The 72,089-nt window shown below is 38.4% G+C and overlaps 3 protein-coding genes across 11 annotated transcripts in view; 2 read left to right on the plus strand and 1 right to left on the minus strand.

The window, feature by feature from the left end:
- The first annotated feature begins 34,524 nt into the window (after positions 1 to 34,524).
- Positions 34,525 to 37,929, plus strand: LOC120075164 (alpha/beta-Hydrolases superfamily protein). Of its 4 annotated transcripts, none has more exons than XR_016529008.1 (11): positions 34,525 to 34,792; positions 35,027 to 35,121; positions 35,244 to 35,341; positions 35,426 to 35,475; positions 35,741 to 35,836; positions 35,942 to 36,031; positions 36,399 to 36,491; positions 36,585 to 36,760; positions 36,870 to 36,941; positions 37,033 to 37,098; positions 37,623 to 37,929. XR_016529008.1 is itself a non-coding variant. In XM_039028347.2 (10 exons), the coding sequence occupies exons 1-10, from the start codon at positions 34,616 to 34,618 to the stop codon at positions 37,776 to 37,778; spliced, it is 1,017 nt and encodes a 338-aa protein (XP_038884275.1). In that variant the 5' UTR covers positions 34,525 to 34,615; the 3' UTR covers positions 37,779 to 37,929. The 4 variants fall into 4 exon arrangements, 1 of the variants encoding a protein (XP_038884275.1); XR_016529006.1 differs by having other exon boundaries at positions 36,665 to 36,760; XR_016529007.1 differs by lacking the exon at positions 36,870 to 36,941.
- A 1,781-nt stretch (positions 37,930 to 39,710) lies between these two features.
- Positions 39,711 to 42,426, minus strand: LOC120076665 (PLASMODESMATA CALLOSE-BINDING PROTEIN 2-like). The gene is made up of 4 exons (XM_039030560.2): positions 42,157 to 42,426; positions 41,628 to 41,867; positions 41,480 to 41,516; positions 39,711 to 40,295 (listed from the first exon to the last, which is right to left on the minus strand). The coding sequence occupies exons 1-4, from the start codon at positions 42,209 to 42,211 to the stop codon at positions 40,022 to 40,024; spliced, it is 606 nt and encodes a 201-aa protein (XP_038886488.1). The 5' UTR covers positions 42,212 to 42,426; the 3' UTR covers positions 39,711 to 40,021.
- Positions 42,427 to 61,523: 19,097 nt separating this feature from the next.
- LOC120075566 (Tetratricopeptide repeat (TPR)-like superfamily protein) overlaps positions 61,524 to 72,089 on the plus strand; it is a 10,891-nt gene continuing 325 nt past the window's right edge. The window contains exons 1-8 of one of the 6 annotated variants that reach the window (XR_016529176.1): positions 61,562 to 62,293; positions 63,743 to 63,965; positions 64,098 to 64,580; positions 68,456 to 68,662; positions 68,878 to 69,015; positions 69,109 to 69,297; positions 69,426 to 69,465; positions 69,982 to 70,082. Coding sequence is in view for 4 of the 6 variants with exons in the window: in XM_039029065.2 (XP_038884993.1) it covers positions 61,677 to 62,293; positions 63,743 to 63,965; positions 64,098 to 64,580; positions 68,456 to 68,662; positions 68,878 to 69,015; positions 69,109 to 69,297 (1,857 nt within the window). In the remaining 2 variants the exon portion in view is untranslated. Of the gene's footprint in view, positions 62,294 to 63,742; positions 63,966 to 64,097; positions 64,581 to 68,455; positions 68,663 to 68,877; positions 69,016 to 69,108; positions 69,298 to 69,425; positions 69,677 to 69,981; positions 70,200 to 72,089 lie in introns of those variants that run through there. The other 5 variants (XR_016529177.1, XM_039029065.2, XM_090312855.1 and 2 more) reach the window with 5 other exon arrangements.

Here is a 72,089-nt window from a genome sequence, read left to right on the forward strand (position 1 = left end):
AGGTTAAACTTACGGTCCCTAAATTTTAAAAATATTATAAGAAGAGACTTGGATAAAAATTAAGGAAATTTTGGTGTATAGGATTTGAATAAGGCATCCTTGAGAGATCTAGGAAAGAGAAGGCGATCGACTTTCTAAATGAAATCTTTAGCTTATGCTTGAGGACAAGCATTGTTTAAATTTAGGGGTGTGATAACGGGCAGAAATGCATGTTATTACAGCACAAAGTTATAAAACAATGCAGGGTTGCTATGATAAAAATATACAATATTGCATCCAAAAGCATTAAGTTCACAATATTACGATCGCATGCGTCCATCGCATTAAAACAGTTAACTTATGTATTTTTGTGCAGAATATGCGTTGACACAAGGCAGAATATGCGATCCAAAGAAATAAACGGTCGAGCGCATTAAGAGATTGGGTTGACGCAAGGCTAAACGATCAAAAATTACGCTCGCGATTATTTGCTTAAGAAGGTTACCACATAGAGTTGGCGCATCTGAGTGAAAAGCATAATAAATCACGATGGGACAGAAAGTTGATGACGGTCGATTCTGAATTAAGTTGACAAGCTGTTAACAAACTACTGTAGCAAGTACACTCAACTTTTCGGTGACAAATATTCAGCACATCAGACAGAGAATTAATGTCATCCCATCAGTGCAATCATAAAAGAGAAGAAGCCTTTCACCCTGAAGCTCTATAAATACCAAAGGCCACCTTCAGTGAAGGAGTTCGCTCAGTTAGATAATTTTCCATATAGATAGAAGTAGCCTTGTTCATAGTTTTCTTTCACTTAGAAGGCAGAAGTGAGGGAAGTGAGATTTTATCGAGAGATCATTCCAATGAACTTGGAAGAGTGCCGAAAGCATCGAGATCAGAGAGAGAGCCAACTCCTGCGGAAGCAGGAACATCTTTTGAGCAGAATAGAGTTAACAGTGTAAAAGCCTTGTAAAGTAATGACATGCAAAAATGCATGTCATCTTAGGCCTTTTAATTAGAATTATGAAGGTTGTTAGGTAGAATATGCGTCGATCATGATAGGAATTCACGAGAATATGAGTTTTCATCAATCAGCATGTTGAAACTCAGCTAACCCGTTATTTTACGTTAATTATGCGTTCAATGTTCTATCTTTGTAGCTAATGCAGGAAATGAATGCAAACACAGAAATCGGACCACCGCATAGACAATCGCATACGGAGAAGCTCTCCATTGCAAGGCAAACGCATCGATTAATGCATGGGTGTTACGGTGATCAACCGATTGCGCTCGTCAGGCAATTGTGGTCATCGTGTAGAGTTGTAGTATTAAGCGAATGCGGCCATTTTATGATTGCGGCTATGCAACAACATAAACTAATGGATCAATGCAAGGTAAGTGAAATGAACGCATCAACGCATCTACCTCGAGAAAATCCAAAGCTGATGTTGGCATTTCACCTACCACGCCATTAGTAGCAGAGGTTCAGAAAGAATGAACGCGTTGAACGTTAGACTCAGAGCAATCCAATTAATGCTGTCAGCGATCCAAGCTCTATAAATAGAAGCCGATGAGCTAAAATTCATTGGATCCAAGGTTTTCACCTGAGGTTCACCTAGGGCGGATCCTTGCAATCCAGAAAAACGCGTGAGAAAATGGCTGAGAGTTCTTCACCTTCTTCATTCATTCTGAATCACGACCGGAGCTAGATCTCGATAGAGTCAACTCCTCTGCCCATCCATGGCACCACCGGCAGCCTTGACGCACATCTGCTGGAAGAAAAGTTTTGCTTCCAGTCGATCATTTCTTTTCCTTTCTTTTTCTATATTGTATTGTATGACATTTTGAATTAAGGAAATAATACAATCTATTTTCAATGCACTTCTCTGTTTCCTTCAACTCCATCTCCATTTCCTTTGCTTAGCATCTTTACTTTCATTACAACACTTAGTGGGAGTGCTTGGGTATTACATACTTAGTCATGTGTATTAGGGATATGAAACATGTAGCAACCCACCAAGAGGTGTGCGTTGCGCAAGTGTGTGAGTAATCTTATTTTCTTAGTGTGAAGCTGCTGCAACGCCTGTCTATAGGCTAACGCATTGCTTGTCTATGAGTAAAGTCAGCAACAATCAATAGCCCGGGAGGGTAAGTGGTTGGACGCATTAAGCAATGTATGTCACTAGGGATAATAACAACCTTGCATCAACCAAGTTCATGTGATTGTCTTGTAGTATGTATGCTTCATTTGTCCATTAGAGATACTCGGGAGGGTAGTCTAAGAACAGGATCTAGGCTTGGGAAGATTAGGTTAGAATTTAGGCTCGGGAGAGTCAGATTAGAACACATAATACAAGAGATAGAAGCTTAGGAATAAGCACTGTTTGCTATTAACCCATCGTATGCATCCTATAGATAGGATACGATTGAGTGCGGTCACCGCAGTTGCATCATCACATAGGAAAATAGTAGAGACTTAGAAATAAGCTCTATGGACACTTTGCATTCAACACATGCGTCCTAGACTTAGGAGCACCGCATTTCCATTGGAAAATACTTTTCGTGCATGAGTGTAGCATGAGCGTATTGGCTTGCGTTGACTAGGGTTGCCCTCACAGTCACTCTTAAGGGTTGCAATGAAAACATCTCCGTATTTTATCTATTTTCCCATACATTTATTTCATGTCAAGGTTTGTCGCATCTCTACCTTTCATGCATATTCTCATTGCATTGTCTGTTAGATAGGAGTAGGAGTAGGATTAACGTAGCAATATCCCCTTGCACATCACCACAAACATATGGTTACAAGTCTCTGTGTTCACTACAAGAATTTTGGCCTTTAATGTCGGTTGGAAAATGTGAAACTGGATGTATAATGTCGGTTTTGTTTTTTTTTTTTTAAGCGAATCTTTAATGTTGGTTTTAAATCGACATTGTAGGTATACCTTTAATGTTTAAAATCGACATTAAAGATCCGCTTTTAAAAAAAACAAACAAACAAACAAACATTAAACCTTCAATCTGTCGACTTCCCCCCATTTTTTTCATTTCCCTCTCTTCTCCTGAAAAACCCTCCCTTTCGCCGACTTCCCCTTCAATCTGACGTAGCCCTCACAATCGTAGCACAATCGGTAGCCATAGCAGATCTGGCGTTCTTCACACATAGCCATAGTAGATCTAGTCGTCTTCTTCTAGGAGATCCACCATCCATTCCGTCGAAGCCCAACCATTCATTCCATTGTTGAAGGTGGGGTTGTCTTCACTGTTGCCTTCAGGTTTCAGGTGAGCTTGGCGTTGTCCAATTTCAGGTAGGCTATCGTTGGTTTTCTGGAGCTAGTCACGTGAGTTTTGTGTCCGATTTCAAGTGAGCTCTCTGATTTTATTATGTTCAATCTAGGGGAGCTTTCATTAATGGAACATTTCAGGTGAGCTCTTTGATTTTATTATGTTTGTTGTGTTGGGTTTTGGAGCATTTTTTCTTCCATTTTTGCTATTGTTTGAAGGTCCCATTTTCAGATTAGGTGCTTTGCTTTCACACTATTACAGATTGGTATGGTGCTTTGCTTTCTTTCCTTTCTTTTAGAATGGAGGTTGTTGTTTGTATTTGGTTTATTGAGGAGAATATGTTTGGAAAGAAGTGAGAATCTCAAGTTATTATAAAGTATAAAAGTAAGAGAGATGGTTTATATGGAGTTAGAAGAGTTGGAGATATGTAATTGGCTATATCTATTGATATCAACTCTTGAGATCTATTTCTTTTTCTTGGAAGAATATGTTTAAATTGGCTATTTCTGTCAATTATTGGCATTGACTTCATGAGATTTGAGTAGTTTGTTCAAGGGTTGAATTCCAATATGTTCGGAGATGTAAATTTTAGATTTATACGAATGACCAGATCCCTGAATCTATTTTTTTGAACCGGCATCACTCTTCTCTTTCTAGATTATGAATATTCACTATGAAGATTACCCGAAGGGAGTGATGAGAGGGAAAAAGTTAAGCATGAAGTTCACCTTAGATCTGCACGTAGAATTCAAGAATTATGCTTCAAAAATGGAGGAATATATATCAAGCTTGGTCAACATATTGGTCAGTTGGTACGCCTTCTATCCACATCTCTGAGCATGTGATGAAAAAGAAGATGGGCCTACAGTTGTTAATTTACCTTACCTCGTTTCTCATGCAGGAGTATTTGGTGCCCCAAGAATATGTCCAGATAATGAGAGAATATACGTTGAACAAATGTCCAGTATCCCCATACAATCAAGTGTGTGAAGTGTTCAAGAGAGAGCTTGGCATGACACCGGATAAGGTATATTTACTTGGCTAAACCTGTTTCATATAATCAGATTATGCATTTATTCTGTTGAATGGAGATTACTTTTGCAATCTGACAGAAGTTGGTTATCTTGATTGTGTTACTGTTACATATGAGTTGGCACTTCTGTTTTCTGTATCCTGATCACATTATAGCACGTTTCAATGTGCATGACAAATTGAAGTTTCATTAATATTTGGCCTTTCATATATTATATAAATGTGATTATGGTTATAATATTAATTTTTTTTCTCCTTGGATCAGAGTCTGCCTGAGGTTCATGCAAATGCGATAAAAACATTATGTGCTATAGCCCGTAATGCCCCATCTGCTCTTGCTACCAAACTTTCTAGCCCCAGGTTGACTAAGAACTGCTTCTTTATTTTTCAGTTTTTATGGTAGTATGTAGATAAGTCATCGTTGTTTTGACTTATCAATCATTTCTTATGCAGTTTTGTTGCAAGGATATTTGATCATGCTTTGGAAGATTCACATTCAAAGTCTGGCCTTGTGTATTCACTTTCTGTATGCATTTCTTTGTTGGATCCAAAGAGATCATCAGCGTATTCTCCTTTGTTTCACTCTTTCCGAAATCAACATATGTATGAATGTCCAGTTCCTGTTGATCCAGAGACTGTTGGTGCAATGCTCCCTAAACTTGGTTAGTGTATGATGCTAGTTTCATTTATTTGATGGTGCCTTAGTTCACACTTGTGCTCTCTATATTCTCTAAATCAATGGGCTAGATGTATAAAAGAAACCATAGAAGGCATACAACTATCAATATCAGGTCAATAATCATCAAAGTTTCAGAGAAATATTTTATTGTTATTGATCTGATATTGATAGGTGTGTGCGCTTTGTGGTTTCTCTTATACATCTAGCCCATTGATTTGGCATGCATGTACACAGCAGGAAAGCGGCATTATGAGTAGCACTATGAATACAGAAGCATGGACTCCATAATTGCAAATATTTGATTTACTTGTGGGAAGTAAAATTCTTCTATTAGTTTCTGATAGCACTTGTCTCACAGGTGATTTGTTAAAACTCTTAAACTTGTCATCTAATGATAAAGTATTACCCACAACATATGGAGAATTACGGCCTCCTCTTGGAAAACGTCGTTTGAAGGTAGGTGCTTAATTTGTGTTGTATAAATTTATATGTTCAAGGTATGGTTCTCTACTAGAAGTTAGGTTTAAGAGAATTTTGTTTTAGAACTTGATATTGTTCTTGTGTGTTGTGATGTGTGTTTTCTTAACTCATATCCTAACTTCAATTTTTCTTCTTTGCAATAAACTTTCAGGAACTATTGACATGGATCTGATTACCATGGGAGTATCGGCAAGGGAAAGGATGCGAAGGAAGAGTTTATTATCGGCAACTCACAACATTATTATGGAGAAAATGCATCTTGGAGAACCCTCCATGCGCCTGGCCGAGGTTAGTTAGCATTTAGGGTTTATTTTGAGAAAATCTAACTATTGTAAGTTACATACTTAAACTTGGAATGTGGTGGTACACTTGCCAATTCAGTTGAATAACTAGTGCTGATTCTCTAAGAAAGGGAATAATGGAAGATGGTTTCCTTGATCTAATGAAAGTACTCTTGATTCCTATAAAAGAATAATTGCTTGTAAACAAGTGTAGGGATGTTTTCTCATTCCTTACATTTTCATATCATGACATATTTAAGTGCATTTGTACATAAATATATGTGTTTATTGTTGTTAAACTATTTTTTATTATTTCAAATCTCATGAAGATCAAAAGATGGCTACACGGTTGACGAATACAATGTCCAACTCGTTGAAAGGGAGGCCTGTTTAGGTACCATAAACATAAAGTATACATGATAAATAGTTTCTATCTTTGGGAATTTCCTTATCATATGCTTTTTTCTTTTGGTAGGGTCGTATATTTCAAGGTAAAGAGCCATCCCAATTTATTGCCCTCTTTCAACCTTTTATGGGGTGCTCAAGTTGGTAGTCTTATAAAGCTTCTTTCTTAATTCATCTCTTTTGATTAGAATCACGTTGTAGTTTCTTTTACAAGGTTCTGATGTGGAACTAAGAGGGTCCTTGAGAGACACAGATAACCATCATTTTCTTAATGAATTTTGGTGTAGGGTGGCTTGAGCTCTAGTTACAAGAAACTCATAGCAGATAAAGCTTTGGCTAATGAAACTTACACGGAAGATTTTGTTGCCCTTGTAAAATCATAATCTTTGTATTATTTGTAATTTTTGTTTTCAAGACCTGAATTTTTGTACGCCTTTTAAATTATAATTCTATAGCAGAATTTAAGGATTAAATGTAATAGATTTACAATCCATACATGAATAATATGTCATAGCCATAGCGCTTGATGATGATGTGTCATGTTATACTTTTTTACCGAAAAAAGGATTTGGCAAGGGAACTTTAAAAAATGGACAATAATTGATAAAACAGACAGATTCGGGCTTCAATGTCGGTTAAGAATAAAAAAAACAGGCTTTAATGTCGGTTGCAACAGACATTGAAGGCTGTGTTATTGGTGTTATTGAAGCCCTTTAATGTCGGTTTAAAACCGACATTAAAGATCGAATTTCTTCTTGTGGTTCGATCTCGGATTACTCGAGAAACTTGCGTTCATGTTATACTTGGCGTGAACATAAGAAAACTTGTGGCAGGACAAATGGTCATCGCATACATTTGTTAACGCATTTTTCATTCCAACGCATGACCATCGACGCATGACTATCAACGCATATCTTAGGAACATGCATCGCATAACGCGTCCAAGGGAAGTTAGTTGTCGAGTAAAATTGACTTCCAAATTCCCGCCATCAGGAAGCAAGAAATTGCTACCATGCTCTCTATCCTTATCTTCCATTGTCATTTTGTACTCTGAACTGATTTATAGAAATGGAATTTACATCTTTATATCTGTTCAATCTCTGTATATTAGCATGAGTAGCTAAATTTGTCGAATGAGTTGAGAAGCACTTAGCTAGCATAACTGGGGATCTTCATTCTATGTGATTATCTTGTATTATGTATGTGTCATTCGTCCATTAGAGATACTCAGGAGGGTATCGAAGGATAGAATCTAGGCTTGGAAAATTCAAGTTAGAATCTAGGCTCGAGAGAGTCAGATTAAAAATGCATAATCAAGAGATAGGAGCTTAGGAATAAGCGTTGTTTGCTATTAACGCATCGCATGCATTCTAGAGATAGGTTATGATTATATGCAGTCACCTTGTCCTTTTGTGCATCTTGCGCCATCGCATAGGTAAGAAGTAGAGACTTAGGAATAAGCTCTATAGACATTATCGCATTCATCGCATGCGTCCTAGAATTAGAAACTACCGCATTTGCATTGGAAAATGATTTGTTGTCGCATGAGTGTAGCATGATCGCATAGTTTGAATGCATTCTCGGGAAATGCTAGCTAAAGACCTTCTCAACCCGTTCATCCGCATACTCAGTGTATCTGTCACATAATCAATTTTTTCTCAAATCTACCGCATACTTTTTATACTTCAAACAATAAACCAACCAAACCATTAATTTATATGTTACCGCAAAGTGGTCTTAAAAATTACTATTGCATATTATTTTTCTTAGTCCTTGAGTTCAACCCTGGACTTACCAGGAAACTCAGTAGGATTTATACTTGGGTCCTGCTGAGAAAACTTGTTTGCACAACGCATTTTCCACCAACGCAACCCTTTCATTATTTCATCGCATAAAATAACGCATCACCGCACACCCGCAGTCTCCTTCCGATCGAGCTGTTAGCTTACTCATACCAAGCAGCTGCCTGCTTGACTATCAAATTCCATATTCAACTTCGAAAATTCATAACTAAATTTCCAAAACTCATCTCAAGAAACTTCCTTCTACTGTATATAATTGTATTAACAACATTACCTTACAATTTTAGCTCAAAATTTCTCGTCGTTTGATCTAGAGCTGCAAACCTTCATCATTGGCCCCAATTCAAGCAGTTGTCTGCTTGTTCAACAATTTTCCAGTTTAGACTTCAAAAATATATAACTCGAATTTCAGGCCTCATATTAAGAAATTTCCTTCCACAAAGTTGTTTAAAATTTAGTTACAACATTACCTAAAATTTTCAGGTTAAAAATTCTTGTGGTTCGATCTGGAACTTCAAATCTTCACCTTTGGCACCAATTCAAGCAGCTTCCTGCTTGTTCAACAATTTCCAATTTCATTTTCCAAAATATATCACTCAAATTCCAAACCTTATCTTACAAAAAAATCCTTCTAAAAAATTTCTTATAATGGTGTTAGCAACATTAATTTAAAATTTCAGCGTAAAAATCCTCGTGGTTTGATATGAAGCCTCAATTCTTCATCGATGGCTCAGATTCATCTGAGAACTGAACCCTTCATCAATTTCTTCCTTTTCCGGCCTTCTTCCGGCGAGATCTCCTTCCAGCCACCCAACCACAGACAATAGACTCCTTCAGCTTTCCAATGACACCGAAACCTCTCAATTTTCCCAAGGGAATCGTCCAAACCAAGCTTCAGAAGTTCTCTTTTCCTTTTATACCACTGACTGCCCTCACTGCATGAAATTTTAAGTTGCCACCTTTCCCGTTATATGATATTATCTTGCTAACCCACTCAGCTGGTTGTCTTAAACAATAATTAGGTTGTTAAACTTATCTTCAGCACTTGACCATGTTCAGCCAACGTCATCGTGCCTTGCCATCGCCAAACCTCAAGCCATTCGGCCCACACTTAGTCATTTTCATGGCTCGCCTAACATCAACGCCAAACTCATCGCCCATGCCTTCTTTCCACGCCAAAGCTTTCTTCTAGATTCCATACTTATCAATTTTGGCTACTCTTCTACCCAACATGATTCACCCGAGGCTTAACCAACATGGCTCAAAACTTTCTTCTTCTTCTTCCCTTGTTTCCCTACATTGTGCCATAAACTTCACACATTACCTACTTAACATAGTAATCATATACTTAAACACACCTAAGTAAGGAAAATAGGGTTCAGTAACCTTGACACTTCAATTTGACGAAGAAAGTGGAAAATGTGTATGATTCATGGAGGAACATCTATCCTTCAACCAAGAAGTAGGAAATTCCCACTTTCATGTAATTTCCATTTTATTCTTTAATTAATTTTAATTAATTCTCAATTAACTAAAATTAAGTAATCATTTCAAATTTTGAATTTGAAATCAAAATGAAAATCAAATTTGGATTTTAATTAATTAAACAAATTTAATTAATTAAATAATAATTTAATATCAAATATTAAATTAATCACACACTTAATTTAAAACATGAATCCTATTCATGTAATTAATATTTAAATCAATATTTAAATATTATAAACTCTCCAATTTCGTTTAATTTCATAAATTAAACGTTTAATTAATTATATCAAATATAATTATACAAACCTTAATTTGAATTTTGAGCAATTCAAATTAAAACCCTAATTTCAATTTGAACATTTTCAAACTAAAATTTAATTTAAACAATTCAAATTGATATCATTCCAAATTCACTCAATTCATTAATTCAAGGTGTTCATGTTTTACGAGCTAGTAGAGAGACCTTATGGACCTACAGATCATGAACTCCAACGATTTAAGATTAATTGGCTAAACTCTTTAAACCAAATTAATCAATATCCGTTAACTATCAAGTCACACCACTATAGCTCGATAGTTGCACTCTCCTCACTGTACATATATTTGTGTCCACTTGATTTAACCATAATCAGTAAGTCGACCTTTCACTGGCTGCTCGTAATAATGGCTGGGCAAATATGTTGTTTTATCTCCGATATTACATCTTGCTCTTTAAATTCTACTGATCCTCTAATGAACATTTGGTTTGTGATCCAATCACTAAACTGGATCCCTCTCAGTCCAATGAGAGGGTGGGCCCTCTTGTTCAAGACCTGGATTCAGTACTTAAGAGAACAATCTTTCTCCTATCCCTAAATTGGGTAGGAGTGAATTTCTTATTGCACCCTATATCCCCAATTATTTACTCGGTCTTACCCCTAAAATGGGAGGCTTATAAAGTCAACGTTGTTGCCTCACCTATACAAATTTAAGGATAATCATGAATAAACAGGAGTTCATAGTTAGCTTAAGATTAAGATCGAGTTACCTAGGTCATCTAAGCGAAATAGTCAGTCCTAAACAGTAAACAATGTTATAAAGTAAGAGTGACTTATTTCTTAGTCCGATCTTATGCAAACTCATTGCATAGGACACCGTCACTCCTCATGTCAATACATGAATGAATCAGGATCACTTCACTTGTAGCACCTTACAACAAATTGTAACAACTACAGAGTGGGTCACATCTAATAGTGTTACCAGGATAAGGCACCCAACCTTATTCATATACTATAGATCATTTTGACTATTTACTCGAACCTGATCCACTTTTATGTCTCCACATAAAGTTTAAGTATTCATATAATAGCCATGGATCTTAGTTTATTGGATTTAGACTTTATAAGTGCAATTTATAGATTCAATAACGACTTTATTGAAGAAATGTTGAATAACATCTTTATTAACATAGAATATATTTTAACTTTACAAATGACAATTTTTAGGACATACAACTCAACAATACTCCCACTTGGACTAAAACTCCAGTGGATAAATATATACAAATATATACAATGTTGAGTACAATGAGAGAATAAAAACAAAAGTATAAATGCGGTAAACTAGGGCATCAGATACCCATAAATTCTCCCACTTTCCCTAGTTATAAATATCTCGTAGACCTGATCCTACTAGGTGACTCTCGAACACTTTAGCCGAGAGGGCCTTTGTAAATGGATCAGCTAAGTTGTCTTATGACGCTATCTACGTGATATTACGTCTCCTTTGTGTATAATCTCCCTGATGAGATGGTACTTCCACTCGATGTGCTTTCCACATTTATGGCTTCGAGGTTCCTTTGAGTTTGCAACTACTCCACTGTTATCACAATACAGGGTGACTGGCAGGTGCATATTTGGAACCACTTCCAAATTAGTTAGGAACTTTTTGAGCCATACAACTGTTAGGATTGATGCCCTAAAGTCTCGTGTCTTGTAGTTTGTAAACATTTTGTACGAACGCTTGTGTTATATAATATATGAAATTTATTTCACTTCATGATTTTGCTCAGTTTTTTGGTTTATTTGCTTTACCACAAACCAATAAACATAAAATCTCTGGTTATCTGTATGTAACTTAAGCATATATGTGGTGACATACAAGTGGATCATGTCTTGAAGATAACCAAAATGGTCTGTAGTATATGCATATAGGAGGGAAACCTTATTCTGGTAACTCTACGAATGCAGCCGCTTTGTGGAATGGTCACAAGTGTTGTGACTTATCATAGATGGTCTGATCCTGATCATTCGTGTAGGGGACATGCTAGCAGGGGCATCCTATACAAATAGTTTGTATAAGACTTGACCACGAAGTGTTAACGTCTCCTTATATAACACCGTTCATGACAGAGACTTCACTTCACTAAGATGGCCAAAGGTAACATGACCTCAATCCTGAGTGAGTTGGGAACTCCTGCCATTGAGGGCGATCCTTTGATTTGTATGGGTATGAGTGGCCAGGTCATCGATTCAAACTTACCATTTTGGGGATTCGTTTGATTTGAGAGCTGGGAACTCAACTACACAAGATGAAATTCACTCCTTCCCCAAAGCAAGGGCAAGTAGATAGATAGCTCCCTTAAGGGCTGATTCCAGAGCTTGAACGATGTGGCACCACACACCTTCTCTTGGCTCGAGAGATGTTCACACATAGTTGGACTATGTTGTATTGTTCATTAAAGGAATCAGTGGTACTTCAGGAGTGAGATGTAACTACAGGGGCAAAATGGTAATTTGGTCTAGTTGTACTTACGAGCATCTGTGAAGGGTCATCGTACTCGTGATTGGTTATATCTGATGGAGACATAAATATATCTATGGTAAGAAGAGTTCAGTTGTTGATCTTTAGTGGAATGCCTGGCAGTTAACGGATGGTGGATCTCGTGGCTAAAGATTTTAGTCAGCTATTCACGTACCGTTGGAGCTTTGAGCCATAGGTCCATAAGGTCCCCTAGGTAGCTTGGATAAATTCGAGAATCATTTTTTGGGTCAATTTGAAATGTTCAAACTGACAAGAGGGAGTTTGATTATATATGATATAATTGGCTAAATGTATAAGATACATTATTTGGAGTAAATTAGATATAAATATGATTTATATCAATTAGAGGAGAAATTATTATAGTAAATATATGATATCAAACTATAGGATAAGAATATAATATGATTATATTCATTTATTAATTAAATTGGTTAATTATGTGATAATTGGCCAACAACCTCTCCTCAATCATGCATTAGTGGAAGAATCCTTATTCGGTTATGGTAACTGAAGAATAAAATGAAAATTTGTTTCATTTTGCAAGGAGTTCGAAAAAATCGCAAAAGGTGTGAAAATGTTTTGATCACTTAGCTAGGAGCCTATACGATAGAGCCTTATCGCTTAAACGATCACACGTAGTCTCTAAATGATCGCTTAGCTTTTCTATACGATCGCTTAGCTTTTCTATACGATCGCTTAGCATGCCGATTTTTCTAAATGATTGCTTACCAAATACTAGACAATCGCTTAGCAAAACCTACATGATCGTGTAGCTTTCTCTAAATGATAAGCATCCGTTATACGATAGCCTTCTCTCCCACTTGCTTATCGTTCTACACGGTCAACCCTTTCCTCCTACCTTTACCAAATTCAACAAAGACCACACTTTGGATTCTCACTCTGAGAATACTAAGGGCTCTAAGTGGTGGTGTCGTCCCTGCTCATGCTTGTTTGTGTTGCTGCCATTCGTGTAGACGATCGTGTTGTCGTAGCCGACTATTTTGCTGGGCGATAAAGAACGTAGAGTTTACTTCTACTGGGTTGAGTTCATTGTGAAGACAGTCTTCAACTGGTATGTGAACTCAATCTCTTGTCTTTTATTTATCAAAGTATACCATTAATTAGTGTTAAATTGCATACCTATGTGATAGAATGTGTGTGTGGTAATTCCAGTCACAATGAAATAGGAAAGATCCAAACGCGCTCATGGATGATCTTCATTAAGAGTTCCTTCAACTACTTCTTTTGTTGCTTCACTTGCAGCTATATACTCAGTTTCCGTTGTGGAGTCAGCAATACAACTTTGCTTGATACTCCTCCACACTACTGCTTCTCCATTCAGAGTAAATACAGACCCCGAAGTTGATTTTCTTGAATCAATATCGGTCTAGAATTCAAAATCAGTGCATCTAGTAAGGATCAGATCCTTAGCACCATACATGAGCATATAATTCCTCATTCTCCGAAGATACTTGAGGATGTTCTTAACAGTAGTCCAATGATCATATCATGGATTGGAGTGAAATCTACTGACTATTTCGGCTGCATAGCATATGTCGGGATGAGTACACAACATGGCATACATTAAGCTCCCTACTGTTGATGCATATGGAATTCGATTAATAACCTCAACATCTTGAGGTGACTTAGGACTTTGTTCCTTAGGTAGATGAATTTCATGTCTGAAAGGCAACATTTCTTTCTTGGAATTTTACATTTGATATCTAGACAACATTTTTTCTATATAAGATGCCTGAGATAATGCTAAAGTTCTGTTCTTTCGGTTCCAAACTATTTGGATCCCAAGAACATACTACGCTTCACCCAAAACTTTCATTTGGAATTTCGTAACTATAAGATCGGATCGCAGTGTCAAATCCTATATTCCTGGATCGAGACGCTTGTTTCAACCCATAAATGGATCGATTAAGCTCGTAAACTTTTTGTTCTTGACCCTGTTTTATAAATCTTTCTGGTTGAGACATGTAGATATTCTCTTCAAGGCTGTCTTGACATCCATTTTTCATATTTCATAATCATAAAATGTGGCTATGGACAAGAGTATTCTAATAGACTTTATCATGGCAACCGGAGAGAAAGCTTCTTCATAGTCCACCCCCTCTCTTTGGGTAAACCCTTTTGTCACAAGCCTAGCTTTCTAGGTCTGTACCTTTCCAGCTTGGTCTCATTTTGTAACGACCCGACCCCCTAGGACCTAGGTAAGGCCGTTACTAAAATAAATGCATGCAAAGAATTTAAAACGACGCTCAGTTATTTGAAATAAATACTAATTAAAAACAAGAGAAGTTCAAAAGACATTTAATAAATGCCATTATTAAAAACAATAGTAGGGTACCTATAAATCATAAATGTTAATAAGTGCATATGAAAAACAATTCTTAATAATAAGTTTCAAACATCAAAACTAAACATTAAGGGAAACATGAAAGGAACTCTAAATCTCATGATGCGGAAGCGTAAAAACTAATCCCAGTGGCTCGATCACGAATTCCGCTGCGCCATCGCCAGTGCATCTCTACCCTTACCTGAAACATCAACATAAGAAAGAAATGAGTATGAAATACTCAGTAAGTAACCCCACCACTAGGGTCAGGCTAGGCATCTATGTCCTCTAGATACCCACATATGGCACATAAATACATGTAACATATAAGAGACTGAGTCATATCCTATTGTAGTTAAGTATGCCCATAAAACTGGTGAATCCCGAAGGAAACACAAACTGGTGAATCCCGAAGGAAACACAAAACTGGTGAATCCCGAAGGAAACACAAACCGGTGAATCCCGAAGGAAACACAAAACTAGTGAATCCCGAAGGAAACACAAACTGGTGAATCCCGAAGGAAACACAAACTGGTGAGCATCTAACTAATTAATAAGGATATTCACACAGTCCTAACGTGCTAAAATTCAACATGGTACGGTTCTAAAGCATACATAAAAATCCTTAAACCATGGTTGTATCACATACCCATAATTCTTAACAACATATTATACATCGTCCATGTATAACTTATATCATAAAGCCACAACATACAAGTATGCCTCAACGCCAGCAGATTAGACATCGACATATGAAAACACATACTATCACATACTAACGATCAAGCACTCAGGTGTGCATGTAAATAAATCAGAATTTGTGCCAGAACATACTTTGATTTAAGTCATACTGTCAATCAACATGCTAACATTTACCATAACATACACTTATCCTGCTAGCATACAACTAGAGCCTAGCCCGTGGGCAGTTCCAGTGATAAGATTACTTACCTCGAAATCAAATTCTGATTTTTAATCCAAGCTAATGATCTCAAACCAAAAACCCCTGAACTAAGTCCCCTAATACAGAACATAACACAAATTTTAAATTCTTGGAACCAAGATCCATACATACAAATTAAAATATATATTTTTTCTTTTTGGGATCACCAATGAACTTACTCAACGAAACTTGATCACAACCACTCCAAAATCTCCTTCTAACAAGGTCTAATTCCAATGAACGACAACTTAAAACCTTCAAAACATGAATTAAATGATTATTAAATCCAATAATCAATGGGTGTCAAAAATCCTTCAAGAAATCCATCTCATAACATTGACCTTACCTAAATCCAAGATCTGTTCCAAACTAAGAGTCGACGACGAAAACTGGAGTTGAATGGTGGCCCCAATACAGAAACTCGAGCAGCCCGTTGGACAGATCTATGGTGGCGGACCAGCGGCGCGTAGGGCTGGGCGGAGGAGTGGCATGCGACTACGAACGGCGGCTCCTCCGGTTTGGGCTCGAAGCAACCGGTGGCGACTCGGACGGACGGATCCTCTTCGGCTGGGCGAGATCGGTGCGACTCCGAACGGACGGACAGAGAAGGGTACAGGGGAGTCACACGGCACGGTCTATGGGGCTGACGAAGTTGGGCGACTGAGGCAGCGGTGGAGCAATGGAGGTCAGGGAGTGAGGGAGAGCAGCGTGAAGGAGATTGAGGGGGGGCCTTTTTATTTTAAAAAAAAACTAATAATAATAAAAAAAAAGAAAAGGAAAATAGTATATTTTTAATTAAATCCTTTCCTTAACCCACTTTATATTTTTAATCCCTTTCCTTTTTCCAAAAAAATAATTAATTCCTGCCATAACTTTTTAAATTGCATTTAAAAATTGAAAAGTTTGTGAATAAATTCCATGACAACACTTAAATTCTCGCATTCATACTTTAAATTCAGAATTCCAAACATGCCCTTCAACTAAGGACAAATATTGAAAAGGGGAAAAGTTTTACATAATAATAAATAAATAAAAAGGGGTGGGGTGTTACACGTTTTCTCTTGTAGATCCACTTACAACCGATGGGTTTTACCCCTTCTGGTTGATCTACAAGGTCCCAAACTGAATTGAAGTACATTGACTCCTTTTCAAGATCCCTGGCTTTAACCCACTGTTCTTTGTCCACATCATCCATTGCTTGTTTGAAAGTTAATAGATCCTCTAAACCATCATCAGGTATGATGACTTAAGTTTCAGTTAAACCCATGTACCGGTCAGGCTATTGCACAACTCTCCCACTACTCAAGGCACTCTCAACTCTTGAGAAGGACGTGGAGTATCAATTTCATCAATAACTCTTGTTGATGGACCTGTGCGATCTACAACTCTTATTGATGTGTTTGTCGTTTCTCTAGTCATTTCTTCTATTACTAGCCTACTGCAAGGTTGATGATTCTTTATATGGTTCTCCTTTAGGAAAGTTGCATTTGTCAATACAAATACCTTATCTTCCTGAGGATCATAGAAAAAACCATCTTTTGTTTCTTTGGGGTAACCTATAAATAGACATATTTTTTAATGATGTTTCAGCTTCTTAGGATTTTGCACCGATATGTGTATTGGGCATGCCCATATCCTGAAGTGATGTAAACTACCTTTACGTCCTCTCCAGAGCTCATAAGGTCTTTCATAAACACTTTTCGAGGGAACTATGTTCAAAATATATACTGCAGTCTGAACTGCATAACCCCAAAAGGAACTTGGTAACTGGGCATAACTCATCATGGAACGAACCATGTCCAACAAGATTTTGTTTCTCCTTTCTGCCACATCATTTTGTTGAGGTGCGCTAAGGACTGTGAGTTGAGACTGGATTTCATGCTCTATTAAATAGTCCCAGAATTCCAAGTGTATATGCTCACCACCTCAATTTGATCGAAGTGTTTTAAGCGTTTTACCTAATTGGTTCTCAACCTCAACTTTATATTCTTTGAACTTTTCAAATGTTTCAGATTTATGATGCATCAGGTAAATATGTCCATATCTAGAATAATCATCAATGAAACTGATGAAATATTCACACCCTTCTCTAGCTTTAACATTCATCAGACCATAGAGGTCTGAATGTACCAACTCTAAAGGTTCTTTAGCTCTAAGACCTTTTCCAAAAAAGGATCTTTTAGTCATTTTACCCTCAAGACAAGATTAACACGGTGGTAATGAACTAGATGGTCGTTCTTAACCAATTTTTTAATCCTGTTGAGATTTATGTGACCAAGTCTCAAGTGCAAAATATAGGAATTTGGAGAAACTTTCCTTTTTGTATTTTGAGTCTCAACTGTTTAAAACATTTCTATATTTATAACGGCTTTTACCTCAGTTGATTTTAATATACATATAAGTTATTTTCTAATTTTTCAAAACAAATATTAATATCTTTCGAAGTAATGAACGCTTCATTATTTTCAGAAGAAAATTTATAATTTCGTTCCAACAAACATGAGACGAATATTAAATTCCTTTTCATTGAAGGAATATAATAAAAATTTTCAAGTAAAATGTACCTTGAAGGAAATCGGATTCGCGATTTCTATGAGCAGCAGAAGAAAGATAATTCCAAATCACAATCATGAATAAACAATGCATTTCCAATCGACTTCAAACAACTGATTATACAATTCATACAGAAATTACAGCATGAAAAATAAATGAACAAGGAAGAACTCTACAAACATTTGTCACCTAGTCTCCATGCTCCTTGCTCACGAACACTCGAACAACAGCGACCACGAACGCTCAATCTACACGACCACAATATAGCACGAACTCTTCGCACTTGTCCTCAACGATTTCCTCGGTCACGAACTCCTCAGCGACATGAACAGCCTCCACAGCACCACGAACGGCCTCCAGAAAACCTTGACGGTCTCGAGTTAAGTTTGACACCACCAACAAGGCTACCTTGGTATTCTCGGTGTGAGAATACAAAGGGTGGGCTCTGTTCAGACTTGGTATGAGGCAGACGAAGGAGGAAACACCGATCGTGTACACGACTGGGCAAGTAGGAGATGGCGGAGACCTATCACATAGGTAGATGCCCAATCGTTTAGATAAAGCTAAGCGGTTGTCTAGCAAAATCTATGTGATCGTTTAGCTCATCGTTTGGCCTGGTCTGTCGCCTACAAACACTACACGATCATTTACTTAGGGCAAGCAGTCGTCTAGCAAAACTATGTGATCGTTTAGTAAATACTGCATGATCGTTTAGCTCGCCACTGCACGATCGTTTAGCTCACCCAACCATCGTTTAGTAAATCCATATTTACTTGACAACCCCGTGAGTTTCTTTTGCGCGAGAGAGAAAACTCAAAAGACTTTTTAGCGTTTGTAAAACTTCTTTTGAAAATAGGAAAACCACTTTCCTTTTAAACTCACGGTTACCATGAATCCAATAACTACCCACTACTTTGGTTATTACAAAAAAATAATTAATTATCCAATAATTAATATTATTATAAATATAAATGATAACCAACTTATCATACTATATTTATAACATATAGTTTTAATATTTCATCTCATGAAACATATAAACCATAGTTCTTTTTCTATTCCATGGTACTTTATGTAAATCTCATTTACATCAATCCTCCATGATAACTTGTAGAAATACAAGTTATTTATGCTGTTTTATTTAGATTATGCGGCAAAAAGAAGGAAAAATTGTGTCGACAGTATAGAAATTGGCTTAGAAATATTAAAATTGTAAAGTGTCGTGAACACACCCACTAACCCCATTGCGATGGCGAAATGGAATGTCCAAGTCTTTGTTTTGTAGGAAATAGGTCACCGCATGCGTTAATTGCTCGAGGACAAAGTGAACAATGCATCCACACAGCGTGCGGCAATCAATCAAGAACGAAAAAAGATCAACGCAATTGCAGCGCATGCAACAATTGATCATGGATTCAAGCGATCAATGCATTTCCACCGCATGCAGCGATCAACAAACGATCAAAACAACTACACCGCATGCAGGGATCGATCGAAGATGTGAAGAGCAATGCATTCGCAGGAGATTCCGACAAGTGTACAACGTTTCTATTGTACAAGTCTGAAAAATTGATCGTGGAGCAGAGCGGACTTTTCCACTATGCCATGGCAGGAATTATCAGAATTACAAAGTGGGACCACCAATACAAGAGCCGAGGTCTATAAATAGCTTCCTTGAATTCATTGTAAAGGAGGCTGGTCCGAAGAGACAATACAGAGAAAAACTGGGAGAACGACGAGACAAGGATGAAAGGTGAGTCTCTGAGCAAGAAATTCTTTCCATTCCTGAAGAAGAAGCTCTGTGCAAGAGCTCACGTCTACCTGGAAATCAAGCCTGAAAGGGAAGCTTTCCACTCCATGTCATCCATACGCCAGCAAGCACAACGTCTCCGATCGGGATCTGTGTCAAGACATTGACACGCTTTCCGTATTTGTTTCTATTTTTTTATTCATCTACTGTGTTCATCTTTCTTTAATCTTTCATTCACAATCATGTATCAAACGCTGATCTTTAGATTTAAATATCATTATCGTAATCATTATCATCTCTCTGTTCTTTTCCACACATTTATCATCCATTTTCTCCATCATGTGTCACTAATTCCCTGGGTAAAAGGGAAGGATTAAGCGAGTGAGTTAATCCTTGTTAAGGTAATTGGCTAAGTTTAGCTAAAGCATGCTCGACAGCATCTTCACCTGGGAGAGCAGAAGTAAAGATGTTATTTCGCCTATCAAGAGAAGGTTAGAAGAATGCATTGACTAAAGCGATAAGTATTTCCAGAGATGGAAACAACCTTGTGTTCATTACATTCATCACTGTTTCACCATAGACATATGGGAACGCAGCCGATCATTGAAAGGTGTAAGCCAAGGGAAAGCAAAACCTAAGTTGCGTCCTTAACGGGATTGAAGAACTTGCGATGTCCTCTCCTTCAACTCATTCTTTTTCTGATTCATTCACAAGACTTGCCATTGCATTCATTAGATTCTTTTGTACAACTTCACAACCAGTCCTCACCCTATATCATTAGTAGATTAGTCATTTACTTGTCACCGCAATTTGCTTTCTCGCACTTTATTTACCATCGCAATTTAAATTTCTGTCAAACCAAATTCTTTATTCTTTATGATAAACTGGTCGCATTTACCACATTAGTATCACAATAATAACAACAATCCTTGTGTTCGACCTCAGGTTAATCTAAGAAACTTGCGTTGGAATTATACTTGGCTCCAGTGCAAGAAAACTTGTGACATGCACTACATCATCGCATACTACGAAGCATATTATCATCATCGCATACACCTAGAACGTAGTATCGTGCATATCTTTATCGCAAAGCACTAGAGCTCATAGAGCATCATCATTTTCATTTATTAGAGCATAATAATACACTTAGATAAAAAGATTTAAAATTTATTATAATAATTTTTTGGCGTCGTTGCCGGGGACAAGAACTTGAATCATCCATTCATCAGTAGTGCATAAGCAATATAGCAAAACATTGTTTTTATTGTTACCAAGTTTTTGGCGCCGTTGCCGGGGACAAGAACTTAAATCATCCATTCATCAGTAGTGCATAAGTGATATAGCAAAACATTATTTTTATTGTTACCACTCTACTAGATGTATCTCATACATCAAACCGATTATATCATATATAATCAAAATACCTCTTGTTAATTTGAACATTTCAAACCAACACCAAGAACTGATCCTCAACTAAATCCATTGAGCTACCAAGGGGACCTTAGGGACCTGTAGCTCGAAGCTCCAACGATACGCGAATAACTAACTAAACTCTTTAGTCACGGGATCTACCATCCGTTAACTGCCAGGAACTCCACTAAAGACCGACAGCTGAACTCTCCTTACCACAGATATATTATGTGTCCATCTTAACCAATCAGTAGTGCGACAACCCTTCACAAATCGCTCGTAAGTACAGCTGGGCCAATAACCATTATGTCCCTGTAGTTACATCTGTCTCCTTAAGTACCACTGATCCCTCTAATGAACATAAGTCATAGTCCTTTTATGACTGAGTCTTCTCTTCCAAAGAGAAGTTGTGGCCACTACGTTCAAGCCCCAGAATCAGCCCTTAAAGGAGTAATCTCTCTACTTATCCCTGCTTCGGGAAAAGAGTGAATTTCATCTTGTGGATTGAGTTCCCAGCTCTCAGATCAGACAAGTCCCCAAAAAGGTAGGCATGTTGAGTTGGCAATCTGGCCACTCTCACCCATACTAATCAAAGGATTGCCCTCAAAGGCAGGAGTTCCTAAAACACTCACGATTGAGGTCGTGTTACTTATGACCATTTAGGTGAGATGCAACTCTCTAGTATCAACGACGTTATATACAGCATCTAGTCATCTCGTGGTCCAGGTCTTATATAAACTCTTTGTATAGGATACCTCCGCTCGTGCGTCTCTACATGAATGGTCAGGATCTACCATCTGTAATAGTTTACAACACTTGCAAACTTCTATAAAGCGAGTCATATGCGTAGTGTCACTAGGATCAAGTATCCTACCTTAATCCTTATACTATAGACCTATTTAGGTTATCACTTAAGGCATGATCCACTTGTATATCACATATACATGCTTAAGTTCACATAAGATAACCAAGGAGCTTTGTTTATTGGATATAAGTAAATGCCAGAATTAAATAACATTTATTTTATTCATTAAACAATGTGTATCTTTACAAAACAACGAGACTCCAGAAGAATTAGGACACCAATCCCAACAATCTCCCACTTATCCTAATGACTCAAAAGACTAATGTACAATACAATATAAAAATGTACAATATACAATAAACTAGGGCATACCCCAGTATCATCTCCCACTTGCCCTAGACAAGATGTCGCATGTCTCGCAGACCTGGACTTTTTAGGTGACCCTCGAACACTTTAGCAGTAAGGGCCTTTGTAAAGGGATTAGCAATGTTGTATCCTGTAAGGATCAGATCCTTATCTCTATATACAAGCATGTAATCCCTCGTTCTCCGAAGATAACTGAGGATTGTCTTAACCACCGTCCAGTGATCAAATCCTGGATTGGACTGATACCGACTGACAATCCCTACTGCATAGCAAATGTTGGGTCTGGTACACAACATTGCATACATCAAGCTTTCTACAGCAGAAGCATAGGGAATCCATCTCATCTCTTCACCCTCTTGAGGGTCTTAGGACGTTGATCCTTAAATAGAACGATTCCATGCCTGAAGGGTAACAAACCCCTCTTGGAATCCTGCATCCTGTACCTTATCAACATTTGATCAATGTACGATGCCTGAGACAGGGTTAACCGTTCGTTCTTGCAATCCCGATCTCGAATATATATATATATTTATCAATGCAAGTCGCTAGGACTTCGCAGTATTCATTTTCTTTTAAGCAATCATTCACAGAGAATTTAAATCAACGCAATTAATGCATAAAGTAAGAAAATTGAAATAACGCACGGAAATTAATGCAATTGAATTAAATGAAAAATAAATTCATAAGGCAATAAAAGCTAGTTTAAGAAAACAATAAATAACGTAATGCATAAAGCAATAAAGGAAGCAATTAAGAAAGCAATTAAACATAGATTCTAGAAATGCGGATTGAAAGACAATTTTTCCATGATTACCGCAATCCACACCTCTGCAGGCGGTGTGGATTGCGGCAAAAAGTCATACAGGTTGGGTGCTGCGTAATTCCTCATGGGAATGTTGCGGTCAGCTGCCAGAAAAACAAGATCCTGCGCTGGTCGAACAGCTCCTTGATTCACTACCAGTACCGCATTATCGTTGTTATCCGCCATGCTTGCTGCCTTCTTTCGCCTAATTCGATTCTGACGTGCCCATGTGCGAAAGGTACACTCGATCTCAGAGTCAGCTTCAAATTCTGGTTTAGCACCAGTACTCATAAACCGTCAAGCTGCTCTCTGCATTGAACAGCCAGTACAACGAGATCTGTCCTACAAAATACCACAAACACACTCAAATAATAAACCGTTAACCAATCCCTGGCAACGGTGCCATAAACTTGTTGGACAAAGAATTGAGCTATACAGTGATGCACACACGAGATACAAGTCCATTGATATGCACTAATGACCTGACTTGACTCAATTCATGCAATATTACTTCTAGATATGCGTTATTAATGGATGCTCTTGTAGTATGTTGTGCGTTGTCACAAGTTTCCTTGCATTGGAACCAAGTATAATTCCACCGCAAGTTTCTCGGTGTGATCTAAGGTCGAACACAGAGACTGTTTGAGGTTATTGTGTTATGTTTATGATACATGCGACCAGGTTTTTCAATTTAATAAAAATATTTGTGTGCAAGTATATAAAGTTGCAATAAAGTAAAGGAAAGAAGTAAAAATGCAGTAAACCTAAGCTAAGATGGTACAAGATACAGGCGGCATGATACAAAATACTGAGGGTAAGGCTGACTGTGAAGATTATACACAGATCATGTGATGCGATGGCAAGTTTTATGTACAAAGTAGAAAGAGAAAGATAACTAATATAAACATCGCAAGTTCCTTAATTACGTTAAAGTTATAAGTACGGTTCCGTTTTTCCCTTAGCGTACACCTTTTAGTGGTCAGCGCGTTCCCATATGTCTGTGGTGAAACAGAGACGAACGTAATAAACACAAGGTTGCTTCCATCTCTGGAAGTACTACTCGCTCTAGTTAATGCATTCTTCTGACCTTCTCTCGATAGATCAGAATGACATCTTCACTTCTGCTCTCACAGGTGAAGATATCGTCTAGTATGCATTAGCTAAACGCAATTATCTCTTTAACACAGCTCTAGTACTCGTTTAATTCATATTAACTACCAGGGGACTAAGAACACTTCATGAAGAAAACGATAAACGGAGGAACGAAAATAGACAGAGAAGTGTTAATGAAAACGATCGAGACATTCAATATATCTATTTAGCGTCTGATACATGGTGTGTGAATGAAGAGATAAAGAAGATGAGATACAATGATGAAAAGAGATAGAAACAAATACAAACAAGTGCCAACGTCTGGACACTGATGTGGATGGAGATTTGCTTGCCGGAATGGATGGATCGTGTGGAAGAATAAGCTTCCCTCTCATGTTTGCTCAACCGGTAGCAGGGATCTGAGTATAGAGCTTCGAGGCGGGGATCTGGCAAATTAACACTGAGACTCACCTCTCGGTCTTGTCTCTTCTTCTTCTCGGATTTCTTCAGTCTAACACTCAGCTCAGCCTTTTTCTCAATATAATAGCAGCAATTAGTCCCATATCAAGTAGCAAATTTTTCTGTGAATTCTATGGGGTATTTATAGGTGAAGATCTTTGACTCCGGCCTTGTGGTCCCCACTTATTGTTATGAAAATTCCGAAGATGGAAGGATATTATTCCTTCTGTTATGAAATCATACCGTCAAATCTGCAAAATCGTTAGGCGTACACGTGGCACAATCCTCTGCATTTGTGTTGCTCATTTGCATCTTTCGATCAAGTGTTCACATGCGATGTTGTTTTTTTTTTATTACCGCATGCGGTTGAAAGTCAGCTCTAGATCGACTGTCGCATTGTGCCGTCATTGCATTAATCGTCTTTTCATTGTTGATTGATGGACACAATGTGACAGAGATGCGTTGGTCAGTTTATCTTGAGCCTTAATCGCAAGCGGTGACTTGGTTTCCTGCAAAACAGAGTAGAAATATCCTTTTCTTCCATCTTAATGATGTTAGTAGGTGTAATTGTGATAATTCAGAATTATTGTATTTCTAAGCTAATTTTCATACAATTGGCACATATTTATTCTCTTTTGGCCACAATATCTAGATAAGACAGTATAAATAACTTGTATTTCTACAAGTTATCACCTCCCTTGATTGTGATTACCTCCCCAACCGAAGTTAGGGTGATTCCGCCAACCGGGATTGTAAGTGTTACTGTAAGGATTATTTTGGATAGCAGACACTTGTTACGGGGTTGATGGGCACATCTCTACAGCATGGCCTTCTCCACATTGGATGCAATTTATTGTGGCCACTTGTGCTAGCGCATTGGTTTGCGTTGAACTTTGAGAGAGGGCACCTTGATTAAGTGCCATTGTTTATAGAAGAGAGGTCACCGTGGCCTTTTGTGCGGCCAAAGTTGTCATTGTATCCACTGGTACAATGGCGTTATCGTTTCTTCTTCTCTCAGAACCTCTACCCCCGTACCCATCATCCACCCAGCCAACCGTGTTTCGTGAAATGTGATCAAGGATGACCTTGGCTTCTGTGTAGGTCTTATCCATAAATCCTCCTGTTGCGAAGGCATCAGCAACGGCTTGCGTTGATCTATTCAGGCTATTATAAAATTTTTCCATCAGAACGCAATCGGGAATCCCGATATGCAGACAGTTTTTCACCAACCTTCTGAAACGCACCCAAGCGGTGCTCAGAGTCTCATTATCCATTTGCTCAAAATTCAACACGTCTTTTCGTCTTCTTGCGTTAACTGCTGAAGGGAAGAACTTCTTCATGAATAGTTCCACCAACTGGTCCTATGACGCTATTTCATTTGGCTCCAACAAATGAGCCCATCTCTTTGCCTCATCCTCAAGATGTATGGGAAGAGGTAAAGTCTAATACCTTCTGGGGTGACGCCAGGGATGGAGAAAGTACTGCACATCTCCACAAAGCTGGTAAGATGGGCATGCGGGTCTTCACCTTGTAGACCTCCAAATTGCCCCATGTTTTGTATCATTTAGAGCATGACCGGCTTTATTTCGAAGCGTTCATTCTCTTCAACAATTGGTCGTGAAATTCCAGGCGAGAAGTCGTAGAGATTGGGCGTCGCATAATTCCTCATAGGGATATTGCAGTAAGTAGCAAAAAATATAGGGTCTTGCGGTGGCCGATTTGCCCCTTGATTTCCTTCGGGCCCTTCATTATTGTCTGCCATATTGACTCTTCTTCGCCTAGCTCTATTCTACGTGCCATTCCGCAAAAAGTACGCTCGATCTCTGGGTCAGCTTTGAATTCTGGATCGGTTCCAGTACTCATAAATCGTCAGCCTGTTCTTCGCGTTAAACAAACAGTACAAAGAGATCTATCCTACAAAATACCACAAACGTATTCAATACTAATCGTTACCAATCCCCGACAACGGTGCCATAAACTTGATGACATCCTCGGCAACGGCGCCATAAACTTGGTGACATAAAATTAGTTTTCTTTATCTTTATGCATATAGACAATGATGAATATGAATGATACAAGCTCATGCTACCATAAACTTGTAAGGATACGACATGTCATGTTGTCTATCTGATGCGCTGATGAATGAATAAATGCTCTAATTGTGCTTAAGTTCTCTTGTGATAAAGACAATGCGATACTACATCTAAATATATGCGTTGATTGCAATATGCTTGTAGTATGCGATGGAGTAGTGCGTGTCACAGGTTTCCTTGCGCTGAAACCAAGTATAATTCCAACGCAAGTTTCTCAGAATGATCCGAGATCGAAATAGGGATTATTTTCGTTAATGCGCTACTTATGTGATACATGCGACCGGTTTTTAATAATGAATAAAGAATGTTGATTTATACATAAATGTAAATTGCGGTGAAAGTAAAAATGCGTTAATAAAATAAATCCTAAACTAATATGATATATGATACAAGATACATGATACATGATACTGAGGTCAAGAACTAACTGTGAAGTTGTACAAAGAATCGATGTATGTGATGGCAAGTCTTTATGAACGAAGCAGAAAGAGAAAGAGTAAGTAGTAAAAACATCGCAAGTTTGTCAATTGCGTTAAAGATGCAACTAAGGTTCCGCTTTCCCTTGGCGTACACCTCTCGGTGATCGGCTACATCCTCATATCTCTATGGTGAAACAAGGATGAATGTGATGAACGCAAGGTTGTTTCCATCTTTGGAAATACTTCTTGCTTTAGTTAATGCATTCTTCCAACCTTCTCTCGATAGACGGAATAACATCTTCACTTCTGCTCTCACAAGTGAAGATGTCGTCGAGCATACTCTAGCTAAACTTAATTATTTCCTTAACCCAGATTAACTCACTCGCTTAATTCTTGCTATTTACCCAGGGGATTAAGAACACATCATGGAGAAAATGGATTATGGATGTACGAAAAGAAACAAAGAGATAACAATGGAAATTATCATAACATTTAATTCTAAAATTAAGCGTTTGATACATGTTGTGAATAAAAGATTAAAGAAGATGGATACAAATGATGAAATAGAGATTAGAAAAAAATACAGAAAGAGTGTCAACGTCTTGACACAAATCCCGAATGGAGATTATGCTTGCCGGAGTATAGAAGTGGTGGAGAGGAAAGCTTCCCTCTCAGGCTTGCTTTCCCGATAGAATTGACCTTCGCACAAAGCTTCAACTACGGGGATCGGAATAATTCTCTGCTCGGAGACTCACCTCTCAACGTTGTCTCGTGGTTCTCCTGGATTTACTCTGGACAGTTGCTTCAGACCAGCCTCTCTCTCAGAATCAGTATATGCACGTCTCTATGTATTCATGTATGTTTTTCAGTGAATTTGAAGAAACTATTTATAGGCAAGGCTTGGCTCTTTGTATTTGTGGTCCCCACTGTATAGTTATGGTAGTTCCTGAAATGGCGGAATGAGAAATTCCTTCTGTTACGCAATCAATCCGTCAGAAATGCACAACTGACAGCTGTACACTCGTCAGAATCTTCCGCAATTGCGTTGCTCTTTACATCTTCGATTTATCGTCGCATGCGGTGTTATTTTTTATTATCGCATGCGGTTTCAATTGCATTGATCACTAGAGCTCTTGATCAATTGTCGCATGTGCCTTCATTGCGTTAATCATCTCTTCATTCTTGATTGATGGGCGCAATGCGACGTAGATGCGTTATTTATTTTATCTTTGAGCCATGAACGCATGCGGTGACTGATTTCCTGCAAAACAGAAACTAAAACATTTTATTCTACCACCGCAATGGTGTTAGTGGGTGTATTTACGACATTTTATCATTTTCGCATTTCTTAGCCAATTTGTATACAATCAACGCAACTTTTCTTTCTTTTAGCCGCAATATCTAAATAAGACAGCATAAATAACTTGTATTTCTACAAGTTATCAGAGGCAGTCTCAACTCTTAAGCTGGTTAACTAGACATTCCGACCTTAAAAACTCTTGTTGATATGTTGGCCTGTTCAACAACTCTTGTTGAACCCTCAGCAGTCTCAGTCTCGCTAGAAATCTCACGTAAAACGAGCTTACTTCGTGGCTTATGATTCCTTATGTGATCTTCTTCCAAGAAGATAACATTTGTGGAAACAAACACTTTGTTCTCACTCGGATCATAGAAGTATCCTCCTCTCATTTCCTTGGGGATAGCTACAAAGAGGCAAACCTTCGAACGCAGTTTCAACTTCTTTAGATTAGTCGCTAGCACATATGTCAGACAGTCCCAAATCCTGAAGTGGCATAAACTACCTTTACGGCCTCTCCATAACTCAAAACTTGTTTCAAAAACACTTTTCGAGGGTGAAGGATCTCATACCGAGAGTTCCATGAGTGGGTTTAGATCGCTCGAATTTCACAGTGACCGACATACGAACTTATTATTGGCATGCTCAGAATACAATAATTAACAAGGAAAAAGGTTCATACCAGATGAAGACTCTCTTCGTATGTCTAAACCTTAAGCAGCGGAAAACCTCCCATCGATCTACTAGCACTCGATGAGTATGTTGATTGCAACAGCACGATCAGAACGTACAAGAATGATACAACGGGAACGACACCACCACAAGAAAAACTTGGGTATCCTCAGAGTCAAAAACCCAAAGAGTGGGCTCTGGTGAGTTTGGTAGAGAATGGAGGAGAAGACGTCGTGTAGACGATAAGCAAGTGGGAGATGAACTCTGCTATCGTATAGCGGAAATGCTTATCGTATAGTAAAGCTACACGATCGTGTAGGAAAGTCTGAACGATCGTTTAGGAAAAACATATACGATCGTTTAGAGAACACGTGAGGTAGACGATCGTTTAGACGAACGATTTTCTATTGTATAGGCTCTCGCAATCGCTTACACGAATTCTTTTGGGCGCATGATTGTGATAAAATGAAAACTATTTTCATTGTTTTAATCTGCCGGTTACCATAACCATCGCAACCCCACTTCCCACGTCCGAACGTGGATAAATTCGTTAATTATCAAATAATTAATTTAATTAATAAATATAATCATATTATATTTATATCCTATAGTTTGATATCATATATCTACTATAGTATTTTCTCCTCTACTTGATATAAATCATATTTATATCTAATTTCCTCCAAAATAATGTATCTCATACATTTAGCCAATTATATCATATATGATTAACCAGTCCAATTATATCATAAATAATTGAACTTCCTCTTGTCAATTTGAACATTTCAAATTAACCCAAACACTGGTTCTCGACTTTATCCAAACTATCCAGGTGATCTAATGGACCTGTGGCTCGAAGCTCCAACGGTACGTGAATAGTTGACTAAACTCTTTAGCCACGAGATCTACCATCCATTAACTATCAGTGATTCTATTAAAGACCAATAGCTGAACTCTTCTTACCGCAGATATATTTCTGTGTCATCGGACATAACCAATCATGAGTACGATGACCCTTCACAGATGCTCGTAAGTACAGTTGGGCCAATTTACCGTTTTGCCTCTCTAGTTACATCTCACTCCTTAAGTACCCCTAATTCCTTTAATGAACAATACAACATAGTCCAACTATGTGTAAACACCTCTCGGGCCAAGAGAATGTGTGTGGCGCTACATCGTTCAAGTCCTGAAATCAGTCCTTAAGGGAGTCATCTATCTACTTACCCCTGCCTCGTGGAAGGAGTGAATTCCATCTTGTGTAGCTAAGTTCCCAGCTCCCAAATCGGGCGAATCCCCAAAATGGTAGGTTTAAATCGGCGACCTGGCCACTCGCACCCATACAAATCAAAGGATTGCCCTCAATGGCAGAAGTTCCCAACTCACTCAGGATTGAGGTCATGTTACCTATGGTCATCCTAGTGAAATGAAGTCCCTGTCATGAACAGTGTTATATAATGAGACATTAACACTTCATAGTCAGGTCTTATACAAACTCTTTGTATAGGACGCCCCTACTCGCATGTCCTCAACACAAATGATCAGGATCAGACCATCTGTGACAAGTCACAACACTTGTGACCATTCCACAAAACGGGCCACGTCCATAGCATTACCAAGATAAGGTTTCCCTCCTTTATCTATATACCACAGACCATTTTGGTTATCACTCAAGACATGATCTACTTGTATGTGACCACATACATGTTTGAGTCACATACAGATAACCAGGGATTTTAAGTTTATTGGTTTATGGTAAAGCAAATAAAACATCCAATGTTCATAGACAATGAGTGAAGAAAATATCATATATTATACATCACAAGTGTTTGTTCAAAACTGTGTTTACAAACTATAGGACACGAGAGTTTAGGGCATCATTCCCAACAAGTCAACCCTTCATTGGTTGTTCATAATAACGGCTGGGTCAATATGTTGTTTTACCCCCGATATTACATCTTGCTCTTTATGTTCCACCGATTCTCTAATGAACAATTGGTTTGTGATCCAATTACTAAACTAGATCCCTCTTGGGCCAATGAAAGGGTGGGGTTCCTTATTCAAGACCTGGATTTAGTACTTAAGAGAACAACCTTTATTCTATCCATAAATCGGGTAGGCATGAACTTCTTATTGTACCTTATGTCCCCAGTTATCTACTCGGTCTTATGCCTGAAATGTGAGGCTTATTGAGCCAATGTTGTTGAGTCAACCCTCACCTATGAAAATCTAAGGATAATTTCGAATAAACATGAGTTCATAGTTAGCCCAGGATTAAGATCGAGTTACCTAGGTCATCTAAGTGAAATAGTCAGTCTTAAATAGTAAACATCGTTATAAAGTAAGAGTGACTTATTTCTTGGTTCAATCTTACGCAAACTCATTGCATAGGACACCTCCACTCCGCATGTCAATACATGAACGAATAAGAATCACTTCGTTTGTTGCACCTTACAACAAATTGTAACAACTACAAAGTGGGCCGCATCTGATAATGTTATCAAAATAAGGCACCCAACCTTATTCATATACTATAGATCATTTTGACTATTTACTCGAACCTGATCCACTTTTATGTCTCCACATAAAGCTCAAGTATTCATATAATAGCCATGGATCTTAGTTTATTGGATTTAGACTTTATAAGTGCAATTTATAGATTTAATAACAACTTTATTGAAGAAATATTGAATAACATCTTTATTGACAATAGAATATATTTTAACTTTACAAACTGCGAGTTTTAGGACATACAACCCAACATATATATGAATCATATTCATATAATTAATATTTGAATCAAATTCAAATATTTATTTCTTTCATTAAACTTTATAATATAATATATTAAATACATTATATTAATTGTATCACATACAATTAATTTTCTTTAATTACATTGAACAATTTAAATTAAACCAAAATTAATTTGATTCTCATTAATCTTTATTGAGCTAACGAAGGGATCTTATGGATCTACATATTGAAGCTTCAATGATACAAGATTAATTAATTAAATTAATGTTCATTCATTAACTACAGGTCACTCCACTAAAGACCGATAGTTGCACTCTCTGTACTATAGATATATTTCTGTCCATTTGATATAACTAATCAAGAGTGTTAACCTTTCACGAATTGGTCGTGAGTACAGTTGGATCAAAATTATCATTTTACCCCTATAGTTACATCTAACTCCTTAAGTACCACTGATCCCTATAATGGACAATTAGTCATAGTCCAACTATAACTAAACCCCTCTTGGGCTAGGAGAGGGTGTGGTGCCACATTGTCAAAATCCGGAATCAACCCTTATAGGAACAATCTATCTACTTACCCTAACAATGGGAAGAAGTGAATTCTTTCTTATGTAGTTATATTCCTAGCTCCCCGATCAGACGAATCCCCAAAATGGTAGGCATATTGAGTCGACATATCTAGTCACTCTTACTCATGCAGATTAAAGAACCGCCCTTATAGGCAGGAGTTCATAACTCACTCAAGATTAAGGTCAACTCACCTATGGTCATCCTAGTGAAATGTCAGTCTCTTCTAGTAACAGTGTTATAAAGAGAGACTCAACATTGCGTGGTCTGGTCTTATACAAATTATTTGTATAAAATACCTCCACTCACATGTCTCCACATGAATGATCGAGATCAGATCATTTTTAACGATTTACAACAATTGTAACAATTATAAAGCGAGTTGTATCCGTAGTGTCATCAAGATCAGGTACCCAACATTATCCATCTACTATAGACCATTTCAGTTGTTACTTAAACATGATCTACTTGTATGTCACCACATACATGTAGCTACATCAAATAACCTTGGATCTTATTTTATTGGTTTTGGGTTAATGCAACTAAATGTCAAATGCTTATTTTATTAAATAAATAATATGTACGTTCAAATGATTTACAAATTATGAAACAATGAGATTTATGGCATCAACTCCAACATTAATAGGCTCTCTTCCCCCTCCCCCCCCCCCCCCCCCCAAAAAAAAAAAAAAAAAAAAATTGGGCTACCATCATGGTCATGAACAATCCACCTAGAGATGTCAACAAGACAGGGCAGGGATGAGGAAGGCTTCCCCATCTCCGTTAAATTTCTCGCAGGGAATGGGGCGAGGATTCCTCACGGGAATTCATGAGGATCGGGTTCCCGTAGGAAAATTTTCATGTTAGTTTTCTTGATTTATTTATTATTTAACAAATTTTTTTGTTCTATTATCAACGATATAAAACTTTTAGAATTTCCCATATTAAATCATCATTTCCAATATATTTCTCTTCGAATAAAACACTAGAAATTATTTTTTTTATACAAAGACAACAATATTTGATGAGCAAAGATATAATTAAAATAGTTTATCTCATAGTTTCTAAAAAATAAAATTTAAATATTAATCGTTGGCCTTCAACTTAAACATTATGATATACATGTCTTAAAAGTAAGAAAGTTTTGACATCTCTATCCTAAACATGCATTAAAGTATGAAAAAAACTTATGATGAAAATTAAAAAAAGATTAATTGGAAAAAACTATATATATATTATGATTGGGCAGCGTGGGGCCAGCCGAGGCCGAGGAACGTATTCCCATTCCTATACCCATTTTGGCCAACCGGGAGAAAATTCTTCTAGCTCTCTTTCCCATACCCCGTCTAATCAAAGATTCCCCGCCTCGAGCAAGACCTCAACCTCGTGGGGAAAATGAACATCTCTAAATCTACCCAAACCCACCAACACCTTTCACATCTAACCAAGCGACATCGGCATTTAGCTTCCAACAATCCAACTTCAGTAGAGACCAACCAGAATGAACAATGGATGAGGAGAAACATCCAATTCGGTATGGGATCCTTTCACACTAACAACAAAAGATCTTGAAGGTGAAGATCAATAGAGCTTTTCAAAGAGGCAAAATTAAGTGCACCCTTTTTAAAAAAGATCTCGCAAATTCAACACTCTCCAAAGAGTGATTAAAGTACAACCAACTCCTCAGATAAATACAACGATCTCAAGATCTCAATAATCTAGAGGAGATCAAAACTTGGTATCAACATCAAATTAACCAATGCAAGCAAAACGAAATGACTCAAAATTATTAAATTTTAAGTTGAAAAAAATCACTTTTTTTAGTACAATATCTACGAGTGGGGGATTGATTCTCTCATTTCATTGATCGGAATGCATGTCAAAACTAATGAGCCAAGAGTTGAATGAAGTTTGAATAGACATAAAAATATAGTAATTTTAGGGAGTAGTTTGTAATTTTCACATGGAAATAAAACAGGAACAGCCCTCCGTTTGGATTTGGATAGAGAGAAGAAGAACTGCATTTGCCCGCGCTTTCATTAGCAAAGATGCTCTCTCTAACAATGGCTGCCAGTTGGGGCTCGGCTCCACTGCACATACAGTGGAAGAAAGCGAAGCATCTGTGTGTCACCATTAACGAATTTCCTTCATTCCTTCCCAAAGAAGTCCACAATATCAAAGACCAATTTGCTCGAAACCTCGCTACAAGGATTGAGAGGCTACCCGTAAGTTCACAGCTCCTACTTCTCTGGAAAATTTCATACAATTTCATCGTTTTTCAGTTTTAGTAACAATCATCTAATGATTATTTCACATGGGCTGCGGAAAATTGTAATGGAAACTCTCAACTCGAGGAAGTTCAAGCTATGTTTCTTGCGGAATTGATCTAAGGGATTTTAAGCTGAGATTTGACAACGTTCCTTATCTGATTTATATGTTTGTTCTTGCTCTGTTTGTAGGTTAGCTTCTCCGATTCTTGTATTATGAGTAGTTGTGTGAAGCCGTCAATACAAAGCAAAGAACGTCCAGTGGTTCTTCTCCACGGCTTTGACAGGTTTCTTTCACTAATTAGAAACAATATTCGTGTAAAATACAAGGCTATTTGTTGGTTCTGTTATTATTGTTATTATTGTTATTATTTTATCTTTTCCTTGTTCATCACATCTTATTATTCAGCTCCTGTTTAGAATGGAGATACACATATCCATTGCTTGAGGAAGCTGGTTTGGAAACTTGGGCTGTTGATATTCTTGGCTGGGGTTTCTCTGATTTAGGTTTGTCTAATTGATTTTTTCCTCTTTTCGTTGATCGTTTACCCATTATTTCAATCTCTAATTTTTCATAGTTGCATGTGATAGAAAGACTCCCACCATGTGATGTGACTTCTAAACGTGTTCATTTGTATCAGGTAATGAAAACCTGCTCTTATGTATTTGGGGAAATTTTCTCTTCAATTCCAGTTATGTTCCTTTCCAATATGATCATAATATGCTGATACTTCCATCATTGTTATAAGCTTGTTTTTATTCTGTCATCATTGCTATAAACTTTTTCATTATTATCCTGTTCTGTAATTCTTTTTTATTTTTTATATGATTTCTGATTGTCAATCTCACTTGTATCTTGTACTGTTATGTTGAAACTAATTAAGTTTTTCCTCATGCCGGCTATAGCTTTGGAAATCTTATATTAAAAGGCCAATGGTATTGGTTGGACCAAGCCTTGGTGCTGCTGTTGCTATTGATTTTGCTGTCAATTATCCAAAAGCTGTACGTTTCTATTAGCTGGACTTTTTGACTACAAATTTTGAAGCTATATCCTCACATAAAATTATTGCAGAGAGTTTTCTGTCAAATATAACAAGATTATTTCAGGTTGATAGGCTTGTGTTGATTGATGCAAGTGTATATGCAGAAGGTACTGGAAACTTAGCTACCCTACCAAGATTGATTGCCTATGCTGGGGTGAGTCTTTCCTTACTTCAGTGAGCATAACATTCCGTCAAGCGTGCTAAGTTTGATTTTATGCAATTACAATTTACAAAACCACAAAATTTCCTTCATCCGTGCATCCTTTCCCATCCACTGGAAGATACCGTTATAGCATCACTGCCATCTTTCATGATAATTCTTCTGTTAAAATAGTTCTTGGGAAGAACCATTCCTCTAATTCTCGATTTACAAATTTGACTTTTTGCAAAGAAATTAGCAGTTTCTTGGGGGAAAGATTTTTACATTTGTTTCTTCTTTTCTAAAAAATGGTCTTGGAGAGAATTGGTTATGTTTGTTGGTTTATATGTAATTTGTAATATTTTTAATTTATTTTGATCAGGTATTTTTATTGAAGAGCATTCCTTTGCGCTTATACGTGAACGTTTTGACCTTCGCTGGCATATCATTTAGTACCAGCCTGGATTGGGCCAATGTAAGTTTTCCCCTACATGAAGGAGGTTGTTTATCATATAGTTGTTGATTTGACGTGTATCTTGTGAAATTGAAAGTTTTATTTGACATGAAGATAAAATGCGGTGTCCATAACCAATTGACTCACCCCCTGCTTCCATTATTCTCCTTCTATCCCTACTTACATTTTATTAGATCGGCCGCCTGCATTGTTTATTACCCTGGTGGGAGGATGCGACTGTGAGTTTTATGTTAAGTGGGGGATATAACGTCAGCAGCCAGATTGAAAAGGTTAGCAACATTCTTTTTGCTATTATATGGTTGATGGAGAAGGCAGTGTTATAAGTCATGATGTATCTTGGTCTTGGAATTAAAATATTGCATGTATGTTGGTGAGTAGGAGAAATTTCCATTCCTCATCAAGTTATGCAGGCATTTTCATCGAGGGTTGTTGAAATGAATTTTCTTCAAGGTCTTTTCATATTGTTCATTTGCCAATTATCATATCGACATTTGCAAATCTTTAGGCACTTCCGATAATTGCGTGCATTTTGGTTTAATAGGTGAAGCAGAAATCGCTTATTATATGGGGTGAGGATGATCAAATCATCAGCAGCAAGCTAGGAGTGGTTAGTGTTTATTGCAATTCTGAGAAATATCACATAGAAATTGAATTGGGTTGACATAATACTGATAAATGCATTGAAACTGAAGTCACGTTTGGTAATCATTTGGTTTTTTTTGTTTTTGTTTTTTAAAATTAAGCCTATAGACACAACGTTCACCTCCAAATTTTTTCCTTTGTTATCTACCTTTTATTAATAGTTTAAAAAACCAAGCGAAATTTTAGAAACCAAAACAAGTAGCTTTTGAAAATTTATTTTTGTTTTTTAAGTTTGGCTAAGAATTCAACCATTGTATTTAAGAAAGATGCAAGCTATTGTATGAAATAAAGAGGAAATAGACTTAGTTTTTAAAAACATAAAACAAAAAACAAAATGGTTATTAAACAGGGCTTAAATGGGGTTTAAATAGAAACAAAATAGAGCTTAAATGTGAATGACATTATTGTCTTTTTGTCTTTTGCATTGAATAATATATAACTTTTGTTACAAATAGAATAACTTCTCGTTTATTGAAATATGCAATGCAGAGGTTGCACTGTGAACTACCAAATGCAATTATTCGTCAAATACCCGGATGCGGGCATCTTCCCCATGTTGAGAAGCCAAATCTTGTTGCCAAATTGATTACACAATTTGTTCATGAAGATTCCAGAAAAGAGGTTCAGTATGTTAATAGTGAATAATTTTTCTTTGCACAAGTTTACATTTTCTTCATCTTATTAACGAATTTGCTTCCTTCATTCTGCTCATGGGTTTCCAATCCTGGTGTACAAAGAGGACTGGAAGGTTCTCTACATGTTTAAAATCAAGTAATATATAACATCATCAAAATAACCCTGACCACTATAGGTCACAGCGCAAGTTTTTTTTTTTATTAAAAAAAATGCCTACTGCTATTAGAATTTTATCAAATGTGGAAAGGTTAGACGGGATCTTGTAAAATGAGTTTGTATAAGTTGGTCAGAGTTTTGCTGTAAAATTAAACAAGCAATTCTAGGCTAAGGGGTGGTGATGGAGGCATATATCTTGCTTCCATGTTCTTAAACTTGGGGGAAAAAAAGGGTCATTCTTGATATTATCAACATTAAAATGCTGTATTGTATTGGGAAAAGAACCAGATTATCTCATTTTGATTCTGGGCTAGCTGTGGTGGGGATCTTTGGTTTTTCTTTGAAATTGATGGGCCGCCTTCATCGAATCTTTTATCCTGAGTTTGTTTTGTGGCGAAGTTTATGGAATGGTTGGATTTTTCATAATTTTTTAGTGGAATTATCTTCCCATATGATACCATTGATGTTTAGATTGATGACATGATTGTTACTTGGCACTAGATAGCTTATTATGATCACTATTAACTTCTAAGAATTAAATGGACCAATTGGTTAAAGAATATACCTATTCTTATGAGTTTGGAGGGGTTCGGATCATACCGTGATTTTGTAATTGAACTCAACATATTATAGTTTTTTCAAACAAAGAAAAATGAGTCAACTTATTTACAAATATAACAAAATGTCACTGTCTATTAGTAATAAACATCCATTGTATTCTATCGACATCAATAAGTGTCCGTGATAGATGTTTATCATAGATAGATAGTGACCTTTTGTTATATTTAAAAATATTTTAAGCGATTTTACCATTTGAAACAATTACTCGAAATTGTATTATTTTAAAATTTTATTAAGATTTTATATATATTTCTGTTTATGGTTTAGATATATTTTTTTCTTTTTTTACAACTCTAAGTTAACTTCAGTTTAATAAAGGCTCTCGATCAAGATGTAACAAACTGTCTCAAATTTCTCAAGTGGGAAAAAAAGATATTTTTAGTACCATGTTTAGATTCATTTGAGAGTTTGTATGTTAATTTATACAGTAAATAACTGAATTATATGGTGTATTAAAAGTTGTTTTTTATAAAATCGAGTATTTTCTTCTTTAAATAAAATCCAGTCATTTATAGTAGTCAAATTCCTACTGTTCGATTTTGTCCGAAAGAAAAAGAGTCTTATTACTTGCTTTATATGGAAATGAGAACAAACATTCAAAATGACGAATTGTTCCTTTCAAAAACGAGGGACGAATTGTTGAAGTTTAGTTTATTAATGATTTTGTTTTTCTTCACTAACTATTTTATTTATTTAGTTTCAGTAAGAAAAATAGATTTTTCCTTCTACAATAATTGAACTAAGATTCTAAAAGCATTTTAAAAAATAAATTTTCATTAGCCAATATAAATTTAGAAAACAGAACATTATAAAGAAAAAAAATGTTGCCAAACAGAGTTTTAATTGGCATTTACTCATTATAATCATGGGCATGAGTCTATTGCAATCAAACAAATAGTTGGTAGGTAGTTCATTAGTCTATTCACAACATCAAATGTCAAGTGTTGTTTGGATGACTATCCAAACACAAAATTCTTTAAAAAAAAATTATATAGAGAAGGAAAAAAAAAACTCATTATTAAAGTTGGGTATCATGTGTTTTCATTCCATCTCTTGTCCCACCCATGTTATCCTCCATTCACCTCATAAATATGGATCTTATAAAAGTAAAATAACCATCATCAAATTTAGATGACTAATAGAGTATATAGATTCTAACAAGAGTAACACAACTCATAAGACTTTATTATAAAATAAAGAAATTAATAATGAACAAAGAGCAGCATTATTGATTAGTGGGTACAAAGTCCCATTAAAATTAAGGAAAATACAGCCTCTATTAGATACACAAAAGTGAAAAATATCTAAGAGGATCAGGTTCCATTCTTGTAGAAAATCATACCACCACTCAAATAAGGAATCAAATTCTCCCCCCTTTTCTCTTTTCCACATCAAAGGACATTAGAAAACAGCCTTCCTAGCTCTCCATCCATCCATCCAAACAAATCAACTAATGGCCCCCAATCATTGTTAACCTAACAGAACACTGACAACCAAAATGTCACAGTGGCTATGAAGAAGAACAAGTTAGAGACTGCTGCATTGAGACCTGCAGCTGCACTGCCATCCATACTATTCCCGCCGAGACCGACACCGCCTGTTGGGCTTATCCCACTCCCAAACACTGAAGGGGAAGTTGTGCCGGGGGTTGTTGTCGACGGTGGTGTTGTTGACGGGTTTGTGGTGGTTCCTGGTGTCGTGCCGGGGATGGTGGTTGATGGGGTGGTGCTGGTTGGGGTACCTGTGAAACTGAAACAGAGGAAAAGAGAGGAAAATTCGTGTTACATAAATCATTGTTGACCCAAAAATTTAGATAAATCATTGTTGACCCAAAAGTTTAAACGGATGAATAAAGGTAAATTTAATATTATATCAATACTTTAACACTCTCCCTCACTTGTGGACTGTGGTCTTGGAAATTTGTAGAAAACCCAACAAGAGTAAATCCAAATTAATGGGGAAGAAATAACATTGCGGGTTGGTTTCAACAACGGACCTCCTGCTCTGATACCATGTTAAATAACTAATTCACCCAAAAAACTTAAGATGATAGGTGAAGGTAAATTTAATATTATATTTTAATGTCATTGTCATCGATGCAAACTTGAATGGTAAATATTTCATTCGACATACAAAAAGAGAAGTAGATATAGATCATCTAAAGTTGAAGGACATCTAAAAGATAGGTGTCTACCAATGGAATTATATCTTGGAGAAGAAGAGGATAGAGATAACATAGAAAAACCATATCAACATCAGACAGCTTGTATTCTTTTAGTAGACTAGCAAGTAGCAACTGTTAGAAGTGGTTTTAGACATTAATAATCCACTGTTTGGAAGTTGTAAGAGAGAAACTGTAAAAGTGAAGGTTAACTTGTTAACAGATTCTACCCATAAGATAATTTTCATCCAAAGTAATATATATACAAAACAATATCAACAATTGTAACTTTCCAAGGGGAAAAGATAATAAAGCCAAGCTTGATTATTGAGAAAGAAGGGGAAGGGAATTGGATTCTTGATAGATTTTTTCTTTTCTTTTCTTTACCTTTCTTTTCTTTTCTTTTCTTTTCTTTTTTTTTCATCAGCAGCAGATTCTCGCCAACACCAACTCAAAAAGTTGGGAAAAAGATAACTTTGGGTTAAAAACAAGTCTCTTGAAAATTGGAATATGCCACTTCCAGAACCAAATTCCCAGTTAAAAAGAAAAAACAAATGGAGATATTTGAGTATTGTTAAGAAGACTAGTAATTTACTTTTCCATAAACCTTTTAAAATTTCAACTCCTAAACTTAGATTCTCAGGTAGTCCTTGTTTCTTGTTAAACAAAGTATTCAACTCAACCCACTTTCCATTTAGAACATCGAACAGCAACACACTGTGAGATCAATTCTTCAAAGAATGCAAAAGGGTAAATAAATTGAAATGGGTACCTGGGACTGGAAGGATAAACACACCCAGAAGCTACAGCTGTAAAGAAAAAACACAAAAACAAAGAAAAGACCGAAAAAAATGTTAAGAAACAAAAACAAACCAGTTGAAGAAGAAGATGAGTAAAAATGAAAAAGAAAGGTCTTATACCAGGAGGAGATTGGCTAGGCATGGCAGTGCCTGAAAAATCACAGCTCCCTTGAACTTGACCCTTCCTTTGAAAATAGCTGTTAACAGCATAGCTACAATGATCTTTCACAGTATTGGGTTGAAAACAAGGGCCATTTTGAAGTATTGCAGTACAATCAGCTCCAGCTCCACAAGCATAATCCAAACTTTTCTGAAGGGCTTGGTCACTCAGTCCATCTTTACAAATACAATAAGTTGCACCTAAAGAAGATTCCAGAAAAGGGTTTATCAGAAGCTTAAGAAAAATGGAGCCAACAGTTTTTTTTTTTTTTCTTTTCTAATTTCTATGGATTTTTTGAAAACCCTTTAGAGGGTTTAAACGATTCTTGTGTTAAATCCAATTTTAAGTTGCAGAAAAACCAAGAAATGAAGAGGAAGAGAAAATTCTAGAAGCTGTAAAATTCCATTTTAAGTTGCAGAAAGACTTGAAATGGAAGCCAGAAAACAAAATGAAGAAATGAAGAGGAAGAGAAGATTCCTAGAAGCTTACTTGAATGGGAAGTGAAGGCTAAGAATATCAGATAACAGAGCAAGAGAACCGCCATGGATGAGCAAGATTCTGAGAGAGAACAGAGCAGAGGAGAAATGTGGTGGATTTAAGAGAAGTGGCAAAATCAGAGAGAGAGAGAGAAAGAAAAAGGGAAAGATGGGAGAATGGAGATTTCTAGTGGGGAAGAGAATGTAGAGGGCGGTGCCAGTGTGTCTCTATTCACCTTTTTGTCTTCCTTTTTAATCTTTTTTTCTTTTATCTTCCATCCCCTTTTTTCTGTTATGATATTTCTAGATAGTTTTTACTTCCCAAAAGTAAAGCATTATTTGCTCGGCAATGAACTATTTTGGTTAAAGGGTGTCTAAAAATTTGCTTAGTTTGAAGCTCAAAATTTAGAATTTTGATTCATTGGGTTGAGATTTGAGAAAGTTTGTGCTATTATTATTAGTATTAGTATTTATATCTGTATGGTATGTGTTTTGGGTTATGATTGAAATGAAGAAAAAGATTCTTATAAAGTTGGGTTTGATTTTTGATGATGATTAAGAGAAGAAGGTTTGGATTTGGATCATCATCATCCATTAAATGGACAAGAAGCTTAGGTAGAAATAAGGATGCAGCCAAAATGATCAAAATGGCAAAATATTGACAGCAAGGTTTGAAATTTGGGGTTGCTTTGTAATCACTTCACTTTTCTTGAAAGGTGGTTGGAGTGATGAATGGAATGTGGAATTTGATATTCCCTGGAGATTGTAAACACACACATAACAACATAGAGTTGTATTATTCTTTCATTAATATAACTACAAGATGCTTAGTAATTTGTACTTGTTGTGATGGAGGTTATAAACAGTTAATTATATAAATTAAAATATTTGAATATAACTAAATTTAATCAATAAATCAGAGATTTGAACTAAAGAAAATATATATCAAACCAACTCAATCTTATTCAATAAGTGAGCCAAACATTTTTCAATTTGATATCTCTTTCTACTTGGCTAATTTGAGGATGGACAAAAAGATGGTTATAGATAAAAACCCAATAGTCATTTCGGGCAACAAATGAGCTCCATTTGCAAAATTGTCTGGCGCACAGCTTTTTTTTCATCGTTCTTAACCCCTGGGTCCATTTTTGCGTTTTCGCCCGTTGGAAAGTTCGCGCACAAAAATTGGACCCCAGGCAGCCCCGTCGGGCTCAATAGCCATTTTGGGCACCAAATGAGCTCCGTTCACAAAACCTTCTGGCACACAACTTTTTTCATCGTTCTTAACCTCTGGGTCCATTTTCGCGTCTTCGCTCAACAGAAAGTTCGCACAAAAAAATTAGGACCCGAGGCAGCCCCAGGTCACGGTCATGCTTGTCCAGGGCCTGTTGCCCATGGCCGCATGCCCGATCCAACCCCCTTCTAGCATACTTTCATATCTTGTATTGTATTAGCTTAGTTAGCTTGCTTTCTTTACATTTTTATTGTAAGTGACCACTCGCCCTTTTGCATATGCAAGGGTGCCAGTTGGCTTTTTGTTCAGAATGCACTATATGGGGATAAGACTAACCATCACTTCCTCATACCCGGAGTAGTACTCTATAAAGCTGTTGTTGTTGCTTATTGCTTTCTAGTCTACTACAACCTTTCTTTCTTTATTCACACTCACAAAAATTTCTTACGAAAACCTTTTCTCCAAACCCATTTTCTAAAAATCGTTTTCCCTAAAACGGGGGTGGAGGTTGCGAGAGGCACTCGGTGTGCCACCGGCAGTCCGTATTCGAGTTGGCTGACTTGTTCGTGAGCGGGAACAAGTGTCGCACAATCGCTAAGAGAAGCTTCCGAAAGAGCGATTGTGACACCTCGCGGGGCCTGATAGCCATTTGGGACACCAAATGAGCTTCGTTCGCAAAACCGTTTGGCGCATAGTTTTTTTCATCGTTCTTAACCCCTAGGTCCATTTTTGCATTTTCTTGTGCCGGAAAGTTCACGCAGAAATATTGGGCCCCGGGGCAACTCCGCTAGGACCGATAGCCATTTGGGGTACCAAATGAGCTCCGTTCGCATTATCGTCTGGCGCAAAGCTTTTTTTCATCGTTCTTAACCCCTAGGTCTGTTAGGTCTGTTTTCGCGTTTTTGGTCGCCGGAAAGTTCGCGCATAAAAATTGGGTCCCGAGGCAACCCCGTCGGGCCCGATAGCCATTTGGGGCACCAAATGAGCTCTGTTTGCACAACCGTCTAGCGTACAACTTTTTTCATCGTTATTAACCCCTAAGTTCGTTTTCGTATTTTCACCCGTTGGAAAGTTCGCGCACAACAATTGGGCCCTACGGCAGCCCCGCCGAGTCCGATAGCCATTTGGGGCACCAAATGAGATCCATTCGTAAAACCATTTGGCGCACAGCTTTTTTCCATCGTTCTTAACCCCTGGGTCCGTTTTCGCGTTTTTGCCCGCCGAAAAGTTCGCGCACAACAATTGGGCCCTATGGCAAGCCCGTCGGGCCTGATAGCCATTTGGGGTAACAAATGAGATCCGTTCGTAAAACCATCTAGCGCACAACTTTTTTTCATCGTTCTTAACCTCTGGGTCCGTTTTCGCGTTTTCGCCCGCCGGAAAGTTCGTGCACAACAATTGGGCCCGGGGCAGCCCTGTCGGGCCTAATAGCCATTTGGGACAACAAATGAGCTCCGTTCGCAAAACCGTCTGGCACACAGCTTTTTTTCATCGTTCTTAATCCCCTGGGTCCGTTTTCGTGTTTTTGCCCGCCGGAAAGTTCGCGCACAAAAATTGGGCCTCGGGCAGCTCCGCCGGGCTCGATAGCCATTTGGGGCACCAAATGAGTTCCGTTCGAAAAATCGTCTCGCGCATAGATTTTTTTCATCGTTCTTAACCCCTAGGTCTGTTTTCTCATTTTCGCCCACCGGAAAGTTCGCGCACAAAAATTGGATCTCGAGGCAGCCCCACTGGGCCCGATAGCCATTTGGGACACCAAATGATCCCCGTTCGCAAAACCATCTGGCACACAGCTTTTTTCATCGTTTTTAACCCCTAGGTCTGTTTTCGCGTTTTTTGTTGCCGAAAAGTTCGCACACAAAAATTGGGCTTCGGGGCAGCCCCTTGGGCCCAATAGTCATTTGGGGTACCAAATAAGCTCCGTTCACAAACCGTCTGTCGCACAGCTTTTCTTCATCGTTCTTAACCCTTGGGTTCGCGCACAAAAATTGAGCCCCAGGACAGCCCCGCCGAGCCCGATAGCCATTTGGGGTACCAAATGAGCTCCGTTCGCAAAACCGTCTAGCGCACAGCTTTTTTTCATCGTTTTTAACCTCTGAGTCCGTTTTTGCGTTTTCGCTCGCCGGAAAGTTCGCGCACAAAAATTGGGCCCCAGTGCAGCCCCACCGGGCCCAATAACCATTTGGGGCACCAAATGAGCTTCGTTCGCAAAACCGCTTAGCGCACAACCCTTTTTATCGTTCTTAACCCCTTGGTTCGTTTTCGCATTTTCGCCCACCGGAAAGTTTGCACACAAAAATTAGGGCCCCGGTGCAACTCCGTCGGGCTCGATAGCCATTTGGGGCACCAAATGAGCTTCGTTCGCAAAACTGTCTGGTGCATCATTTTTTTTCATCATTCTTAACCCCTGGGTCCGTTTTCGCGTTTTCACCCGCCGAAAAGTTCGCCTACAAAAATTGGGCTCCGGGGCAGCCTCGCCAGGCCCGATAGCCATTTGGGGCACCAAGTGAGCTCCGTTCGCAAAACCGCCTGGCACACAGCTTTTTTTCACTGTTCTTAACCCCTTGGTCCGTTTTCGCGTTTTCACCCGCCGAAAAGTTCACGCACAAAAATTGGGCCTTGGGGCAGCCCCGCCGGGCCCGATAGCCATTTGGGGCACCAAGTGAGCTCCGTTCACAAAATTGCCTGGCGTACAGCTTTTTTCATCGTTCTTAACTCCTGGGTCTGTTTTCGCATTTTTGCGTTTTCGCTCGCCGGAAAGTTCACGCACAAAAAATGGGCCTTGGGGCAGCCCCACGGAGCCTTTTACCCATTTGGGGCATCAAATGAGCTCCGTTCGCAAAACTGCCTGGCGCACAGCTTTTTTTCATCGTTCTTAACCTCTGGGTCCATTTTCGCATTTTCGCCCGCCAAAAAGTTCGTGCACAAAAATTGGACCCCAGGGATCCATTGTCTGAAGCCCAAAACGTCATTTCGAATGATGGGGTCGAGGATCCATTGTCATTTAAAAAAACAATGGAAGATTATGACAAAGATGAATGGGTTAAGGCCATAAACCAGGAAATAGAGTCTATGTGCTTCAATAACGTCTAGGAGCTTGTTGATCCACCTGATGGGGTCAAATCTATTGGGTGCAAGTGGATCTATAAGTGAAAGAGAGGTGTGGATGGGAAGGTGCAAACCTTTAAGGCTAGACTCGTGGCAAAGGGTTATACCCAGGTTGAGGGAGTTGACTATGAGGAAACTTTCTGACCTGTTGTCATGCTAAAGTCTATCAGGATTCTTCTGTCCATAGCCACATTTTATGATTATGAAATATGGAAAATGGACGTCAAGACTATCTTTCTGAATAGTAATCTTGAGGAGACCATCTGTATGACTCAACCAGAGGGGTTCGTAGTTCCAGATCAAGAGCAAAGAGTTTGCAAGCTTAATAGGTCCATTTATGGGCTGAAACAATCATCTCGATCTTGGAACATCATATTTGACACTGCTGTCAAGTCGTTTGGCTTTGACCAGAACGTTGATAAGCCTTGTGTTTACAAGAAGATCATCAGCAGCTCAGTAGCTTTCCTGGTACTGTATATGGATGATATCCTACTCATTGGGAATGATGTAGGATATCTGACTGACATTAAGAGTTGGCTAGCTGCCCAGTTCCAAATGAAAGATTTGGGAAAGGCACATTATGTTCTCGGGATCCAAATCATTCAGGATCGCAAGAACAAACGGTTAGCCCTGTCTCAAGCATTGTACATTGATCAAATGTTGATCAGGTACAGGATGCAGGATTCCAAGAGGGGTTTGTTATCTTTCAGGCATGGAATTGTTCTGTCTAAGGATCAATGTCCTAAGACACCTCAAGATGTTGAGGAGATGAGACGGATTCCCTATGTTTCTACTGTAGAAAGCTTGATGTATGCAATGTTGTGTACTATACCCGACATTTGCTATGCAGTAGGGATTGTTAGTCGATATCAATCCAATTCAGGATTTGATCATTGGACGGCGGTCAAGACGATCCTCAAGTATCTTCAGAGAACGAGGGACTACATGCTTGTGTATGGAGATAAGGATTTGATCCTTACAGGATACACGGACTCTAACTTTTAGACCGATCGAGATTCTCGCAAATCGACATCGGGGTTAGTGTTTACTCTGAATGGAGGAGTTGTAGTTTGGCGAAGCATCAAGCAAGGATGCATCGCGGACTCCACTATGGAAGTCGAATACGTAGTGGCTTGTGAAGCAACTAAAGAAGTTGTTTGGCGAGGAAGTTCCTTACAGATTTAGAAGTTGTTCCAAATATGGATTTGCCTACCACTCTTTATTGTGGTAACAGCAGAGCTGTGGCAAATTTGAAGGAGCCTCGGATTCATCGTCGAGGTAAGCATATAGAATGGAAATATCACCTGATCAAAGAGATTGTGCGTCGCAGTGATGTGATAGTCAAGCAGATCGCATCGGAGCACAATGTTGCTGATCCCTTTACAAATTCCCTTACGGCTAAAGTGTTTGAGGGTCACCTAGAGAGTCTGGGTCTGCGGAACATGCGGTATCTTGTCTAGGACAAGTGGGAGATGATATTGGGGTATGCCCTAGTTTATTGTATATTGTACATTTTTATATTGTATTGTACATTAGTCTCCCGAGTCATTAGGACAAGTGAGAGATTGTTGGGATTGGTGTCCTAATTCTTCTGAAGTCTCATTGTTTTGTAAAGATACACATTGTTCAATGAATAAAATAAGTGTTATTTAATTATGGCTCTTACTCATATCCAATAAATAAAGCTCCTTGGTTATCTTATGTGAACTTAAGCATGTATATGTGATATACAAGTGGATCATGCCTTAAATGATAACCTAAATCGGTTTGTAGTATAAGGATTAAGGTGGGATACCTGATCTTGGTGACACTACGGATACGACCCGCTTTGTAGAGGTTTACAAGTGTTGTAAGCTGCTACAGATGATAGATCCTGACCATTCATGTGAAGACGTGGAGTGAGGTGTCCTATACAAAGAGTTTTTATAAGACCTGGACCACGAGATCACTAGACTCTGTATATAACGTCGTTGATACTAGAGACTTGCATCTCACCTAAACAATCATAGGTGACACGACCTCAATCTTGAGTGTTTTGTGAACTCCTGCCTTTGAGGGCGGTCCTTTGATTAGTATGGGTAAGAGTGGCCAGATTGCCAACTCAACATGCCTACCTTTTTGGGGACTTATCTGATCTGGGAGCTAGGAACTCAATCCACAAAATGGAATTCACTTCTTTCCCGAAGCAGGGATAAGTAGAGAGATTGCTCCCTTAAGGGCTGATTCCGGGGCTTGAACATAGTGGCCACAACTTCTCTTTGGAAGAGAAGACTCAATCATAGTAGGACCATGATGTATGTTCATTAGAGGGATCAGTGGTACTTAAGGAGGCAGATGTAACTACAGGGGCATAACGGTTATTGGCCCAGCTGTACTTACGAGCGATCTGTGAAGGGTTGTCGCGCTGTTGATTGGTTAAGATGGACATATAATATATCTGTGGTAAGGAGAGTTCAGTTGTCGGTCTTTAGTGGAGTGTCTGGCAATTAACTGATGGTGGATCCCGTGACTAAAGAGTTTAGTTAGTTATTCACGTACCGTTGAAGCTTCGGATCTACAGGTCCATGAGGTCCCCTTGGTAGCTTGGATTTTGTTGAGGATCAGATGTTGATTTGAAATGTTCAAATTGACAAGAGGTATTTTGATTATATATGATATAATCGGTATGATGTATAAGATACATCTAGTGGAGGATTGATGTAAATGAGATTTACATTAAGTACCATGGAATAGAAAAAGAACTATGGTTTATATGTTTCATGAGATGAAATATTAAAACTATAGGTTATAAATATAGTATGGTAAGTTGGTTATCATTTATGTTTATAATAATATTAATTATTAGATAATTAATACTTTTTCTTTTAAATAACCAAAGTAGTGGGTGGTTATTGGATCATGGTAACCGTGAGTTTGAAAGGAAAGTGGTTTACTATTTTGAAAAGAAGGTTTTTACAAGAGTTTGAAAAGGATTTTTGAGTTTTCTCTCCGCGAAAAGAAACTCACGAAGTCGTCAAGTAAATACGGATTTACTAAACGACAGTTGGGCGAGCTAAATGATCGTGCAGGTGCGAACTAAACGATTGTGCAATATTTACTAAATGATCACATAACTTTGCTAGACGATCACTGGCCTAAGGTAAATGATCGTGTAGAGTCTGTAGGCGGCAGACCGAGCTAAACGATTGAGCTAAACGATTAAGCTAAACGATCGCATAGCTTTAGCTAGACGATCGCATAACTTTATCTAAACGATTGGGCATTGACCTATACGATAGGTCTCCGACTTCTCCCACTTGCCCAGTTGTGTACGTGATCGTTGTTTCCTCCATTCGTCTGCCTCATACCAAGTTCGAACAGAGCCCACCCTCTGGATTCTCACACCGAGAATACCATGGTCTCCTTGTTGGTGGTGTCAGACTCAACTCGACACCGTCGAGGTTTTCTAGGGTCCGTTCGTGGTGCTGTGGAGGTCGTTCATGTTGCTGAGGAGGAGTATGGTGTTCGTTCGCTGTTACGGAGGAGTTCGTGACAGAGGAGATCGTTAAGGACAAGAGCGAAGTGTTCACGCTGTGTTTGTTGTGGTGTTGCAGTCGTGTAGATCGAGCGCTCGTGGTTACTATTGTTCGATCAGAGTCGCGCATCGGAGCGTAGAGACACTTCTGCCTATGTGTGTAGAGTTTTACTCTCTATTCCTTTGTATTTTACATGTTATAATTTCTGTATGAATCGCATAACCGTTTGTTTGAAGTCCACTATAAATGTTTTGTTGATTCATGATTGTAATTTGGAATAGTCTTGTTCCACTGCTCATGGAAATCTCGATTCTGATTTCCTTCAGTGGGTATCAGAGCCAGGTTCTCTGATATTCCAAATTACAGATCTGAATTGAACGTCATTTTCAGTCGCGGTGGGTTTTTGCATTTGTAGTTAACCGTTTTCTACATTTGTGGATGAATGTGATGAATGTTACGGGTTTAAATTGCCTTTTTGTTAAAGCTTTCGGTATTACAAAGTGTTAATTGTAAGGGCCCCTATGTTTTTGGACGAAATTAACTTTGCAATCGAGTCTATAATTCGAAAAGTTCGAGTTCGTCGAGTCGTTCGTGATGAAGCTTGGTGTATGGCGATGCAATTCTCAACGAAGAAGAAGATCAAGCGTTGATCGGATCGTGTAGCCTCAGATAAATGATCATAGGGATTTTACTAAGCGATCGTTTAGGTTTTTCGTTCTAGACGATCGTGTAGTATTTTCTAATCGATCATTTAGCTAATCTAAGCGATGGGGTAAATCGTTTACCATATCGCATGGCGTTGGTTACGCGATCACGTAGGTGATAGAGGTAGGCGGTCGTAGTGGGAGCATACGATGCTCGTTGTTTAATAGAAGGCACGTGCTAGACGATCGCGTAGTTAGCAAGCTTCATCACTTAGTTACTACCTATGCGATCGCGCGTATGCGATATGAAGGCGCTAGTTAAGTGATCGCTTAGGCGATGGTACTTCGCGGCATCATAGTCGCTTAGACGATCGAGGAAGGCAGGCGCTGTGCGGAACGTGCTAAGCGATCGTGTACTTCAGGCTTCATCGCTTAGTAAAGGTACACGATCGTGTTGTAATAGCTCAACGATCGTTTGGATTTTTCTAGATGATCGTATAGTAAAAGTTAAACGATCGTTTAACTCTGGGAGCGCTGGTAAGAAATAGAGCAAAGAGTTTGTTTCATCGTGTAAACGATCACGGGGTGCTTAGTACACGATGGATGGTTGGAGAACCGATGTTTTGCTTTGCCGAGCGGTTTAAGACCCGGTTCGCCTTTTTGAACCAGAGACTCCTTGTCTTTGTAATAGTTAGCTTCTCCTTTTGTGTTTCAAGGCAATTTTACCCGGTTCATCAACTTTTATTGCTTATACATGTGATGTATGGTACTTATATGCCAAAGTGTTTGTCATATAGTTCAAAACCCACCTTAGGTTGTGCAATTACTCATGCATCATACATTATAAATGTTATAATCTTGCATGAAGAAATTATTAGAGAGCATGTGCATGCATCATGAAATATAAGAGTTATATTTTGCATGCATTGGGCATTATCATACATCATCCTTTTATTATAAATATTATAGTCTAAGGGTGAATGGAAGCATGTTTTGCTTGTTCCATTGCTGTTTTGTATAAGTGTTATATAAAAGAAGTAGCAATGAATGGACAATGCATTGAGCATGACACTTAGGCCGTTTATAATAGTTATGAATCCTTTGCATGTGTTAGCTTCGCATTATGGTTGTTTTAGTTTATAGGTGTTATAAAGAAAATTAGATCTAAAATCAATAATTCAGAGTTGCATGCAAACTTAGGGTGAACTAAGTTTTTTAAAAGGATTTTAAAATTGGATTGAAATAGACCTAACCGTCTGGCGCACAGCTTTTTTTCATCATTCTTAACCCCTAGGAACGTTTTCGTGTTTTCGCCCACCGGAAATTTCGTGCACAAAAATTGGGCCCCGGGATAGCCCCTTCAAGCTTGATAGCCATTTGGGGCACCAAATGAGATCCGTTCGCAAAATCGTCTCGCGCACAGCTTTTTTTCATCGTTCTTAACCCCTGGATCTGTTTTCGCGTTTTTGCCCTTTGGAAAGTTCTAGCACAAAAATTGGGCCCCAGAGCAGCTTCGCCGGGCCCGATCGCTATTTGGGGCACCAAATGAGCTCCGTTCACAAAACCGTCTGGCGCACACCTTTTTTCATCATTCTTAACCCCCGGGTCCATTTTCGTGTTTTTGCCCGCTGGAAAATTCGCGCACAAAAATTGTGCCCCGGGGCAGCCCCGCCGGGCCCGATAGCCCTTTGGGGCACCAAATGAGCTTCCTCGCAAAACCGTCTGGCACACATCTTTTTTTCATCGTTCTTAACCCCTGGGTCCGTTTTCGCATTTTTGCCCGCCAGAAAGTTCGCGCACAAAAATTAGGCCCTGGGGAGCCTTGTCGGACCCAATAGCCATTTGAGGCACTAAATGAGCTCCGTTCGCAAAATCATCTGACACACAACTTTTTTTCATCGTTTTTAACCCTTGAGTTCGTTTTTGCGTTTTCGCCCGTCGGAAAGTTCGCGCAAAAAAATTGGGCCCCGGGGCAGCCCCGTCGGGCCCAATAGCCATTTGGGATACCGAATGAGCTCCGTTCGCAAAATCGCCTGGCGCACAGCTTTTTTCATCGTTCTTAACCCCTAAGTTCGTTTTCACATTTTCGTCTGCTGGAAAGTTCACGCACAAAAATTGGGCCACGGGACAGCCCGTCGGGCTCGATAGCCATTTGGGACACCAAATGAGCTCCATTCGCAAAATCGTCTACACACAGCTTTTTTAAATCGTTCACCCCTGGGTCCGTTTTCGCGTTTTTGCCTGCAGAAAGTTCATGCACAAAAATTGGGCCCCGAAGCAACCTCGCCGGGCCCGATAGCCATTTGGGGACCAAAATGAGCTCCGTTCGCAAAACCGTCTAGCGGATAGCTTTTTTTCATCGTTCTTAACCCCTGGGTCCGTTTTCGCATTTTCATCCGCCGGAAAGTTCGCGCACAAAAATTGGGCCCCTAGTAGCCCCATCGGGCTCGATAGCCATTTGGGGCACCAAATGAGCTCCGTTCGCAAAATCGTATGGCGCATAGCTTTTTTTCATCTTTCTTAACTCCTAGGTCCATTTTCACGTTTTCGCCCGCCGGAAAGTTCGCGCACAAAAATTGGGCCCCGAGACAGCCCCACTGGGCCCAATAGCCATTTTGGGCACCAAATGAGCTTCGTTCGCAAAATCGTCTGGCGCATAGCTTTTTTCATTGTTCTTAACCTCTGGGTCTGTTTTCGCGTTTTCGCTCGTCGGAAATTCGCGCACAAAAATGGGGCCCCGAGGCAGCCCTGCCGGGCCCCATAGCCATTTAGGGCACCAAATGAGCTTCGTTCGCAAAATCGTCTGGCACACAAATTTTTTCCATCATTCTTAACCCCTGGGTCCGTTTTTGCGTTTTCGCCCACCGGAAAGTTCGCGCACAAAAATTAGGCCCCGGGGTAGCCCCGTCGGACCCGATAGCCATTTGGGGCACCAAATGAGCTCCGTTTGCAAAACCGTCTGGCACACAGCTTTTTTTTCATCATTCTTAACCCCTGGATCCGTTTTTGCGTTTTCGCCTGCCAAAAAGTACGTGCACAAAACTTGGACCCCAGGGTAGCCCCACTGGGCCCGGTAGCCATTTGAGGCACCAAATGAACTCCGTTCGCAAAATCGTATAGCGCACAGTTTTTTTTCATCGAAAATACGCGCACAAAAATTAGGCCCCGGACAGCCCCGCCGAGCCCGATTTCCATTTAGGGTACCAAATAAGCTCCGTTCGCAAAACCGTCTGGTGCACAGCTTTTTTTCATCATTCTTAACCCCTAGTTCGTTTTCACGTTTTCGCCCATCGGAAAGTTCACGCACAAAAATTGGACCCTGGGACAACCCCGCCAGGCCCGATAGCCATTTGGGACACCAAATGAGCTTTGTTTGCAAAACCGTCTGGCACACAACTTTTTTTCATCGTTCTTAACCCCTGGGTCCATTTTCACGTTTTCGCCCGCCAAAAAGTTCATGCACAAAAATTGTGCCCTGGGGCAGCTCCATCGGGCACAATAGCTATTTGGGGCTCCAAATGAGTTCCGTTCACAAAATCGTCTAGCGCACAACTTTTTTTCCATCGTTATTAACCCCTGGGTCCGTTTTCGCGTTTTCGCCCGCCGGAAAGTTCGCATACAAAAATTTGGCCACGGGGCATCCCCACCGGGCCCGATAGCCATTTGGGGCACCAAACGAGTTCCGTTCGCAAAATCGTCTGGTGCAGAGCTATTTTTCATCGCAATTCCCTCCATAACACAAAATTGTTTAAACTGTTGTAACTCAAACTAAACGTCGACGTATTTCACCAAAAGAAAAATGCCCATCTTTGGCATATTCGTTTAGGGCACATCAATCTCAATATGATTGAGATATTGGTGAAGAATGGACTTATAAGTGAGTTAGAAGAAAATTCCTTACCGGTGTGTGAGTCTTGCCTTGAGGGTAAGATGAGGAAATGATCTTTTACTGGAAAAGGTTATAGAGCCAAGGAGCCTCTTGAGTTAGTACATTCTGACCTTTGTGGTCCTATGAATGTGCGAGCCTGAGGTGGCTATGAGTATTTTATCAGTTTTACTGATGATTACTCTAGGTATGGGTATGTTTATCTTATACAATGAAAGTCTGAATCCTTTGAAAAGTTCAAAGAGTTCAAGACTAAAGTTGAAAACGCATTGGATAGACGGATTAAAACACTTCGATCGGATCAAGGTGGAAAGTTTCTGGATTCGGCATTCCAGAACTATTTGATAGAACATAGAATCGTTTCCCAACTTTCAACACCTAATACACCTCAGCAGAATGGTGTAGCAGAAAGGAGAAATAGAACCTTGTTGGACATGGTTCGTTCGATGATGAGTTACGCTTCTTTACCGGACTCGTTTTGGGATTTTGCAGTGGAGACTGCGGTATACATATTCAACTCTGTTCCCTCCAAGAGTGTTGTGAGAACACCTCTGGAGTTATAGAACGGGTGTAAAGCTAGTTTACGTCACGTCCGCATTTGGGGTCGCCCTGCACATGTGCTTAAGGCTAATCCCAAGAAGCTGGAACCACGATCAAGGTTATGCTTCTTTGTAGGCTACCCCAAAGGTAAATAAGGGGGTTATTTTTATGATCCATCGGAAAATAGGGTATTTGTTTTAACAAACTCTATTTTCCTGGAGGAGGATCATATAAGGGAGCACAGTCCACGAAGTAAAGTCGTGTTTCGTGAGCTTTCTAATGAAACTACTGAAACTTCAACAAGAGTTGTTGAAGAATCTGCTACATCAGCAAGAGTTGTTAGTGGGAGTTCATCTAGTAGGTCAGTTCCACCTCAAGAGTTGAGGGAACCTCAATGTAGTGGGAGGGTTACGAACCCGCCCGTTAGCTATCTGGGTTTCACGAAAATCCTTACTATGGTAGCAGATGGTGACGTTGAGGATTCGTTGTCTTATCAGAAGGCAATGTAGGATGTTGACCAGGATGAATGGGTCAAGGCCATGGATTTTGAGATGGAGTCGATGAACTTCAACTCAATATAGGATATTGTAGATCAACCTGATGGGGTAAGACCCATAGGTTGTAAATGGATCTACAAGCACAAACGGGGTGCTGATGGGAAGGTACAAAACTTCAAGGCTCGACTTATGGCAAAGGGTTATACCTAGGTAGAGGGAGTCGATTATGAGGAGACTTTCTCGCCTATTGCCATGTTAAAGTCGATTCGTATCCTCCTGTCCATTCCAGCTTATTGTAATATGAGATCTGGCAAATGGACGTCAAGACGGCCTTTCTGAATGGCAATCTTGAGGAGACCATTTATATGGTGCAACCTGAGGGATTCATAGCCCAATGTCAAGAGCAAAAGGTTTGCAACCTGAATCGGTCCATTTACGGGCTGAAACAGGCGTCTCAATCTTGGAACATATGGTTTGATACTGCGATCAAGTCGTATGGCTTTGACCAAAACGTTGATGAACCTTATGTCTACAAGAAGATCATCAACTCTTCAGTAGTCTTCTTCGTGTTGTATGTAGACGATATATTACTCATTGGGAATGATATAGGTCTAATATACTACTCATTGGGAATGATATAGGTCTACTGACTACAGTTAAGAACTGGCTAGCGACCCAATTCTAAATGAAAGATTTAGGAAAGGCTTAGTTTATTCTAGGTATTATACATATCTTTCGGGATCGTAAGAATAAAGTGCTGGCACTGTCTCAGGCATTGTACATTGACAAGATGTTGCTCAAGTACTCGATGCAGGACTCCAAGAGGGACCTATTGCCATTCAGGCATAGAGTCATTTTGTCTAAGGACATGTGTCCTAAGACGCCTTAAGAAGTTGAGGAGATGAGACAGGTCCCATATGCGTCTGCCGTTGGCAATTTGATATACGCGATGCTCTGTACTCGTCCGAACATCCGCTATGCTATGGGCATAGTCAGTAGGTATCAGTTTAACCCAGGCCAGGGTCACTGGACCGCATTGAAGAACATCCTTAAGTATTTTCGGAGAATGAGGGACTACATGCTCGTGTATGGATCCAGGGATTTGATCCTTACTGGATACATGGATTTTGACTTTCAGACTGATAAGGACTCTCGCAAGTCCACATCAGGGTCAGTCTTTACTCTTAACTGAGGAGCTGTAGTGTGGTGAAGCACTAAGAAGGGGTGCATCGCCGACTCCACTATGGAGGCGGAGTACGTAACGGCTTGCGAAGCTGCTAAAGAGGTCGTCTGGCTCAGGAAGTTCTTGACAGAATTGGAAGTTGTTTCAGATATGTATAGACTCATTACCCTCTATTGTGATAATAGTGGAGCAGTGGCGAACTCCAATGAGCCTAAGAGTCACAGGCGCGACAAACGCATAGAGCAGAAGTATCATCTAATCCGTGAGATAGTGCATCGAGGAGACATGATTGTTACAAAGATTGCTTCGTAGCACAATGTTACTGACCCGTTTACGAAGGCTCTCGCGGCTACAGTGTTTGAGAGTCACCTACGGAGCATGGTTCTATAGGAACGTCCGCGACTGGACTAGGGCAAATGGGAGATTTTCTTGTACTGGCTTTTATGCCTTAGTTATTATTTTATATTAGTTTTATGTACACCCCACTTCGCTTTAGGACAAATGGGAGATTGTTGGGTTGATGCCCTAAAGTCTCGTGTCCTGTAGTTTGTAAACAATTTGTACGAACGCTTGTGTTATATAATATATGATGCTTACTTCATATCTTGATTTTGCTCAGTTGTATGTTTTATTTGCTTTACCACAAACCAATAAACATAAAATCCCTAATTATTTGTATGTAACTTAAGCATGTATGTGGTGACGTACAAGTGGATCATGTCTTGAGTAATAACCAAAATGGTTTGTAGAATATAGATATAGGAGGTAAACCTTATCCTCGTCGAACGCTATAGATACGGCCCGCTTTGTGGAATGGTCACAAGTGTTGTGACTTCTCACAGATAGTCTAATCCTGATCATTCGTGTAGGGGACATGCGAGCGGGGGCGTCCTATACAAAAAGTTTGTGTAAGACCTGACCACGAAGTATTAACATATCTTTATATAACACTGTTCATGACAGAGATTTCACTTCACTAGGATGACCATAGGTAATATGACCTCAATCCTGAGTGAGTTGGGAACTCCTGCCATTGAGGGCGGTCCTTTGATTTGTATGGGTGCAAGTGGCCAGGTCGCCGATTCAAACCTACCATTTTGGAGATTCGTCTGATTTGGGAGCTGGGAACACAACTACATAAGATGGAATTCACTCCTTCCCTGAGGCAGGGGCAAGTAGATAGATAGCTATCTTAAGGGCTGATTCCAGGGCTTGAACGATGTGGTCGACACACCTTCTCTTGGCCCTAGAGGTGTTCACACATAGTTGGACTATGTTGTATTGTTTATTAGAGGAATCAGTGGTACTTGAGGAGTGAGATGTAACTACAAGAGTAAAACAGTAAATTGGCCTAGCTATACTTATGAGCATTTGTGAAGGGTCATCGTACTCATGATTGGTTATATTCGATGGACACAAAAATATATTTGTGGTAAAAAGAGTTCAGCTATTGGTCTTTAGTGGAATGTCTGGCAGTTAACGGATGGTGGATCTCGTGGCTAAAGAGTTTAGTCAGCTATTCACGTACAGTTGGAGCTTCAAGCCACAAGTCCATAAGGTTCTCTAGGTAACTTGGATAAAGTCGAGAATTAGTTTTTGGGTCAGTTTGAAATGTTCAAATTGACAAGAGGGAGTTCGATTATATATGATATAATTGGCTAAATGTATGAGATACATTATTTTGGAAGAAATTAGATATAAATATGATTTATATCAAGTGGAGGAGAAATTACTATAGAAGATATGTGATATCAAACTATAGGGTAAGAATATAATTTGATTATATTTATTTATTAATAAATTGGTTAATTATGAGATAGTTGGCCAAAAAATTCTCTTCAATCGTGCGTTAGTGGAAGAATCAGTATTTGTTTATTGTAACCAAAGAATAAAATGAAAATTTGTTTCATCTGGCAAAGGGTTGGAAAAATTGCAATCGGTGTGAAAACGTCTTGATTGCTTAACTGAGAGCCTGTACGATAGAGTTTCATCGTTTAAACGATCGCTCACCCGCGTCTAAACAATCACACGCTTTTCTCTAATTGATAGCTTAACTTTCCTAAACGATCGCCTAACGTGCCGTATTTTCTAAACAATCGTTTACCTATTACTAGACGATTGCTTAGTAAAACCTACACGATCGTGTAGCTTTATCTAAACGATAAGGATACCCACTATACGATTAGCATTCTCTCCCACTTGCTTATCTTCTACACGATCGACCCATTCCTCTGACCTCTACCAAATTCAACAAAGACTACGCTTTGGATTCTCACTCCGAGAATACCAAGGGCTCTAAGTGGTGGTGTCGTCCCCGCTCCTACTTGCTCGTGCTTGTTCGTGTTGTTGTCGTTCGTGTAGACGATCGTGCTGCCATAGACGACTATTTTGCTAGGCGATAGAGAACGTAGAGGTTCTTCTGGTGTGTTGAGTTCGAGATTGAAGAGAGTCTTCAACTGGTATGTGAACTCAATCCCTTGTAGTTTATTTATCAAAGCACGTCGTTAATTAGTGTAAATTGCATAATTGTTTGATAGAATGTGTGTGTAGTAACTTCGATCACAATGAAATCGGAAAGATCCAAACGCGCTCATGATGCTCTTCGTTAAGAGATCCTTCATTACAATCTAACCGGAAACGAACAAATTATGCATCAATAGAAATTACAACATGCTACACGAAAATACAAGGGATAGAGTATGCATACCTTTGAAGAACTATTCTTCAAGTATCCCTCGATCAGTCTCCAATGTGTCTAGAACAACACTCGAACGCAACAAACAGACTACGACCTCCACGAACGACCGGATGCTCCTCGAACCCAATCGAGTCCAACTCGATTCACGTACGGATTTAGAACACCACCACAAGTGTTACCTTGGTGTTTTCGGTGTAAGAATCCAGGAGTTGTGGGCTCTGTATGTTCTTGAATTAAGGTATATATGCGGTATACTATCGAGTAGACGATCGAGTAAATGGGAGATAAGAACATTGTCTATTGCATAAACCATAGTTCTTTTTCTATTTTATGGTACTTGATATAAATCATATTTATATTAATTCCTCCAATTAATGTATCTAATACATCATATCAATTATATCACATATAATTGAATTTCCTCTTGTTAATTTAAACACTTCAAACTAATCCAAAATCTAATTCTCAACTTGTACCCATTGCACTACCAAGGGGACCTCATGGACCTGTAGCTTGAAGCTTTAACGGTTCGTGAATAACTGACTAAACTCTTTAGTCACAAGATCCACCATCCGTTAACTGTTGGTCATTCTACTAAAAATCGACAGTTGCACTCTTTACACTATAGATATATTTCTGTATCTATATAACCAATCAACAGTGCGATAACCCTTCACAAATCACTCGTAAGTACAGTTGGGCCAATTGACCATTTTGCCCCTGTAGTTATATCTAACTCCTTAAGTACCATTGATTTTTCTAATGAACAATAAGTCATAGTCCTACTATTACCGAGTCCTCTCTTCCAAAGAGAGGGCATGACCACTATGTTCAAGATTCAGAATCAACCCTTAAGGGAACAATTTATCTACTTATCCCCGCTTCGGGGAAGGAGTGAATTCCATATTGTGTAGCTGAGTTTCCAGCTCCCCAATCAGACGAATCCCCAAAAAGGTAGGCTTGTTGAGTTGGCAATCTGGCCACTCTCACCCATGCTAATCAAAGAACCGTACTCATAGGTAGGAGTTTCCAACTCACTCAGAATTAAGGTCATGTCACCTGTGGCCATTTTAGTGAAATGTAAGTCTCAATTATCAACGACGTTATATAAAGAGACTAATCATCTCGTGGTCCGGTTTTATACAAACTCTTTATATAGGATACCCCGCTCGCATGTCTCCACATGAATGGTCAGGATCAGACCATTTGTAGCACTTTAAAACACTTATAAATATCTATAAAGCGGGTCGTATCTGTAGTATCACAAGGATAAAATATCCCTCATTTATCCATCTACTACAAACCACTTAGGTTATTACTTAAGGCATGATCCACTTGTATGTCTCACATACATGCTTAAATTACATGAAATAACTACAGATCTTAGTTTATTGGATATGAGTAAATACAAATAAAATAACATTTAATCTAAAGTTAAAATAAATATAAAAAAGATTAAAAACAAATCATAATTTATTTTCTAATATCTTATACACAATTTTTTTTTAAATACATATTTTTATCACTATTCATCTCTCATTTACATTAAATAAATGAATTTAAAAAAAAAATCAAATTATGATTTGAGATCTAAATTTTTTCTATAAATAGTTAATTTTAACCTCTCAATTTTGATCAAGTATCTTCTTTTTTATTTTAGAAATTGTTAACCGTCTAACTTTTTGTTTTGTTTTTTTTATTTTTTTATAGAAATTTCATCATAAGCATATAGAGTGATTTATGCGAGATTTAGGTTTAGATTGAATATCTTTTTTCAACCATTTCATTTTTTTGTGGTACGCACCAAATTTCGGCTAGTATCACTAAATAGTTCAATTTCTCGCCTCCACTATTGAACTATGAAAAAAAAGGTGTAATGAAGTATTATGGATATTATTATGATATTATTGGTACGAGCTAAGTTTGGATTAAAATTGATTTTTTCTCCAAAAAGAAAATTGAATATGTACTAAATATTATTTACGATTTTCAAATGACGAAAATCTTTATAAAAGCTATGTATGCAAAATAACATTAGTTCGTTTACCAGGAGCATGCCACGTGGCATGGGAAGTGGGATATTCAGGCATTTAGACTAAGCAATCTACTATAGTACCCTTCTAAACCCAGCCTCCCTGGATTGGCAAAACCCTAAACAAAGTTCACTGACGCTCTTTCTTCTTCCCCTTCACTTTAAACGCCATTTCTCCAGCTTTGATTTTCCATCCATGGCGTCCAAAATGGCGATTCTCTCTAGAACTCACACTCTAATCAGAACCACAAACCTCAACAACGTCTGCTTCTTCAAGCCCATTTCCACCTTCACATTTCTCTCTCAAGAACCTCAGCTCGCTGATGAACCAGTGGGCATTCCTTCAACTCCACTTCCTCCGAATCCCGCCTCTGGTAGCCCATTTTACAACAACAACTGGCGGGATCCAATCCCCAACTCTTTTATGGCTCCGTCTCTGAACCCCCCTGGGTTCCTTAACCAATCCCCTAGCTCTCGCATTCAAGCATTGTCTCAAACGCTTGATGTTCAGAGCTTGTTGAACGTTTTTGCTGATTGGATGGCTTCTCAGCGCTGGGAAGATATGAAGCAGTTGTTTGAGTTTTGGATTCGGTCGTTGGATAAGAATGGCAAGCCTAATAGGCCAGATGTTAACTTGTACAACAATTATTTGAGGGCGAACTTGATGGTTAACGCCACGGCTGGGGAGCTACTGGATCTAGTGGCCCGAATGGAGGACTATGCGATCGCACCCAACACTGCATCATTCAATTTAGTATTAAAGGCGATGCACAGGGCTAAGGAGGTCGTGGCTGCTGAAAAATTGATTGAACGGTTAGATTTTGAATTTTATTCGTCATTCAATCTTCAATAAATATGTTGTCTTCTTTTACCTGTCAACTGCTTTCGGGAAGGAGGGTCGTTTGGATAGTACTTTGAGGGAGGAGAGGTTTGTCTTAAAAGGGGAGCTTGCTGAAGTGATTAGGAAAGAGCGAATTAGTTGGGCCAAAAGGCTAAAGTCAAGTGGGTGAAGGAAAAGGATTGCAATACCGACTTTTTTCATAGAGCGGCTAGTGGTAGAAGGAGTAATAATTATATTGGTCAGTTGATTTTGGAGAATGGGGAGCATACTAGAAACGATAAAGAGGTTGAGGAGGAGGTCCTTTCGGCTTTCTCCAAACTGTATTGTCCTGTGGTTGGGGCCAAATCGCTTGTTAGTGGTATTGATTGGAGTCCCATTTTGGTTGCTGAGGATAAGGAGTTGGTGACCCTCTTTACTTGGGTTGAAATTAGGAGGAGGGGTCCTTGGATAGGCTTGCTATGGAGGGGTCCTTGTTAACGGGTCTTTTATGTTGTATTCTCTGTCGAAAGGCGGAGGAAAACCTTGATCACCTCTCTGGGGCTGTTAGTTCATGAGGTTGGTGTGGATTTGCTTTCTGCAATAGTTTGATGTTCAAATTACTAGCTAGAGGGATATTTGTGTGATGATCGAGGTGCTCTTCCTCCATCCACCGTTCAGAGAGAACGGCCGTTTGTTGTGATTCCTAAGGGGGTGTGCTGTGTTGTGGGTTTTTTTGGGGAGAGAGGAACAATAGGGTGTTTAGAGGTTTGGAAAATGATCCTAGTGAGATTTGGTCCTTAGTGAAGTTCCATGTGTCGCTTTGGGCTTCAATTTCGAAGATTTTTTTGTAATTATTCTATAGGCAACATTATGCTTAGTTGGAAATCCTTTCTTTAGGGGTTGCTTTTGGGGGCTTGTTTTTTTATATGCCCTTATATTCTTTCATTTTTTTTCCTCAGTGAAAGTTAATTTTTCTATCCAAATAAAATTAGAATTTTGATTACAAGTAGATTATTGGATTCCTGTGAATTAGATAGAAGAATTGTTGGAGGCAAAGATTATCACGTTTAGTTTACTTCACAATTGCGTCTTCCTCATTATTTAAAAAAACACGAAGTTGTTCAAACGTCACATGCTGGGAGTGAGTTCACATAGAAGTGCGAAATGTATTGTTTTATGAGGACATGTTGAATCTTGTTACGTTAAATGTTTTGTCCGATCAATTTAGAAGGCTTCTTGCTAATCGAGTAGAGATTAGACTTAGAATTGATAACTTTTGTCTGTGAATTAGAAGAATAATGCTTCATCAAGGTATCCCCAATTTATTGAGTTTTTCTTCCCCGATTTACTATTAAGTATACTTTTCTCTACAACAAGGCTGGCCTTTAAACATCGTTGTCATAAGTTATAGCTTTGAACATGAATTTCTTTCTTCTTATCAGTATGTTGCAGACAGGAGAAGGGTCAATGCCTGATGATGAATCATATGATCTAGTAATTGGCATGCTGTTGTCAACAGATCAAATTGATGCTGCCTTGAAATATATTGACTTGACTTTAAAATCAGGTCATATGCTTGAGTTGAGTGTGTTCACTGAATGTTTGCGGTGCTGTATTAGAAAGGGGAGGCTGGACACGCTGGTGTCGGTAATTGATAGGTGCAAGGTAATAAACCGGTTCAATTGATGTCTAAGAAAAGGGATTTTTTTTTTTTTTTTTTTTTTTGTGTGTGTGTGTGTGTGTGTGTGTGTGTGTATTTTGCTTATTGCTTCATTACTTTTCCTGATGGTGTAAAAGGAAACTGCTCAGAATAAAGCTCTTTGCCCGCCATGGAACTTGTGTAATCATATTGCTGAAGTAGCAACGCAAGAGGATAATAGTAAACTAGCTTATTATGCTCTAGAATTTATGGCCAGATGGATTGCTCGAGGTGAAAATGGAAGGCCTTCAGTTCATCTTCCAGTAGATGAAGGAATAGTTGTATCAGCTCTTGGAACTGCAGGTAGGACCTACAGCTCTTCTCTTTTAGATGCAGCTTGGGCAATTCTAAAGCGCTCATTGCGAAAAAAGAAGGTTCCAAATCCTGAATCTTACCTCGGAAAGATTTATGCTCTTGCATCATTTGGGGATCTGCAGAGGGCCTTTACTACCCTACATGAGTATGAAGCGGCTTATAGGACTTCTGATGATGGAGCTGGTGAAGAATTGTTTTCTCCATTCACTTCTTTATATCCATTAGTTGTGGCATGCTCTAAAAAGGGTTTTGAGACCCTGGATACGGTATAACCTTTTACCAGTAAAAATTACCAATCTACAATTTCCATATTTCTGTTTATAAGTAGTGTAGTATAAAATATAATATGGTACCATGCATCTTTTATTGGTATAGCAATGTATTTACAATATTCAAATAACAAAAGTCATTAGGCCTTCTGCTAATTTCTTATATATAACCATGATATGAAGTGTTCCCATAAAATTTGATCTTGTTAAAAAATTACTTTATAAACAACACATTCTTATTGTTTGAGTTTGACTTGAGTAGTCCAACTATTGTGTGCCTAATTCCTATGAAGGAGAATGCTAGTAGGGTGAAGGAGTTTTGGCCCATTAGTCTTATCACTAGTGTCAACGTGATTTTGGCTAAGGTCATTGTTTATCGTTTTTGGAAATTGCTTCCCTCGACTATTGCTGAGATTCAGGGTGCTTTCTTGCGTAAGCAGATTCTTGACCAGACTCTCATTGCCAATGAAGCCATTGATAAATACAGAGCTAATAAGAGGGATGGTGTTATCTTCAAACTTGGTTTTGAAAAGGCTTATGACCATGTTGATTGGGACTTTTTGGATAAGGTGATGGAAAAGAAAGGCTTTGGGTTCAGATGGAGAATGTGGATGTGGTGTTGCTTTAGAAACATGAATTACTCTATTCTTATTAATGGAACCCTTAAGGGATCGATTCAAGCTTCTTGAGGTTTAAGACTAGGGGACCCTATGTCCCCCGTCTTGTTTTCAATTGTTGTGGATATCTTAAGTTGTATCTTCAGGGGTGGAGGGAAATTTTGTCGAGCCTTTTAAGATTGGGTTTGAGGAGCTGAGGAAGTTGCCTTGTCCAATCTCCAGTTGGTTCATCATACGATGTTGTTCTGTTATGGCAATGAGGACCCTTTTATTTTTCTTTTTATTTATTTATTTTTGTTTTTATCTTTATTTTTTATCCTTAACCATATGGTGGGTTTTTTTTAGCCATGTCTGGGCTTAAAATTAATAGGAGTAAATGCCAAATCTTGGGTATTAATTGGGAGCAGGATAAGCTTGGTAGGTGGGCAATGTGAGGTTGGGACATTTCGTTCCTGTTATCTTGGTCTCCCTTTGGGAGGTGATTTGAGGGCTTTGTCCTCTTGGGATCCCATCTTTGAGAAGATTCGTAAAAGGCTAGCCTCTTGGAAGAAAGGTTATTTCTCCAAGGTTTTAAGACTTACTCTGTCAGATCTGTGTAGAGTGGTATACCCGTTTATTATCTTTCCCTGTTCAGGGCTTCCGACTCAGTTTGCAAAAACCCGACAAGTACATGAGAGACTTTTTGAGGGAAGGAGTGGATGAAGGTAAGGGCTCTCATCTGGTTAGTTGGGAGGTTGTGGGGCGCTCTGTGAACCAAGTTGGGTTGGAGATTGGTGATTTAAGAATTCAGAACAAAGCTTTGTTGGCTAAGTGGCTTTGGTATTTTGCCCTTGAGCCCGAGTCCTTGTGGCATAGGATCATTTGGTAGTAAGCACGATACTCACCCCTTTGATTGGGAGGCAAAGGGGGGCACACAACGGAATCCTTGGAAAGATATTGTGAGTGAGCTTCCCTCGTTTTCCCATTTGGTTCATTGCATAGTGGAGGATGGTCAGGATACGTATTCTTGGGAAGATCCATGGGGTTGGGGATAGCCCTCTTTGCTTCGCGTTCCCTCATCTTTATCACTTATCTTCCTTTAAAAATTGTCTGATCTTTGACTTTCTAGTATGATCAAAGAGTTCTGTGTCCTTTACTTTCGGTTTTCGTTGTCATTTATCCAATAAGGAAACAATGGAAGTTGCCTCTCTTCTTTTGTTGTTGGAAGAGTGCAACTTTAGAGGAGAGATGAGATCTTAATCTTATTGAAGGTTTTTTTTTTTTTTGTAAATACTTCTGTAGGTGGTTGTTGGATCCCTCTCCTGTTAGTGAGTTGGTCTTTGATGTGGTTTGGTATCTACCAAAGAAAATTAAGTTCTTTACCTGGAAGGTTTTGCTTGCTCGTATGAATACTTTGGATAGGCTTGCAACTTCGCGTTCCCTCACCTTTATCACTTATCTTTCTTTAAAAATTGTCTGATCTTTGACTTTCTAGTATGATCAAAGAGTTCTGTGTCCTTTACTTTCGGTTTTCTTTGTCATTTATCCAATAAGGAAACAATGGAAGTTGCCTTTTTTTTTTTTTTTTGTTGTTGGAAGAGTGCAACTTTAGGGGGGGAGATGAGATCTTAATCCTATTGAAGGGCTTTTTTTTTTTTTTTTTTTTTTTTTTTTGTTACTTCTATAGGTGGTTGTTGGATCCCTCTCCTGTTAGTGAGTCGGTCTTTGATGTGGTTTGGTATCTACCAAAGAAGATTAAGTTCTTTACCTGGAAGGTTTTGTTTGCTCGTATGAATACTTTGGATAGGCTTGCTAGGAAGATGGCCCCCTTAATAGGGTTCTTTTTGTTGTATTCTTTGTCAGGAGGCTCAGCCTCATCAACGGGCTTGAAGCCCAAAGGTCGACCCAACCCAGACTCGATCCAAGCTCGGCCAAAAGTCAAGGTTTGAATGGCCCAACCTAACCCAACCCATCTATTCATTGGATTGGATATGAATCACCAGGCTAGCCCATTTGAGCCATATTTTGATCGGCCTGTCGGGCCGGCGCAATGAGCTTATCATTGGACCAACCTAAATACATATGCATATATATAGTTCTTCCTATATTATATTTTATATATTAAAAAAAGTAATTTTTTTAAAATTATTTTTAAAATATACTTAGATATATTGTAGTTTTTAGTTAACATACATTTTTTTAAAGTATTAAAAACTAATAAAACCTTTTAAGACAATTAGACGTTAAATAAAACCTTATAATATCAATAATTTTATCCATAAAAAGTATTAAAAATATAAAATAAATTTAATAAAATACAAATTTGATAAAATTTTAATAACATTTCTTTAAGAAAAAAATATACATATATATTTTTAAATAATTAAATAATTAATATTCAGTGGGCTAATCAAATGGGCTGGCCCAAGCTCGGCCCCGAACTTTTGATCCAAAGGGCCAAGCCAAAGGGTTGGGTCATGGGCTTGGCTATTGAAGATTGGACCGACCCAATTGAAACCCAAACAAATGCTTTAGGTCCTTGGGCTTAGGCCTTCACTTTTTACTTTTTTAGAACCCGACTCTATGATGAGGGTGATGGAAAGTGGAGGAAAACCTGGATCACCTTCTTTGGGGCTGTCAGTTTATGAGGTCTATGTGGATTTGCTTTCTGCAAGAGTTTGACGTCCAGATAGCTGGCTAAAAGGATATCATGCGACAATCGGGGAGTTTCTCTTCCATTCGCCTTTTAGAGAGAGGCCGTTTGTTGTGGTTTGCTAGGGTGTGTGCTGTGTTGTGGGACGTTTGGGAGGAGAGGTCTAATAGGGTGTTTAAGGTTTGGTATAGGACCTTAGTGAGGTTTCGTTCTCAGTGATGTTTCATGTGTCGCTTTGGACTTCGGTTTCGAAGCTTTTTTGTAAATATTCTCTAGGTAACATCATTCTTAGTTGGAAACCCTTTCTTTAGATGGGCCGCTTTTTTGTATTCCTTTGTATTCTTTCATTTTTTCTTTTAAAAAAAAAAATTGTGGGAGGTCTAGACGAATATTAACTATTACTTTAATAAAAATCAACTGAGGCAAGTGGGGTGCAATTATCTCTCCCACGGGACATGAACACAAATGGTTATGTGATGTGTTTCATACTAGATATCTGGCATGCTTCCTTTGTTGAAAGATGATATTCAGTGACTAAATTAACAAGTTCATGGTAGCTGAGTATTTTATCCTGTCCTCTAATTCATCGGAGCTACCAATATAATGTTCTCTCCTCCTTTTAGGTTTATTTTCAACTGGAAAACTTGAGCCGTGCAGATCCTCCTTACAAGTCTGTTGCTGCATTGAATTGTGTGATTTTAGGCTGTGCAAATATATGGGATGTTGATCGTGCATACCAAACGTTTGAAGCAATTGGTTCTAGTTTTGGTTTGACCCCTGATATCCATTCATACAATGCACTGATGTACGCGTTCGGAAGGCTAAAGAAGGTCACCCATTAACCTTTTATACCATTCCCTTATTCACTCACAAAAACACACGTGCAATTAGCTGCTAAAATTCCATTGACTGTACAGATGGTTGGTGGCTGAAAAAAGATGCACACACTTCAGGGGTTCAATGCAAAGTCAAGTGTTTCTTATGGATATCACACATATCTAGACCATATAAACTGAAAATTTTGCTTACTATGGTAATTTGGCAGACATTTGAAGCTGCAAGGGTGTTTGAACACTCTGTAGGTTTGGGCGTCAAACCAAATGCAACATCTTATTCATTGCTTGTTGATGCTCATCTCATTAACCGTGATCCCAAATCTGCTCTCTCTGTGATTGATAATATGGTAAAATTGTTGTTTCATTTGACTTGTATATCTCTATAGATTTGTGTTTCTTTTCATAGTGGTGCTAATTGTGTCACAAAACATTTTTGGAAGGTAATTGCTGGATTTGCACCTTCAAAAGAAATGCTGAAAAAGGTGAGGAGGCGATGCATTCGAGAGCAAGATTACGATAGCAATGATAGGGTGGATTACTTGGCCAAAGATTTCAAAATTCGAATGGGAACAGAGAATCGTAAGGATACTCTGTTCAATCTGGACTACGGCACCAATTCTGTTGCATAGGTAAAACTTCCATAGCAGGTGCAATACACGCAATTAAAATAATCCGAACATGATCATCTTAACTAAAAGCTTGAGAATGGTGTTCATGGAAATTTGAAGTCGATTAAATTTAGTTGATGGTTTTGCAGGCGGACATTCCTACTTGGAAAATCTGAGCTGCGGTAATAGGTATGCCAAGAAATGTTCTTATATTTGTAAATTATTTGAGTCTACAAGTTTCAATCATGGCGGGATGAATGTTAGGATCATGTCTGTTTTTGCTCATTTTAGATTCAAATATATTTGTTTGATGCCTTCAGAGAAAATTAGAGAAGCAAAACTGAGTAGTCCATACATTTTGATTTTGGTGAATAATATGGCCGACTGGAATTGATTTCTATGACTCCGTCAAGCATTAGATGCTACGAGAGTATGAATAATTCTTATTAATTGTCTATTACTTCAACATGCTTTCTAGAAAATGATAGCAAATTTGTAATGGTAAAATTATAGTATGATCAAAGAGAGTGGGATACTTTTACTGTCTGTATGGGTTGTGTGCCTTGCAATAGGTTTTTGTTTTTCACTATGTAACACAACATGGTTAAAATGAAGTTAGAACCAGAACTTGCCATGTGCTATCAATTCTGGGAGTAGTTTTGGTATAAAAGGCAACTTTTGGAATGCTTTACATTACAAATGCAGGCCATACTGTTTGTTGCTTTGGAGTATGTCAAATTAATTTTGATCTTTGAGCAAGTCAGCAAGATTATATCAGAAGAAAGGCTAATATATCAATCTTTTAGGTAAATTTTACACTAATCTTTGTAAATTTTCAATTTTACTCCTAACATGTTGAACATTTTTCATTAGATCTTCCATTTAAAGTGTATATATATATCTTTTAGTTTGAGATTTCAAAATGTGTACGATTCGTTTCAAGTGCCTGAGATTTGAGAAATGGGTTTAAAATATCTGACATTACTTTTTTCATTTGATATAGTAATGGGGGTAGACTTGGGAGAAAAAGATATATGTTTGATCATTAGTTTAGTAGGTTTTATGAAATTTTACCGCTTCCAATTTTGTAAACTTAAACCTAAAATTTAAGGATGGTATCATTTTAATCCTAAACTTTCAATTTAATCAATGACCTCAAATTTGAACAAATGTATCAATTTACACTCGTTAAGTTTCATTTGAATTCCCATTAGAAATGTTTCACACATGCTCAAAATCACATATTTTTATATGATATGTAAAAATATTCACGGGGCTAGGGAATGACACCCCATTTCCAGTCCCATTTAAATCTTGTTTTCATGAATTCTCATTTAGTCTTGTGGGGGTCGGAGTGGAGGTTCCTCGCACGAGAATTTGCAAAGTTCAACTATTCTGTAGAAGATTATTCCTTATTTTTGGTTAAAAAATAATTTCAACCTAATATAAAAACTTTTTCTTCCTCCAAAAACTATGTTTTTTTTAATGTGTAATCTTCAATATGATTTTCATTTAAAGAGAAAAAAAATCTTGAATATCCTAATAAAAAATTAGCAATCTGTATGTCAAAATATAAATAAAATGTTTAACCATAATTTTTAAATGTTAAAATTTCAATATTACAAAACATGCGTTCTTCAATTTAAATATCATAAAACATAGTTTCAAATATACCGGTCTTCAATTTAAATATAATGATTTTGTTTCCTTTCAATTCGTTAATCGAGTTTTCCAATTTAAGGGTGGGCTTCTACTTGGCATTTGCACCATGTTTTTCTTCAAATATTTTTAATAGGTCACAAGTATTCATTTGTTGTTTTTATTTCTCATTGGCCTCGAGCTCGGTTTGTCCTCAATTTGATGCAGTGGGAATAGAGCTTTCATAATCACTTTGTCGGAATCTTTTTCTTTCTTCTCCTTCCTTGCTATCCTTCTTTGTCCTTTTTTTTCTTCACAGGGATGACCTATTTTAGAAAGTTCAAATGAAGCTTGACTATTGTAGTTTTTAAAAAGTATGTTGTTAGACCTCCTGCTTACATCAAATCAACATGAAATTATTGAAACGATCTTTATAGTTTAGGTTATCTTCGCTTCTCAATCGCTTACTCTCACTCTTTATAAAAAGAGGGTAAAATAATGAAAGTTAAGAGTGAGGATCGAAAATAGGGATGTATAGCGGTGAGAGTATTGAGAGTCAAGAGCAAAGATTAAAAGAGGTGATGTATAGTGGCATGGCCGTGAGCAAGAGGTAAGAGTTGAGAGTACAACATGCGTGTACAATAAGATTAGTAATTGTTGTTGATGATGACATAAACAAAAGGCAAAAAGATTATAAAAAAAAAGGTTCAATTTTAAAAAGTGGGATTGATTTCTTTTTAAGGTTTATTTAAAGTACAAGGATTAAAATTGGATAATTAAAATTATATTGACTTTGACTAAAATTGAAAATATAGGGATTAAAATGATAGCGTAATCTAAGTATTTTTTTTTTTTTGTAATCTTTTCCTTTCTTTGTCCTCTTTCTCCCTCTATTGTTCTCTCTTCTCCCTCTCCATCCTCTCTTTCTCTCCATTCTCTTCTCTTACTCTCTTACTCGTTCTCTCTTCTCCATCTCCAAGGGTCGATGCCCTTCAGGTTTGTTCCACAATCCTCATCTTGCCAATTGAAAACCCCAAGGGTTGGTGCTCTAAAATGCAGGGTATTCATGTTTGGCCCTTCAATTGCCTTAGCCATGGGAGCAAAGTTCGTTCTTTTACGAAAAATCCAAAAAAGCTTCCTAGTAGAAATTTTGGTTTTTGGAAGCACTCAGGATG

The sequence above is a fragment of the Benincasa hispida genome, chromosome 4 (assembly GCF_027475165.1).
Source record: "Benincasa hispida cultivar pf3 chromosome 4, pf3_genome.v1.1, whole genome shotgun sequence".
Classification (NCBI taxonomy): Eukaryota; Viridiplantae; Streptophyta; class Magnoliopsida; order Cucurbitales; family Cucurbitaceae; genus Benincasa; species Benincasa hispida.

What these genes read in the sequence shown, in the direction of transcription:
- LOC120075164 (XM_039028347.2), top strand. Translation starts at nt 34,616, where the DNA reads ATGCTCTCTCTAACAATGGCTGCCAGTTGGGGCTCGGCTCCACTGCAC. An exon ending in CTGGGGTTTCTCTGATTTAG is followed by an intron (nt 35,342 to 35,425) that starts GTTTGTCTAATT and finishes TGCATGTGATAG; the next exon opens with AAAGACTCCCACCATGTGAT. An exon ending in AACGTGTTCATTTGTATCAG is followed by an intron (nt 35,476 to 35,740) that starts GTAATGAAAACC and finishes TGCCGGCTATAG; the next exon opens with CTTTGGAAATCTTATATTAA.
- LOC120076665 (XM_039030560.2), bottom strand. Translation starts at nt 42,211, where the DNA reads ATGGCGGTTCTCTTGCTCTGTTATCTGATATTCTTAGCCTTCACTTCC. An exon ending in GCCTAGCCAATCTCCTCCTG is followed by an intron (nt 41,517 to 41,627) that starts GTATAAGACCTT and finishes TTTTCTTTACAG; the next exon opens with CTGTAGCTTCTGGGTGTGTT. An exon ending in GTTTATCCTTCCAGTCCCAG is followed by an intron (nt 40,296 to 41,479) that starts GTACCCATTTCA and finishes CCTCTGTTTCAG; the next exon opens with TTTCACAGGTACCCCAACCA.